Genomic DNA, 72,089 nt, shown 5'->3' with positions numbered 1-72,089 from the left:
AGGAATGATATTTTTTTTTTATGCATTCATGTCATCAAATAATTTATACAATTGATTAGCAGTTAGTAAATAATTTATTGTAAGAGTCAGAGTACTATGTTCTTATTTGTCCATGGTAGTAAATTCTACAATTGCATTCACAATAATGAAAAAAGAAATTAAATGTTGCCTCGGTAACTATAAGCCTAGTTTGTGCATTTGGAATCTAACGGCCCAATAAGAACATTTGAGACGATACAATAAAAACAAAAGTACATGGATCAAAATATTCAGCACGTATTATACCAAGCAAGTTGTTTCCTACCTACTAGCTACATAATAGCATGCATGCAAAAAGCATTTTTAATTGTGTATCATCTAAAATGTTTTATATATAAATATGCAATGAATATAATAAATAAAACATAAAACATACTAACCTCAATACCGTGTCATGCTAAGTTGTCTGGTTTTAATTAGGTTTATCATAATTAATCAAAACATGAATATTAATTAACTTGGCCATACTTGTTACTGAATCCCTTGGTTCTCTCATGAACAATCGAATGTGTCTTGGGCTTGGGCTTGAAAACCCATTGGTGATATAGTTAATTAGTGTCTATATTCAATTTCTTCTTTGGCGAAATCATGCACTAAATAAACACTTAGTGCCTTTCAACCTTTTTTGCCCTCAAAACCTTTTCAAGCAAAACGAAAACGGACAGGTAAATCTCCTGCTTGTGCAGAGCATGACGTACGTACGCTTGCTGTAGAAGAATTAAATGTAATGGGAAGATGTTTTGAGAGCAAATTTCAACAATTTAGAACGAATATTGAACATGTTTACTTTATTGGACGACTCCTTGTAGCAGTAATTAAGATCGAGTAGCTTATATATACACTTTAGATCGACTTAAAGATGTTATGAATAAATTTTTAAATATATGCATCATAGCTCAAATTAATATTTCCCTACACTCTCTTTTTCAAAAGGAAACGAATTGTCAAGGTAAAAAAAAATAGTTGATCTAGCTTGTAATAAACATGTTAATATTGATGATATAATCAAAATAATTGTGGATTGATATATTAATTGTTAATTAGTTTGTTATTTCTATTAATTAATATATATCGATATTCGTATAATATATATACCCATAGCTGTTATGATGAGCTGAAATCATTCAGAATCTGTTTGAAACTTGAAATATAGGATGGTCCGCTTTGAGATTTGTGACAAAATAAAATATACAACTCAGATCTCATCATACACGGTCTGGTACATAAATTTTAATATATTTTATGTCATGTTACAAATTACTGTTGCCTCATACATAAAATATACATAATATCTTTCATGCTCATTACATAATTAAAATGCTGGTACAAAAAAATATGCTTGTTTCATGCATAAAATGCTCATGTGTAACATTTTGCACAATGGGAATATGAAATTAGTAACTGAAAATAATAAACAAAATAACTTGAGTCAGGTGGGTCTTTTTTTATAAAATCTGAAAGTTCAAAAGTTCAAATTAAATTATTAAATATTAATTATCTACATTAATATGAAAATATTAATGTGACATTTCTATTAATCTTGTTTTATTAAAACTAAAACAACAAAAGCATTAACGTAAAGGATTAAATTTATTAAGCTATAATTAATCAAAACACTCTTAACCTAATAAAGGCCTTCTTCTTCGCCTGAGGAAGAGGAGGAATCTCCGTCCTCTTCGCCTTCCTCTTCGTTTTCCTCTTCGCCTTCCTCTTCGTTTTGCTCTTCGTCTTCCTCTTCGCCTTCCTCTTCGCCTTCCTCTTCGTCTGATGAAGATGTTGAAGACCCGGTCTGCTGTTCGTCAATAACGAGTTGTGCGAACAAGGCGTGAGGCAAATCATCTTCCACATCTAATTCAGGAGGCGGGCCGAACTGCAGATCTTCCTCAAAGTTGATATGAATATGAACCGAATGCGCCATCCTCACATTAGTCAATGGCGGGAGAGGTTGACGACATTGCCGACAAAAAACGGTCCCGTTGTGCACCGGATCATGTCTCACGTGTACTTCTTGTTGTTCTTCAGTATTAAACTTAATTCCACAAGGAAGACAACGCTTGTATAAAAAATAACGAACATTGTTGTCTAAATATATGTTCCTTGTACCCTGACAATCAAAATTTTGACCCGCTACAAGGTCATGAAATTCCATATATATTGTTTTTCCAACAGAAATTTAAATAGAAAATTTTGAATGACAAAAAGATTATGAAATAACGTGTGTGTGTCTCACTCTCTGTCTCTCTCTCTCTCTCTGTGTATATATAAGGGTCATATATTTGAGGGCCGGAATTATGATGTTAAACCTAGAATACTTAATTTGTGCGATTCTACCAGCTGCATTGTGACAATGAAAAACGAATGCATGAGTTAAACAATTAAATGATTCCTCATGAGTTTAATGCCTTAATGCTAATTGTATGAACGACTTGATAATGCATGACTAGTTTAATGGATGTTAACTAATGTAGTAGTTGGCAACGGTCTTCTAAGGGAGTAATGCCACGTCCCAGCACAAGTGGTGTTTTGCAAGGCATTCAACAGACAATTGCTGTATCCTCGTAATTAAGTTTCTATTTATCTAAGGTACATACTCTATGAAATATTTAATTAACTATCTTAAGGCCTTCATCAAATGTAAAACATATTATGTTTTGTTCTAGCTAAACTTTCATCAAATGTACAACATGTGCTTATAGGATCGATCCAGATGGCTCGACCCTAATAGGGGCTTTATAAACTCATCGGCATCCAGGCTTGGCTAGACCGCCGACACCGTCTGCTGCCTCGATGCTCTCTTAAACGACATTGATGACACCAGAACTATCGTATTACCTCCGCTTGCTCCTCCCCCGCTTCCCGCTCAACACCAATGCAAATCTATCTCGCTCTGTCTTGGTTGTTCCCTAATTGCTTGATCTTGATCTTTTCCTTCTTAGAGAGTTACTATTGGAGGTTGAAATAAATTAAGATGAGGGGTACGAAATTGATGTTATGGCTTTGACAAGAAAGAGAGAGAGAGAGAGAGAGAGAGAGAGACTTTATTATTGATTTTTACTGGGGTTTGACAGTTGGTGAAATTTGTTACAGTTGGGGGACGTTTGAGGCGAGAAAGGTCAGGGAAAGAAATAATTACTCTGTTAAATTAATTTTGTTCTATAGTTTATTAACCTTCAATAATTCTGTCTGTGATTGTTCCAGTATATACCATACATTTTAGTGAATAAAGTTTTAAAATATATTTTAACTTTATGATATGGGAAGAATATATTGAACTACTAAATACAATTTCATATTTTTTATAATAAATCTTACAACCGGAATATTTATGTTTAGTAAATCTTGATTCTCATCAAAAATTATAGTAAATCTTACAACCGGAATATATAACATTTATGTATTTGGATGAAAAGTTTTATTTATTTATTTATTGGAAAGTGAGTGATTCTTCATGTATTATTTGTTCATGCCAAGTTTCATTTTGAATTGGGTTCAAACTCGTCCATTGCAAAAGCTCCTGGATCACAAGGATGAGCTGTTTTGCATGCAATGCAAGTAGCCAATTAAAGCCGAAATTTTTATTTCTACCATATTCACAACAAAAAGAAAATATCTTAGTGATCATGAAATAAGTATGAAATTAAATAGCATATAAAAAGTAATTAAGAACACCATCTAAAAGATATTTCCCAACAAATAAACAAGACCAGTATTCCATTGAATATATTAAAATTTTCTTTTATGCTGCACTATATATAAGAAAATTTTCATACGTAAAATATGTTGAAAAAGGGGCCAAGAAAATTAATTACAAGACCTACACTTATTCTATCGGAAGATTCCCACAAAGTCACACCTCAAATCTAAGTAAAAGATTTTGCATGAAAAGTTCTAATTAATTATGTTAAACCAAAAATAAAGTAATTATATTTTCACTTCAGAAAGGGCAACTTTTGCTTTACAAAAAAATTATTATCAAACATTTTTTTGTTCTGAGAGCGAATCACTTGGTTGGCTACCCTACCCATAGCTTTCATATACTATAACATAGTGTGTTTGGATGAAGACTTGAGTTAGTGAGAATAGTGAGCTAACCCAAATTTGAGATAGTGAGCTAATCCAACTTTTAGTTGAGTTAGTAGAATAGCATGCTTACCCACAAAAGACAAACAAAGAATAGTCTCTTGTTTTGCTAACCCAAATACATCCAAACATAAAATAGTAGTTCAGAATAGTAGCTAATCCGGGTTAGCACTATTATTTGCCTCATCCAAACGCACCGTTTGGATGGAAGTTAGAATAGTTAGAATAGTGAAATTTAAAAATAGAAAATAAATAGTGATTTTCATATTAGTATAAAAATGGTGCTATTCGGATTAGTAAAAATATTGTTTGGATTGTACATTTGGAATAGTGAAAAGCAAAAAAATTGGCGCATTTTAGTTTTATTAGTTGAATTAAATGTTTCTTAATTATATCATCTTTTTTTTAAATGTAAAAATACAAAATCAGAAATTGTGGATATTTCCAGACATTTAATAATGAAATAATTAGATGCCATTGTCTTTTGATAACAAAGATAATCGGGACTTGAATGACTTTGACTTAGGCGATGGCATTCACAGCAACAGACTGACTAAGCCCGTGTCTCGTCTCGTTTTGTTTCGTGTCGCTCCTCTCTTCCCCTTTCGTTCCCAGTTGTTCTAAACTAAAATGGTGATTGGATTGCCTTCTTTCTCCAAATCTTTTCCCAAAATTCAAATCCGAAATGGCAGTAGTCAGATTCCAATTAGAAAAGATGAACCGATACCCCATGTTCGTTGTAGCGTCTTTGTGAATGTTGGCACGCTAATCACCACATTTAAAACTATTAAAAAAAAATCTTATCTCCTGTCTTGAGATTAGCATATGAACAAATCAAATTACAACTTCTGAAAAAATAAACTACATCAGTAAACAAAATTCACATTTGAAAGAATAAAATAATAAACTTAACCGTAAACATAAATAATAACTTGTATTTGTATGAATAAGCATTAAAAAGAATTCACATCTGAATAAATAAAAAAAAATATTGAACTATAAACAGAATTGTAAGAAAATGCAGAGAAAAAAAGGTTAATGAAAAGGTCTCTCCATCCGCTGCTATGGTTGTTCAATCCATACCATGAAATTATGATCGAACTACAATGAAAAGCTGACGGTGTTCAATCAGATGCAGCGGATTGAATACTAATAAATAAAATAAAGGGAAGTGGTGGCAGGCTTGAGGGAACGAGAGTAGTAAAGAAATCTCTGGCAGAATCTCTCACTAGTCACTAGTCACTAGTGAAAAAAGATTTCTCTCTCTACATGCAGGCTATAGTCAAAAGTTCAAAGAGCAATCAATTTTGATTGATAGCACTGAGCCAACATTTAATGTTTTCATCCTCTATGTTCTCTCTCCTATTTCAATTCATACAATTGCCGTTTTAATGTTGTTAGATTTTAAAGCTTGAGTAGTTGTGCCGCATTATTGTGGAATCCAATTAGGAGATCTAGAGAAGACAACAAGTTCAAAAAAATTTGAATATAAGAAGACGGTGAAGAAGATACCAAAGTCACAAGATTTGTAAATTATTTATGAATTAAATCTGAATAATTTGTTTTTTCGGTGATATCGAACCGAATGGCGAATTATTTGGTTAATTAAATTTTGACCGAATTAAACCCGAATAATTCGTAAATTTTGAGAATTTTTTTCAAATTTTATTAATTATTCATGAATTTTTTCCGAAGTTCCCTCAAAACATTTTTTTTGGTGTTTTTTGCTCTCTTGTAGGACAGATCTCTATTCCGAATAATTTCGAAAATTTTCAAATTATTTTTGAATCACGAATTTTTAACTTCACTGAACCGAACCCGAATAATTCATTTGTCACTATAGAAGATACACGGTTCTCTCTTTATAGAATATCATGTACACCATATATAACAGTTGTATGTAGATTGTTGTGTACTAATTTTATTTTTAAGAAAAAACACTACTCTTACATTTTGAAAAAGATAATACAAAATCAGATAATTTAATGTACAACTCTCACGCTGTTACACTACACAATTACAATGAATTTAGTAGATCAGATAAGAACAGATTTGTAAATCATTTTTTTTAATAGGACTAGAATATATATTGATTTTACTCCAATACAAATAATCATATGAAATTTAAAAATAACGTGACTTAAGTTTCCTGTACAAATCGATTTGTACTTATTTTTTTACTTCTTTATTATGCAAAATCTAAAATTATTCAATTGATATTATTGAGATACTGTAAAATGATATGGTACAGAGGCTTTTAATTTTTAATATGCACATTCAAAAACACGAAAAAATTTAATGAGATGATTGTTAAACATATCACGTTATATACATTTTATCCGTATTAGTTATCATTCTCAAATAAAATCACATGATTTTTCATAAAATAAAAGTTTATAAACAACTTGTATATTTTTTTTGTTCTAAAATTAATAGTTTAAACTATTTAGTTTTTAAACAACTTTTGAAATTTCTGCAAAGTGTAATATTGTGGCCACTGGCTAATAAGGCCTTGTTCGGCGGCTTACTAAGGAATAGAAATGGAAATAAGAATAAAAAATTTTGAACTAATTTTTACTGTTTACCGTGAGAAAAAAACTTCAATCTGAGCAAAAAAAAATTTCCACAGTGAATAGTAATCTGCCGAACAGGACCTAAATAACCATGACTACTTTAATCTCTCTCTATCGAAAGAAAGGTAATTTCCATACCATGAAATTATGATCGAACTGTCAATATTAGACAAGGAAAAGCCAAGGTGTTCAATCGGTTGCAGCAGATCGAATGTTAATGAAGGCAGTGGTGGTAGGATTGAGGAGAATACGAAAGAAATCCTGTGAGAATCTCTTTTATTTTTTTCACACACTATTTCCTAACAGGGGTCGAATTCACTTGTCTCGTGAAAAAGTGGAGTGTCTTATCAAGCTACTATAGTAATTGTGACTAAGGTGACTTGTCAGTAGCAATAGTCAGAATCTCTTTTACTGGTCAAAATCTCTATCGCTCTCTGCATACCAAATTTTCGTAGTGCCTATTGAGATTTGGTCTTGTGGCTGTGAGAGTTTAAACATACTAGAGTAAAGAAAATTAAACAAGATAAATCCTCCAGCCTAACAAAATAAAAAACTTAATTTGGAGAGGAAAGAAATTTTAATTAGAAGTTAAAAAAATATTTTATTAATTAAATCAAAACAAATCAATAGAAAGAACTCAAATGTAATTATAATTAGAAGCTTCTGCCTCGTCCACTCAAACGTAATTTAGAAATTACGATAACAATTTGATTAGAATAATAAATAAAATAACCTGACTACACGAACGACAATTCAGCATCGTCCACATCTCTTCCTTTTATTTCGTTTCTAAATTATTTCCTAATTGACCCCACCCTTTTAATTCCTGTCCCACTATTTTGTTTTCCTTCCTGGCAAGACCAACCCAATCCATTTCCCTCTCCCACTTACTAACGGACCCCACCTCTCCTTTCATTTCCTTATGAAAAAGGAAAGGCGCACGCAAAATCTCTCTCTTTCTCTGTTTTCTCTGTCCCGTCATGTCCCCCCTCTGCTCGCCTTAACTCCCACCAACACGCAGGCGAAGAGTACAAGGCCACATTGCGTTTTCTCTAATCTCTCTCGAAGGAGAACCATCTCTCCACTGTCTCTCTTTACCTCTCTCTGTCACTCTCTTTATTGAGTTAGGATTTTCCAATTTCAAATCCGTTAGGGTTTTCTTTGTGCTTTTGGTTACAAAGCTGTGTGCCTCTTGGGTTGGTGGTGCATCTCATCCTTGGTACCGACTGTCCCATGCCAAGACCACATATAATCATTTTCGGGTAAGGCTAAACATCTTGTGTACTGTTTTCTGAAATTCATGACTCGTTGTCGAGCTGCTGCTGAATGCGGGTTGGCACCCCTCTTGTGGGAATGAACTCTGTTCCTTTTCTTGAGAAAAGGAGGACCCTCCTATTCTCCAATCCGAACCGTTGAAAATCGATCAAACGGGTTCAGTTACATCTGATTTGTTTTAATAGATTATATTGATATAAAAGAAAAATGTAATTGAAGCCGTTTGATCGATTTTCAACGGTTCGGATTGGAGAATAGGAGGGTCCTCCTTTTCTCGAGAAAAGGAGCAGATTTGCTTCCCCTCTTGTGTGCTGATTTGTTAGTTTTGCTTAAGCTCTTTGAAATTATGTGATTGATTTCTTAAATGGTCGAAATTTTGTTGTCCAATTTGCTCACTGTCAAGCCCTTGAACTGTCCCATTTTATGTTGCATGAATCATTGAAATTTTGTGAATTTTGTGTGTTATTTACTTGTAAATGTGAACATGATTCAAATCTGATTTTTAATTGGAAATTTCGTTGTTGTTCGTAGGCGGGTCATAAATTGATCTTCGTAACACCCTTTTTTTTTCACGTTCTACCAATACGCCTCTATTAATGTTGAATTGTAACTGGTACGGCTTGCACTGACATGGACCAAATGGAAATTTTTATAAAATTGAGGGAATAGTTGCTAAATTCTTGTGGATGCACCTCTTGGTAACAAATGCCTTTCATGCTTTACAATTTCATCCTATTATCGAAACTCTTCTCAGTTTTGTTTATTTTGTTTCGCAGGTCTAACCAAACAACATCTGAATTCAACCAATTAGTGATAAATAGAAATGTATTGGTTGAACCTATTCAAGAGTTTGGAACATTTGAAAGTTTCATGAGAGTAGACAAATATGAGCTAGTTGATGATTCTGGAGAATTGACAATGGTAACATTTTTTTTTTCTAATACTATAATTATATTAGTGATGCGTTGGTGTTTACAAGTTGTGCACTGGTGTTGGAATTCTGCGTTCTTTTTATCCTCTCCCTGTTCTTAGAATTTAGGTACTTAATTTCCTTTCTAGTGTTATACCTTAATTTTCACATGTTCTTAATTTGCAAGAATAATTACTGATGCACCGCAATTGTGCACATCTGCATCCTTTCTAGTGTTCTTGCAAAGTTCCTTTGGTAATTATTCTTATCCAAATTAATTAATATTTTTTTTTGTTTTTGAGAAACTAATTGCATGCTACCAAGGGTTTGTATTTAATGTAAAGCGTTCTTACAAATACATCAATATATCTGCATCATGCAAATTAGAATCGGTACCACACTGGTAGTGATCCTAGCTAAATGAAAACACAATTGGAAAGCACCCCATCACATTTTTCTAACAAAACTTCCTCCATAGATCAACTTCAAGTGCAATATTCCTGCTAGCCAGATGATAAAAGAAGCTTTAGTAGCTAGGTTTATTAACAACAATTTATACAATGATGAAAAAAGGCTTATTAATTAGCTTTGGTATTTCATCCTTGTTTTTTTAGAATGTCTTGAGAGGCATTTCTCATATTCGGCCGGATAATGAGACTGTCTACCTCCCGGAAAGGGCACCCGAACATCCTTCAAAGAAACCTTACGCTCAATATTTGCAGAGGTCGGCATGGATCAGATTTCATGAGGGTGATAAAGATGTGTATATCCTTTGTCGTGAAATCAAGAACCTTCTAGGAAAGCGGTATAACACATACTACCAAGAATACTTCATATTGGAGGACAAGGATCGACAGTATCTCATGGTATTCCCAGACATCAAAGCCTGGGATCTTGCTGCTCAAGAGGTATTAATTTGTGTTCACATTATATTAATGTAGTAAATATAATTTGAATATTTAGTCATATATATAATTTGTGTTCACTGTTTTAATTTCCGTCTGTGACAATATTATTCCACCTAGGGCATGTTTGTTGTGCCTGCACTAGGGGTGTCCTTCGCCCTACACCCTTACGGAATATGGGATGGCATGACTCATCAGCCATCAAGGTTCCAAATGTGGATCCAACTCGTTGGACTTCCACTGTTCCTGTGGAATCCAGACGAAGTAGATAATGTTATAGGTAAATTAGGTTATGCAACCCTCGTGATGCCGTATGGGTATACTGCACATCAGATTCAGCGGTTAGACATACTCATAGTGACGGATAGAAATCCAGCATACCAGCCAAAACACCTAACAGTGAAGGTTGGAGAACGCTCTACCATGCTACAAGTCATTCTATATATTGTGTTGGCGGCCAAAACAGGATGACATCTTTCTACCTATAGATGTTGCACCTAGAATTTATTAGTGTTTGTATTATGCATACGCTAGCTAGCTTTTGTATTTTATATCATGAACAATCTAGTTTTAATTAAGGTTTTTTGCATGTATTTTGTTTTATGGGAAGCTAGCTAGGTAGTTTAATTAATTAAGGTTTTGTAATATATGTTAATTTCAGGACTGGACAAGTAAAAAGGGGGTAGGTTTATTTTTGGGAACCAACTCTGCTGCTTTCCTAATAGGAGAGCAGGACTCTGTTATTCTAAATCGAACCGTTGAATTTTTTCATGCACGGATCTCAACACAGATGAACGGTTCGATTTAGAATAACAGGGTCCTGCTCTCCTAATTGGAGAGCAGCAGAGTCGGATCCTTATTTTTGTGTGGTGACCCTCTTTGAACCTCAAATAAATATATATATCTTGATCAAATTAGTTCTTGTTTGAAAGTTTTGAATGATCAATCGTTTAGAATCATGAGAAAAACTGCTCGAGGACTGATTAGAAAAAAGAACCACCAAGTGCTCAAATTAATATAAACAAGTATTACATATACGTCGACGTTTAGGGTGATATTTTTTACTTTTCCTATATATAACAGAGTATGTATAATTAATTATAAGTTTGTATCATGAGATCGAGAATAATACTTAAAATGATAAATAAGTGATAAATGTATATAATAAATCATGCAAAATAAATCAATATCACGTATATATACTCTTTTTACAGGTACGCGTTAACTAATTAATTTTGAGAAACCAACTTCATTAAGTCTGATAAAATATAATATTTCTCGCCGTTAAATTTGTTGTTAACATATTATATATAGATCAATCATACTATTTTTTAATATATCTGTGAACATAAAGAAACCAAAAAGAACCCAGTTTCATTAATAATAAATCATTTGAAAACCTTTTTTATTAAAAAAATGATTACCATACAAAGTCCTAATATATATATTAAATATTAAAATTAATGTAGAGTATAAATTAGAAACAGTATTAACTAAAAGTGCCAAAACCTTAATTACAATATTTTTCACTAGTTCTATAACTAGATTAATTATGCGCATATATATGCATGCTTCGATCGGAAGATAACTTTTGTATTTTAATTTATTAGGACTATTTTTCAGACTTCACTTCCAAAAAAAAATCAGCTATTATTTTATGAATATCTCAAAATTAATTAGTAACGAGCAATTTCCTTTCTTAAACTTTTTGAATACATTAATTAATTGACATGGGATTTGAAAAGGTATAAAATTACTATTCGTTTTCAAATATTAAAAATTAAAGTTAATAGTTTTATACTCAAGTAAATAAATTAAAAACCTATAAATAATGCAAATAAGAAAAATACGAATGTTTTGCAATTGCCACTCTTTTCTTTTCTTTTATACATGTAAATTTTATTTTTATATTGAAGTCTTTAATTTGTTGGCAAATTAAATCAGCGATCAATTTTTCTTTTTAGCAGTTGAACTATACACTTCGAAATTTTACACTAAAAACGTAATTTATTTGCACTGAGAAATTACAGTTCTAGTATGATATTACAATTTAATTCCATTGTCTTTTCTTAAATTATATTGACTAGACTCAATTATAATATGATATTAAAGAAATGTGGAACACAAAATTTTCGTTAATTGAAAATAGTTTATATCAATTTTTTGTTGATCCGATCTGATTCTATGAAATTCTCTGCACCAAATTATTTTAATATTTAACAATTTTTGAAGTCAAAAAATATTTGAATCTGAAAATAAAATCGGTTTCAAAGTTTGAATACGACTTTTATTTCAAATTCATTTAGGATATCTTTATGTTTGTCTTTTATTATTTAAAAATAATTTCTGTATATGATAAATTCTATCTCTTTACAAGATGCTTCGTATATATATTTACGTTTCATTTTTTGTCTGTTACATATTTGTGCTTTTGACCTAGTTAGCTAAAAGTTTCAAGTCTTATTTCTATATATATGAGCATGCCAAAATATGAAACCCAGTGTTGTGAATAACGGCATGCGGTCGTCAGACAGATAGGGTACTGTCAAGTGATTAATCAGTTATAATCGAGAATAATTAGTCATAATTAAAAATAATCGGCTGATTAGTTGAAAAAATTCATAACGGTTTAGTCACCACCAACGACTAATCAACCAATTAATTGATCTAAATGGACGTTTTTTACAACAATGATGGAAAAGTTGATTAATTGGTTGAAAACGTCCATTTAGATCAATTAATTGGTTGATTAGTCGTTGATTAGTCGTTTATTTTTAAATTCGGTGGAGGGTATCCAAGAGCCAGAGACAATAATAAATGCCAAGAGAATATAAAAATAAAGGACAACACTAGACTTGTCCTTTATTTCAACTAATCAACACTAGACTTGTCCTTTATTTCAACTAATCAACCAATTAATTGATCTAAAATCGGCTGATTAGTTGAAAAAATTCATGTCTAGTGTTGTCCTTTATTTTTATATTCTCTTGGCATTTATTATTGTCTCTGGCTCTTGGATACCCTCCACCGAATTTGTATCCTATGAGATATCTCAAAAATTGGTGTCCTCTGAGAACATCTGACTTGTCAAATCTGAAGATATATCGTATCTTAACATATGTAGACTATAATGAAATTTGAAGCCTAGCTAGCTCTGAGAACATACTGACTTGCGCGTTTTCAAGTCTTTTCAACGCTCAGGTACGATTTCAAATTGTCTTTTTTTTTTTTTCTCTTCCCCTTTTCATCATCTTTTTTCGATTCTTCAGATAATTTCCTCATAATACTACCGAAAGATACATCATTTCAAAATTCAAACTGTTTCCCATTTTAGGGTATAGGGTTTACAACTGTGTAGAAAATGTTTAATCTTTAGTTTTTTGTTAATTTCTACTTTTCCTCATCCAACTGTTCAATTTTTTCATGCACAAATCTCGGTGAAGATCAAACGTGTTTCTACTTCACGCCGTATTTTCATTTTGAAAGTCCAAACGACCGATCCGAACCGTTAGATGTGATCTCCATATTGAAATGTGATTGGAGACCAAATTTCACACTTTTGGGAATTTTTTTACTATTTATTAAGCAATTTTGAAAACTGTTGTTTTGCTGTGAACAGTAAAAATTTCTGGACCACCGAATTAGTAATTTTCAAAATTGCTTAATAAATAGTAAAAAAATTTCAAAAAATGTAAAATTTGGTCTCCAAGCACATTTCAATATGGAGATCATGTTGAGCGGTTCGGATCGGTCGTATGGATTTTCAAATAACAAAATATGAGTGTGAAGTAAAATAGTCGCTTTACTTCGCAACTCACCATAGCCCATCTCATATAAATTGATCTTTGCCTTGTAATAGACAAGCTAGTCAACCACATTCTTTCTGAACAATAAATTTTTATTCACCTTTTCAATTTAAGTAAACAAATCAACACTATAGAAAGAAAGGTTTAATTGTTGGACTAAGTCAAGCTAATTAGCTTTGCTGAGGCGTTGAGTCTTAAGTGTTGCATGAATATATAGTACAGTAATTAGATTAATAAACAAAAGGGAAAATTTCTTTGAATTGGTCTAAGCAATAAAAAATCATCATAAAAAATATGAGGTCAACTTCTCATATTTGTGAATGATTCTGTTGCAACAACTATAATTAAAACATAAAGAGCTCACAAAAGAGGAATAAAATACTCTCCAATTGTAATGTTATTGATTCATGGACCATTAGAAAGAGATATATCTCGCCAAACACTTGCACATGGTTGCTGCTTGCAACTTCTTTTTTATGATGATTTGTTTTATTTCAAATAAGCAACTAAACCCTGCTAGTATTTAAGGCGCTTTTTGTTGCTTTTCTTTGTTAATGCTAATTAAAAATTAACCCTGCTTAATTAACTACTGTTTTTATATATATAGTACAGGTTCTTGACAAACTTTTATTGATCTACTTAATGATAGAACTAATTAATTAAGAACTTAATTTTGATTATTGAATACATCTTTACATTCCATGGAAACACCAGCAATCAAATTATAGCATTTTTATATCCTTTTAATATGATATATATATATAGAGAGAGAGAGAGAGAGATGGGCTATGGTGCATTGCAATGCATAGGCCATGGTGTGCATTGGACCATAAATCACCGATTCAAAGTCCAAATGACCGATCCAAACCGTTCATCTTGTTCTCCATATTAATATGTGCTTGGAGACCAAATTTTATATTTTTTGGAATTTTTTTACTATTTATTAAGCCACTTTGAAAATCGCTGATCCAACGGTGACTGTTTGGAACAGTAAAATCAGAGGCCACCGTTGGATCAGCGATTTTCAAAGTGGCTTAATAAATAGTACAAAAATTCCAAAAAATATAAAATTTGGTCTCCAAGCACATATTAATATGGAGAACAAGATGAACGGTTTGATCGGTCATTTGGACTTTGAATCGGTGATTTATGGTCCAATGCACACCATGGCCTATGCATTGCAATGCACCATAGCCCATCTCATATATATATTCAAAATCTTTTACAATATGAATTTTGTTTTTTAGAATTTTCAATTATATATTATTTAATTTCAGACAATGTGAAATGATTTGGGATCATCACTATTTTAGCGTCATTTCTTCTCCATCTGAGAAAATAGTATCAAAAGTACGTGATTATTTTCTTGTTAATATTTGAAAAGTCAATAATTCTAACTCGGAAAAATAAAGAAAAAGAATGAACTAACTTTGATATATTTTTTTTTTGTTGCGCTAAAATAAATCAGCGTCACGAGTTCATGCTTCAAACATTTGTCACGACAGCTCTGGTTCGATTTGATTAATTATACGTGTGATTGACTCTCTTTTTTACAATACGATTAGGTTTAAATTTTTATCTTAAAAAAATAACGCATAATTTGGACGTTAGATTTCAAACATTTGATTTTCACGCCCAAAAATTTATGTTAGTCACTAAATTTTTCGTTGATTTTACTGAAGATATTAAAATTTTGTTCCATAGTTGATTAGATGATAACAATTAACATTGCATTTATTACTAGAAGTTAACTGGAGATCCGTAAAAAAAAAAAAAGACTCATTCAAATGATGTCACTCGAAACAAAATATGAATTCATATCATGTAAAAAATGCCATAAACTCATGTAAAAAATGCTCATTACAATAGTTTATAAGTGAATTATGTTAGAAAGTGATGTGATTTAAATATGTACAATCAAATTTTTTCAGCAAATATTACTTTCCTCAGCACTTTTATTAAAGTTTTCACCATCAGAATAATATTTTGGAGGAAACCAAAAATAATTAACAATTATATAAATTTGTAAAAAAAATATTGAAAGATTTTAAATAAATTCAATAAAAATTTCTCATAAGTTTTTGAATTGTGCTTAATTTAAATGCATTTTTTATTCAAATCATATACTTCTATTAAGTTTGAATTGTGCTTAGTTTAAAATATTTTATCATTCCGTACATAAATTAATTGATTAGAACATGTTAATTTTATATTTAGGTAGTCAATAATTCTAACTGGCTTCATCCAATTGTTCAATTCTTTCATGCACAAATCTCGGTGAAGATCAACGGTTGGATGATGAAAAATAAGTTCATGCTTTTCCAAAAGAATAACAGCAGATTTCCTTGAGTAGTCCATATAATTAAGAGAATCAATTTCATAGATTTTAGGATCAGGTTTAAAAAATGGTATCATTACGTACATTGTGTAATCAGCTCTCCTTTGGATCATGAGATAAGATCTAATTAAAACCCGTACATGACAATATTAAATCATATTTTATAAATAAGATAGAATAATTAAGATGTTGAGCGTCTGATCTTAATTTCATTCTCATTTGTGCGTGGGATGTCTAGCGAGTAGCAACATATATAGCTTGCAAAGGAGAATTTATTGAAGAAATAGCCATTAAAAAGTCTAAAAAAAAACCATAAGTAATTCAGTCTTTTGTTGAAGAAACACCTGACTTCCAGAAAAGAAAAAAGTCATGTTTGAAAATTTTGAAAATAAGTTCCCGAGTTTATATATATTTTTTTTATTTCTAAGGAAAAAAATCCCGAATGTATACAAATGTTAGAATCATTGTTTTAAGATGTCTTCTGAGAAAAAATAATCCGTATGTATATATACAAATGTTAGAGTCATTACTGTTTTAAGATGTGATTTTATTAAATATCTGTTTTGGAGCACCACACATTGTATGAGTGAAATCTAAAAGAGAAAATTTGCCAAACTTATGAACTAAATTGATATTTATTGAATATTATAAAAAAAAATACAAAAAGAAGGTATTATATTTTAGATTTATAAAATGGAAGTAGAACTATAAGTGTTCTTAAGTACACCAATTTTTTTTATGAATTCAACTTTAAAATCTATCAGATTAACTAATTACCCTTTTAGGAGCTACAAAAATCTAACTTAAAAAGACATAACAACAGAAAATTTTTTACCCAATTTAAACATACTCAAAGTAACACCTAACTTAAGAAATTAGGCCCTTTTGTTGCTAAAATGGCTGAGGTCGAGGGATTGGAGTCCATAAAAGAGCTGAGCTCTTACTCTAGGGCTTGTGAATATCAGGGACGGTGGCAGACCTTCAAGTTGTGGGAGTAACACATACAAAGAAAGTATAGAAGTCAGTTATATAAAATTTCACAAAAAATATGGGGGGTTAAATTTTGCAGTATGCATAGTATTTTATGGATATTTTAAAAATAAATAGGGGTCAATTAAGTGAATTTGCAGCCCTCACTGATGACCGTACTTCTGGGCATGCTTATATTAGTTCCAAGTGATGAAATTAATTTTAATTAACATGGTTATACTTCAGAAGCAGAGCCAATTTTTCAATGATATAGTCACAAGTACTAAAATAGATGAAAATCTGTTCCAGCTCACTTGTGTTCCAGCAGATCTACCCCCAAGGCCATACGATGGTGGGTAGGGGACCATACTTCCGACATGTGTTCGAGCACCACCCCCTGGGCCATAGGATGGCTGGATGGAGATCATATTTGGCGTGAGACTCAAATTACTGAAACACCAAAAAAGGAGAGATAGTCTATTAATTATATGTCGCAGAAGACCTAAATAACATAATTTTCACAATTAATTTGGTCGTGCTGCAGAAGCTGAGAGGATCTTTTAAAACCTGAATCTGCTGCTTCTACTTGCATGGCTCTCAGAGCTTCCCTGAGGCTGAGGGCCAGTAGATGGTGAATATGTCTCTGGTCTTCTGTTACTGCGTATAATACTTGGATCGCCTTGAGAAAACCCAGACGAAAAACTGGATGATTGGCTGGTGGATGACCTCGTCGAAGATGCCATTGTCCGATCAATCTATAATGCAAAATAAATTTTGCAATGGTACCTACGTATTATATAGTTCGTGTAATTTTTATTTTATTCAATTGACAAAATCATCACGCAACATTGATTGACAAAATCAACAAGCCAATCAATGGAGCTTGGTATACGTAGGCGACAGTAACAACAGGCCTCTAAAATATTATATTTTTTATAAATAATTTTACTATATTTTAAGATAGATAAAAATCTCATATCTTTGGTCGACTGTATTAGTTATGAAATTTTAATTAGATAATATATTGTTGAAGGCCTGTGCCTTAACTAATTATGCTTTGAACTAATTAATTGGGGAATAAGATATATATCTTTTCTCTGTCAAATAATTTTCCCTCGCAGGTTTTATCCTAGGAACTTAAATTCTATTTAAACAAATATCTATATATCTTATAAATCTTTATCTATGAACTGTAACTTAATTTTTATTGATCACATAGTACATGCCATGCTATGCATGCATGGAACTTTTAATTGATCACATAGTACATGCCATGCAAGCATGGAACTGCACGTCTACTGCTATTCATTTCGATGTTTCCTCAATTTTTATGATGGCCATAATTTGGAACATCTAAATTACCAATTTTCTTTTAGTGATTATTAATTAACAAATACAATATAACCCAATAAATTGTCCATGTCATTACAGAAAATTAAGCACCATATATATAATTTCCTCATGATGTGATGGAAATTATTATATCATTTACCAAGTAAAATTGACTGAGTATTAATTTGCACCGGCCTAAACGACTTTGAATAAGAAGTGTGCATTAAAAAATGGTATTGCTGTTACATTGTTACACGGAAACAATATATAACAAGCTTTAATTAGTCATCTCCTTAGGGATCCTTGAGACTTTTTCTAAGTAACAATATATAAATACATAACACGGTTATTTACTAATATTATAAGCAATCATATTAAGAATAAATATCTAGCACGGATGTCAACTAGAAGCCAAATTATTGATAGGCGAAATTGGGTATATATGTAAAACATCACTATTTGAAAGTTTTCCCGTCTAAATTTTAATTTTTGGATATTAATTTTGACCACACAAAAAAAACTACATCCAAATATTTAGCAAGCATTGCATGGTAAAACAAACCTTCAAATTAATATCAAGCATGTGGTGTTTCCTACCTACTACTTAATAGCATGCAAAAAGCATTTTAATTGTAAATCATCTAAATTGTTTCTATATATAAAAAATTAATGCAATGAATATAATGAAACATCAAATATACTAACCTCAAAACTGTTTCATGCTAATTTGCGGACATATTAATAAATAATTAGAAACCTATCGTATATGTATAAGAATAATCACTTCTTCTTTACAAGTCACTGGAAGCTGGAATTTTTAAATATACCATTTTTTTCAAAATAAATAAACCAAAAAACCCTCTTTTCTGAGAAATTCCATTTATACCATGGCCGCACCTAGGGGATGCTACACGGACATTTATCTAAATGTCCGTGTAGAAAACCTTTTAAACATTAAAAAAAATATTTAAAAAAATTAATAAATAAATAAATTTTTTTTTTTTTAAATTGCTTGGTAGTGGCTACCAAGTTTACAATAAATAAATAAAATAAGAGAGCTAAACGGACATTTAGCTAAATATCCATGTAGAAAGGTGTTTAAACATTAAAAAAAATTAAAAAAAAAAAATACATAAAAAATAAGAGAGCTACACGGACATTTAGCTAAATATCCGTGTAGAAAAAGTAATCGTACATGGGCATTAAGGTAAATGTCCGTGTAGAATAGTAATCGTACACGGCTTTTTATGTAATAATCTGTGTAACTCAGTTATGGAGAGCGCCATTGTCAAGGAATTGTACACGGCTGTTTATGTAATAATCCTTGTAATTCTCAATAATCGCACATGGGTAAATATCCGTCTGTAAATATTCAGAGATTTCTACGCTCTCGCATTCCACGCGGCAGGAAATCCGTGTAGCTCGCCTGTTTATGTCCATATACAATCACTTATACTGTAGTAGTGATATTACACATTTACCTGCAATGTATGTGTTAACAAAACGATGCAGCACCGACTTTATTTTATTTGCGAATATGTACTCCATGATTATCCCAATAGCTATAACAGTTATGGGTAATGACACAAATTAAGGGCCCCTCTGTTGAACTAACCGAGGCAAGCCCCAAATGCCTCCTAATTGAATTAACCAATTATCAATTCACAAACCAAATGTCTCGGACAGAATTCAAAACCTGTACGATGACTAGGCCTGCTAAACGAGCTGGGCCGGCTCATGGGCTTTGAGCTGGGCTCTTGAATGAGCTGAATTGAGCTGAGCTCAATTCGAGTTGAACTCGAAATAGAACATCCTTTCCTTAACCGAGTCGATCTGATCCGAGCCGGTCCGAAAATAACCAACGATAAGAGGATCACTTCCTGCCCGCCTCCATCTCTCTCTCCAACGAGGCTTAATCGAATCTGATCTCCATCTCTACTCGATCCAACCTCACTTAATCGAATCCGATCTTACTGGTAAGTTCTTCCTTAATCCATCTCTCTCTCTCTCTCTGCGCTTTTACTAGTAAGTTCTTCCTTGTTCTTGCTGTTGGTATCAAACTGGTACAGACTTGCTGGGTTGTGAAGTCACATCGATTTGATTTTATAATTCTTGCATTTCAGCGAATAGGTGGCAAACAGGCCGTGAAGTCAAAACAGGCCGTAAAGTGCAGAATAGGTTAATTTCAGTCAAAACAGAACATCAATTTAATGCAGAATAGGTTAATTTCAGCGAATTGACTAATTGAGAAAGAAAATAAACTATGTTAATTCTTGTATTTCATATTAATTTAGCGAACATCAATTTTGTCTGATTCTAGGTGACATAATTAATTTAGTATTTCAGCGAATAGGTGGCAAATTTTTGAAGGAATTGAAACTGACCCAAAGTGGATTGCACATCACTCCATCAAAGAAGCTAAACTATGGAGGAAGTTCTGTTGACTATTTCCTCACTGTGGTTGAATTTTTTCTTATTTTTATTCTGGCATGGTTGTTATTATTGAGGATTTTGCATTCTAAGCAGGAGTCTGTACCTGTTGTTTCATTGATAGCCACTATCAGTTTTATCAAAAAAAAGCGAATAGGTGGCAAACAGGCCGTACGTAAAGTCGTAAACCAATATAATTCTGCATTTCAACGACTTATTCACAATTCACGAGCTGAGTTTCGGGCCGAGCTGAGTTTGGGCCGACCCGAGCAAATGAACCGAGTTGAGCCGGACTGTTTTCTTCATATTTGATCCGAGTCCGAGTTGAACCTTTAATCTGGTTGAATTTAGTTAATCATATTTTTTAATCTGATTTATCATTATAATTCAAGTCTAATATGATATAATAGATTTAAGATACAATATTTATCTTTTTTTAATTTGTTTTTAATCTTATTCATTAAGCTATAATGATAGATAAAAATTGTTAATCTATTTGCTGTTATCTTTAAGTAAGATAATTTTTTAATCTTATTTAATCTATTGAAGTTAGTTAATATGATTTATTCTTATTTCCTTTAATATGATTTATTATTATCATTCTAGTCTAATCTAATTTTTTTGTTTTTTAATCTAATTAATGTAATATTTAAGTTAGATATATATATCAAAACTTTTAATCTGATTTTTGTTATCTTTTTTTAATCTTATTTATCATTATTTCTTTAATTTGATTTATCATTATCATTGTAGTATAATCTGATCTGATAGGTTTGAAGTACGATTTTCATCTATTGTAATATGTTCAGGTTATTCATTAAGTTAGAATGATTGATAAAATTTGTTAATTTGTTTTCTTTTATTCTTAAGTTAGATAGATTATTTTGTTAATCTTACCTAATATATTTATGTTAGCTAATCTGATTTATCATTATCATTCTAGTCTCATCTGATTTGATAGGTTTAGGTACAATTATCATATTTTTAATATGTTTTTCATGTTATTTATGAAGCTAGCTAGAATGATAGATAAAATTTGTTAATATATTATTTAAGAAGCTAGAATGCTAATTACATGTTCAGTTTTCAACTTAATCGGTTTAGTTACTTTTGAGGCTAGAGTTATCAGTTTATAGAAAAGCTGTCATATTATGATCTTATGATTCTCAGAAAAATAACACAAACAATAGACATATCAAATTTTGCAATGAAGAGAACAAAATTGAAAGAAAAAGTATTGATGTATATAATGATTGGGCCATATATCTATAGCCATGCGTGAAGAGGTAGCGACTCAAATGCAACCAAGGATGACTTGCCGAAAACCGAATAAAACCAACTAGAGTGGCGTTTTTGCAAAATTACTTGCAGGTTGTCGTGGACTTCGTATGGCTCTTTCTTCTTATGCTCGGCTTTATTCATGGATACGTATAAAGGCATCTAGGCATAATTATGAGCATTTATGAATCAAGAGCAGATAGCATTTGCTCTTTATTCGAGTACTTTAAATCTCAACTAAGTATATATTTCTTTTATATTTGATTCACTGTTACATTATGAATAATTAAATAAGACAATATGCAAGATCCCTGGTTTTTAATCATAATTAATAATGGGCCCTTGACAAAAGCCCATTAAGCCAACACAAATTTATTATTGAAACAGTGTGAATTACTAGTAGAAACTTCATTGTTAATTTGCTAGTATGATCTATTGAGCCCGGCCCAACCGGCCTAACGAAATTGCCAAATAGAATCATTATTAATTCATTATTAGTTTGTTAAATAAATTCGCTAGTATGATCTATTAAGTCTCAAATAAATTTATTCAATGTAATTTAGTTAAATAAGGAAAACCCAGTCGTAAATTTTGGAAAAATACAAATATTTTTCCTTCAAGGAGCATTGTGAACTCCAACCCAAAAATTTGTATATTTCATTTTATGAGACGTATAATTTCATCATGACTTTGCATGCAATTAACATTTATACTCACGAAGACGATTATGACTACAATTTAAGGGTATAATTAATAATCAGCTATTTAACTTTATTAAGTTCCCACTTTCCAAAATTATGACTCATCATATTAATTATAGGATTATTAAGGATCAATTTTATTATTATTTTATTGGCATGTCTTAAGGTCAATTTTAATTTTCTTCATTATTTTTTGCTAGTTATTTAGGGAAATCATTATGTATCACTAAAGATATATATAATCTATGCGAAAAGTTTGTAATAAAAATGCACATATAATTTTTCATGCTTATTCAATAAAATTCTCATACAAAAAATGTTGTCGTCTCATATACATAAAATTCTCATGCATAAAATGCTAATTACATGATCGTTCATTTCATCTAAAAAGTCTTTTCGAATCACGTTGTTTGCAATTTCCACCATTGATATATGTCACCAAATTTTTTTTAAACAAATATTACTTTGCTTCATAAAAAAAATTTCTTAAAAACTTGACTAAAACATAGAAACTTTTACAACTGAATAAAATATTGAAGAAAACCTAAATATAATAGTATGTTCATGCAAAAAATTTACTCATCAATAATTTTTGAAATTTATGAAACTTTACTCCTATCGACTTCCGAAGATATTTCTTTTGATTTCTCGTTGTTTTTATTTAAATTATATTTGGAAAAGTTAAAGATAATTTAAAATGATATTATACGAAGAGAAAGTGATAAATATAAATCGTATCAGGTTTTTCAAAGTTAGAAGTGTAATGGGAATTAATTATTGTCATCTCATTTTAATAATTATTTTTCTTTCTTTTTTCCTTTTAGTATGATTCTTATATGTTTCTTTATAGGAAAACTACATTATGAATAACACAATTGTAAATCATGATAAGGCAATATGTCTATACAGAGTAGAAATAATTAATAGTTTTGGGTTTAGATTTTTTTGTATCAAAATTTAAATTTAGAAAAAATAATTCATAATAGGAACAAACTATTAAACATGTAAAGAATCTAAAAGTGAATTAAAATTCCATGATACAATACTGTGAGTTGTCTTGTATATTTCATAACTTTTGGGTGATTTTGTGTAATTTTGTTAATTAAAGAGTTTATGTAAGTTTGCTCTTTGGAGGTTGTTAGATCCTACTGGAGTACCAGTGCAAAGAGTTGGAATCTCCATGTAATTGATCTGTTTTTGTTTTTTTTTTATTATACATGATTTATAATTAGTTTTGATTGATGTGTTATATATTCTCAGTGCACCATGTCAATGTGACAAAAATACAAAGGGATCTCTCTTAATTACTGGTGTCGCACACTACAGCTTCCAAGTTCTCTGGCTAATCTGAACACTTTTTAGCTAGAATAATTAAGTTTTGAAAAGAATACATTTATATTTACAACCTGGCTTTTTGATCATGTGTCAACAACTTCAAATTATCAACAGACATTAGATTGAATAATAGATAAATATATAATATCAAACTTTGTTGTTAATTAGCACGGATAAATTATGTATATGTTAGAGATAAGTAGTGGTACTATAGAATAATAAGGAACCGGATGCGAAATGTCTAATATTAATAATGACACGTGTCCTTGTCTAATAATAGAGAACCAGATGAGATAATTAAGTAGTGGTACTATAGAATAATAGGAACCAGAGCTTAATTCTTCTCTAATTAAACGGTCCGGATCCAAAGTATAAAAAAAAAAAAAATAGATCTGAATAATTGATTCCAATTCAAATACACATTGATCTGATTTTTCTCCGAGAGTGACCTGACCTCTCTTTCACACAACTCTCTTTATAATGCGTCACCACCTCCCACCTAGATGAATTTTGCCCCACCGAAGAAGTATTGATTTTTTCCTCCTCTCTTTGCTAACTTCCCTTGCCAGGTTCGTTTTTTGATTTTTTAATTCAATTTTTCTGCCCGTTTTTCTTAGCGCGCGCTTTGCCCAGGATCATTTGTACATGTTCAATTAGTCTGATCGAGTCAAAATCAATTTGAATCAACACCAAATTAGCCTCCATTCCTGACATATATAGTTCTTCAACATAATTAATTTGTATAATTTGACTTTCATATAGTAATCTGGCCAGAACATATATATGCTATTATTGATTTTAATTTCTAATCTGGCCAAGCTTTAATTTCTTTCATCCTAACTAACTAGTGCCTCACGAAACGAAAATTCACTTCCGCTCTATCTATTACTATACATTTCAGGTTTTAATTTGTCTGGTTTTCATTACATACTATATATTTTAGTAGCATTCAAAGCTCACTTTTAATTGTTGCGCAATAATTAAACTACATATATAGGTGTCATGAAATATTTTAATTTTAAACTTAATGTTCTGTTGTAAACTTACTTTCAAAATATTCATTTACTCATTACAGGTATATATACGCTTAAAATAAAGGAAATCAAAACTAATAATAAAGTTCCATATCATTCCAATAAACTAAAAATTTATAGCCTTGTACCGAATTATTGTTTTCTCATTACCCAGGCAATAAGTATGATTATTTATATTCAACAAATTGCAATATTTGAATATAGAAAATATCAGAAATCTCGTCTTTGCTCACATAATTTTGGGACTATGTTTGTTTGATGCGAATCCTGCCAAAATTCGAATTCCAAAGGTTCCTACATGTCAGCGATTCAAAATAAATTCAAAGCAGACCAGCGCCTTGCACGAATCTTGAAGCCCAATTGGCCAAAATCTGTGATCCTTAGTGCGAATCATAACGACTTAATTTAAATAAAAATGTACTTTTGCGCTCCAAAACCTCTACCAATCCCAAATTTTGAGCAACATCCCTACAAACTCACAAAAGAGCCCTTATTGACTCAAAACTCTCACAGAACAGTCCTTCCTCTGGATATTTCTGCTGAATACATTTTTTTTTCTTTTTGGCTGTTACTGTTCTTTTTTTTTTCACTTTTTGACTTGGTCGAGTGACCAAATAAGACTCAAGGCCATGCCTTGCTCGATCAATCTAATTTAATTGGATCAGTTTTGCATTTTTTGATTAGTGAACTTTGGAAAATGGTAAAAAAAGATAAAAATCCTAAAAAAGTAAAATTAAATTCTACAGGTCTATGAAGAAGGTTTGGTCAAATTACACTTTTTCCCTTGACTACTGGTATATTTTTTTCTAATTGTCCTTTTTACCCTTTTTTATCAGTTTGGATCTATCACCTCAACCTTGATGCATGTTTGGGACTGGTACAATAACAGTTAGTGTTTTTCTAATGTTTGGACAAAGCTTTATGGAATTCAATGCTTAAATACTGCAAAAGTGATGTCATCAGTCATCAATCCCCTAAGGAATATCAATAGATAGATTAAGTTGTGAGAGGATGTAATCACTCATAATTCTCTAACAGCCTTGTCTACTTACATTCACCCTTTACCATCTTGAAAAAAAAGAATAAAAAAAAACAAATGACATAGTTTTATATACATTTCACATATATCTTTTTAGAAAAGTTGAAAAGCATGAGAGGCTTGACTTTGAAATGGTCCAGTGACCAAATTGGACTTAAGCAAATTAGTTGCTTCATCTCATTGTATGACTTTTCCAAAAATAATTTCATCAACTTTTTTTATTATTTGCAAATTCTCTATTGTTTTATCTGATCCTAAGCCTAATACCCAATGAAAAACTATAAGAATTATGCAAAACGATAGTGAAAAAAGCTATATGGCAGAGATCAATGTAAATGTATTAAAGAAGTCCTCAAAAGAACGAAAACAAAAAATATTAATCCAATAAAACAATTTATTATTTGCAAATCCTTGAGTCACTATATAACAAAAACAAACACTAGAAATACCTATAACAGACTAATAGATTGTATACTATTTAACAACAAAAAACATGTACCATGCATATACCAGCAGAATTATCACCCGAACTTTAACCCCTCACTAAACCCACAGATCCCTAAACCACAAATCCCGATACACTAGATCCCGATGCAACACATCCAAAAACAATAGATTCTTCCTCTGAGAAAGAAACACTTGATTAAGATTCTTCAAAAGCAGGAGGGGAGAGAGGAACCAGTTCAGCTGCAAAATTGTTGTGAACCAGTATTTTATACTATTTCCACCAACTCCATTTTCCTAAACCCATTTCCCTGAAGACATGCTGTACATTTCTTGGGGAATGTGGTATCTTAAATTTCTGTCTGAGCTTGTGAAACTATTATTTTGTTTAATTAATATTTTGGTTTCCTCCAAAATTTTGTGCACTTTGTAAAAATTTCTATATTTTAATAAAGGTGTGAAAGGAAAGAAATACTTGTAAAGCAAACTAGTTTTTGTTCAAAAAATTAGATAGTATATATAAATGAAAGAAATTTGCAAATAGATTCAACAATATTTTTTTAATGGCATTTAAGATGCTATGAAACAAGTATTTTATGTATGAGTCAACAATACTCATTGTATGAGCATTTAATAAAATGAGAATGAAAAATATTATGTGCATTTATGTATAAGCCAACCATATTTTTTACATGAGCATTTTATACATGAGCCAACTGTATTTTTTACATGACATGAAGGGTCTTGTGTGCCTCTTTTTTTACGGGCCTCCAAGTAACTAATTGATTATTTTATTTTTTTCTAAAAATTCTCTCTGCTGAAATTTTGAAACTGCTATTGTGTCATTAAAATTAAATTTTATGCTGGGGGATTAATTAATTAATGAGAATAATAACCTATCATTAACAAAAAAAAGTCAGTCTATTTAAAAATAACATGATTTCAAATTACATACTTTAATTTCCTAAATATAAATTAGAAGAATGTTTTCAGTTATCCAAAATAATAATGAATTTTGTCATTATATTAATATGATTAATGGAATTTACATGGCTAATTAAAGAGAATTTTTTTAATTTATTATATTTGTACAATTTTTTTATTTTCCTAAATTTTATTATATTTTAACTATTAGAATCTAAATTATTAAATTTGATATAGAAACTGGAATAACAATTATTCAGAATATTATAATTGATAACAATTATTTCCAATATAAATATGCTTATAAATATTTTTCTCAAATTAAGATTTCACATAATTATTCTGTACAACTAAAAGTTCATTTCAATATATCCGTATATATACGAATATTCATATATTGAATATTCGTGTTTAATTTTCAAATACGGATTGAATACCGTCCAAATACGAATAATATATTATTTGCTTCTTTTCCACCCCTAGGTACTGTGACGGTACAATATCATAATTAAATAAAATACATGGGCTTTTAGGAAAAAGTTGGCAATTACTATAATTCACGTTCATCTGCTGCGGCCTTGTCCAAGCATAGATTAATTTCGGGTCCGTGCCTATGACATAGCGGAGCCCACAGAGCTCACCATTTGAAGTGCTCTGATATTCTGTGGCGTAGAGAGCAGGAAGGAATTGCGTTCAATTTCTACCTTCACAATCACGGTTTCACAAGTTCACACTTCACACTTCACACTTCATGGATATATCTTATCCGTTATCTATTGCAGTGAACACTTTCTGCCACAGACAATCCGAAACAAAAAGAAGAATAAAAAAAAAAAGAGGAAACACAGAAGCGTACCCGAATTTTTTTTTTAATTACCATATTGAAAAATTGAAAATCCAAAGTCGGCTTACCTTTTAAAAAACCATCAGAAATACACATATCTACTTCGATACAATATTGACATATTGATGGAAGGGTAAAATTTTCTTTGGGTTGTATTTTATCTATTTACTAGGTAATAGGAATAATTATTAGATAGGCTCATATCATATTCGTTATTCTTTTGATAAAAAATCTACTCTTGTAAAAAATATCAGAAACTTTTACTTTTAGAAATTAATAAATATTATTGAACATAATAATTTTTTTAATAATTATAAAGAATTTGGACCATTATTTAAATTTAAATGATTATATTTATTCAATGTTTAATTTGTTTCACAATACGTATCTAATAATAACAGATAATTGTTTATGATTTTCTCCAATTTTCACATACTGAAGAGGAAGAAATGAAATAAATTTGGACGGAATAGAAAATATATAAAAAAAAAATTCTATCTTTCGAAATCCTCTCTGCACTTTGTGATGAATGTCCCACTCCATCTCATCTAATCAATCGAAAATGACAAATAGAAGCGCCAAAATGAAAAGATGATCCGCGTCCTCTTTTCTCATTGGCCCTTGCGTACCTCCCACGGACCGTCCCTCCGCAGAAGCATCCTTGTGTCAATTATTTTGACCTTCTGATAGGCTATGTTACCCTGACACTCCTAGGAAGCCATCGTACCCGTGTCCGACACGTATCCGACACCGACACGCCTCCGACGCGTACGATACGTATCAGACATGCCAGCTAGCGTGTCCCTACCAGTCTGATACGGTCTCCGACACTTGGTTGACCCTGCCGATACGGCTTGATACGGGTGGGACACGCCAGCTTGGTGCACCGTGAGCTGTGAACCGCGAGCTGTGAACTGTGTGAACCGCGTGTGGACCAGTAAATTAAACAAAAATTGTTGCTAGCTGCAGGGATCGAACACGGGAATGGAGTTAAATGGAGCGGACTCCGAACCACTGCACCAAATCAATTTCGTGTTATAACGCCGCAGATATTATATTTAATTAAACTTTATAAGAAATTCTTTATTCAAAATTTTTAATATTTAATTTATATAGTAATTAATAATATAATTAAAATAATAAATATATAATAGCCGTGTCGTATCCTCTATTTTTCAGAATTGCCGTGTCGCCGTACCCGTGTCGTATCCGACATGATACCTGTACCCGTATCCATGCAACATAGCTGATAGGTAATGGAAGCCAACTATAATTCATTTTTTTCTAAAGATATAACTAATTAATTAAAAGAATGAGAAAAATTTAAATAAAAGATTGAACATGCATGAAATATTATATAACATTGGTGTGACTTTTGGCGGATCCATTCCTCCATATCATCAAAAGACAAATTATACCCTACTGTAAGCCAAATGACATCTACATATCCAGAAAAATGACATTAATATAATATGATCACAGATCACTACTAACAGAGGCAGAACTAGAAAAATGAGATAGTGGGGGCTGGATAAAGAAGAGTAGTATAATTTTAGTTTATGATGGAGGCTAATTATAATATAATTTCTCGTAGAAATTGAAATTTTTGAAGAACAAAACTGAAAAAAATTTAAATTTATAGGGGGTTCTTAGCACCCCTTTCCCTCTGTTTACTTCCACCACTGACTACCACCTACTTTCGGTTCGATTCAGCTAATTTTACAAACCATGCGTGTAACTGATATGCTCCTTCTATGGAATCAAAAAAACTTTCATCTTTCTAGTTCATTAAAAATATATATTACTTTTTTAAAAATAAAATTTAGAAAAGTAGACCGAAGTTATTGGTTTTGCCAGTCATGATAGCCAAGGAGCACATTTCTGACTTCAATACGGGCAGAGGGTGTCCAAGATTCCACTCTTCTTCGGCTGCTAAGTCGTCGCCGTCAATTGGTGGGTAGGTGCTGGAATTTGAATTGTGACTGACTTACGGGGCCCACGGGTCGGTAATGGAATTTAAATTGGTTTTGATCGGGGAATGAGGAATTCGTGTCTATTTATTTAGACGATGCCATGCATTACGAGGAACAGATCAAAAATTGTCCGGATTATCTGCAATAGTTTTGTCTTTTATTGAGCCATCTAAGGAAACTTACATATATATCTGAAACAGTCAGATCTAAATAGAATGATGTAGATCGTCTGTATGGTCCGTATTCAATTGGAGAGGATATATAGAAACCTCGACAAACGAGTCCGCTGCTCTGCGCGCTCTACTTTAGATAGTTAGCAGGTTATAAACCTTTTTTTCTATTCAATTGGAGAGGATAGAAACCTGGACAAAGGACGAAATGATTTGACTTGAATATATATATAGCATCAAATTCCTTCAGATTCATGCCAAGTTAATTAGTCACCAATTCTTGAATAGGAAAAATGAAACTTTATTAAAGATAATGACATAATTTTGAGCATTTAGAGGAATGTATATATTTTTTCCATTCAAGCTTCTACACAACAAAATGTAGGTACAATCAGTAAAGAATAACAAAATAAGCATTTATACATCATGTCATAAAGTTTGTACAATATGTAATTTAATCATTCGCTCTCACGTGCGCGCTCTCTCTCTCTCTCTCTCTCTCTCTCTCTGAGCTGTTAAAATTGGATCGGAAAAATACCTAAGTAATACCTAGCAAACTTTCTAGGCATCCTCCTCCTGTAGAATTTGAGAGATAATTAATAACAGTTGATATTATAGGATTTACAAAAGAAAAGGAAAATTTTAAATATATAGGATCTCTGAAGATTTATAATTAGATTGATATAATAACAGTTGATATTATAGGTAAGTGACTTAACCCACCAAACACTACTTGACTCCTGTTTAGTTCAAGTGAGGTCACTTCAAATTAAATCTAACTGCAACCTCATCCCTATTCTAGTAAACAATTAAATAAAGCTATTAACTTTCGGTTTAGTGCCAGCACAAGATTCAGGTACAATGCTGGTATGAATTCCAAAATATACCAAAATATGCCTTTTATATTTCATTTCATTTTAACTCCTTTCAATCAGGTCTCCAGACAGGGTAAATTTGTGAAGTTATGGTTCAATTTAGCACATTCATGTTTCAGAAACAAGCATAAAATAAATAACACAAAAGAAGAAAAGAAAACATTTAGAGAGAGAGAAATTTGAACCTCAGACAAGTTCCTATGGTACCGAGAGTGTAAGCCCTGAGATGGGGCCCACGCAGGACCTCCAACAGGTGGACTAACTGACGAGCTGGCACCATCCCTCTCTCTGACGAATTTGTATCCTCTGAGATATCTCAAACTTTGCGTGACTTTATGGAAAATCCCAACTGTTTAAATACGTTCTGCACGTATCTCAAAGCACACATAATACTGACCCCCTACATCAACCCCGAATAGGCACCGGACACATCTGTCACACAAAAGTTGAGACTACTACTCACTATCCTTTCTCTCTCCTCATCCCAATTCACAGACGAGCTGGCCCCACCATGGACCGGCCAGTGCCCCCCACTTGTAACAAACTCCCCTATCGGAGGCGAAGGGGTAAACTCGGTAAAACCACTTTCCAAATCAATCGGACTGGAGGCAGTCCCTACCCTTGAACTCGATGCTCCGTTGCGAGGGAATTGATGTGTTGGTACTGATACCGGCGGTGGTACATGACCCGGCCCAAAACCCAATACCGGAGGATCGAGATGCATTAAAGTCAACCATGCATTAGGATTCTGTAGACCAGGTGCACCTAAATTCTGGTGCAAATTGGGCCCAACAATCGGACCAGTTCTTATCCTGAAACTCCTCTGCGGGTTACCAGCAACTCCACTTGCAGTAACTGGAATTCTGAAGCCGGGAAATGGTTCCTCTGCTGGATTTAGGTAATTCAATGGCAAAGATGGTGTATTCGTACCAGTAGTAATCGAACCAGGATTAGGGTTTTGGTACGGGTGATAACTAGAGGAAGAGGATGAGGATGAGTAAGCACCGGAACCATGCAAATGTGAATTACTCGTGCTTCCACTTCCGAAGTCTGACCGTGGGCTCCAGTCTCTATATTGTTCCTTTTACATGCTAGTCTCCTTCCATCTAATGCACTATTACCGGGTCGGGTATCCATGTCCTCGTCCAAACCCATCCCAAGTCCACTCGCCAAGTTGTTCAAACTCATCAGTGAACCTGAACCTGACCCGAAAAACAAGTCGTGGCCATGACCGTCACTATGCGGGTAGAGCCTCAGCTCTGACGCGTCAGAATTTTGCACCTGAGATGGCATATCAGAATTTAAATTTTGTATCCTATTTCATTTACTCTTCAATTTACTATCCTGATTTGTACTGCTGTGGTCTCATGTCATGAATCTTATTGTTATTATTTATTTTTCTGAGGGAGTGAGGGGAAAAATGAAAAAAATGATTATAAAACAAATAAATATTTACCTAATTATCTCATGAGGAAGGAAATTATGTTTATCTTTGACAGAAAAAAATTACGTTGCAATACTTTTTGTTCATTATGTATTGTTGTGTTAAACAATCAAGACTCAATTAGGTTTTGATTTATTTAGGTTACTGATTAATATTAAATAACTAATATTAATTTGTTCCAGTGACTAGGATAATATATTCTGTTGTTGTGGGAGAGTTAATTATATTTGTATCTAAAAAAATATTAGAGTTATGAAAAATAAAAACACAGTCCACTTTTAAATTAATAATAAAATATAGTATTTTCTTAGTTTAAATAAATGAATTAAAATGCTTATTTGATATCACTGCAATTCGCAAAAAATATATACACAAACTTTTCACACAGATCTTATTTACGCAAACTTCATATCCATTATATTAAAAATAAGAAATGCGTTATTTTTTCCTTCTTAACTCTACAATTTTGCCATTTGCTTTTCTAAGGCTCAAAAATCTTTAAAAGAGTTTATATCAACCAAATCCTTATTCAACAGAACAACAGAATCTATAGCATGGAAAAGGAGAACCAAAGAAAATTTCAAATAAGAAATTAAGAAAGCAAGCCCAGACCAAAGAATTACAAGACAGGAATAATAAAGCAGAATAAATAATTGAAGAAAAAAAAATAACCTTTCTTGTGCCGTTCTCAAGCTTTGGCTCCTGGATGCAAAATCTACAAAAAGCAAACAGAAATCTGGCAAATTTAAGTTATGGAACTTTTTGTATCTACGTTGCTTTACATAATCCTAATTTATTTCTTATAGCATAACTGAACACAAGACTATGAAATTCAAATGTATGGAAATTGTGGTGATTTCTTCGTAGTAATTAATGGTACATACAAAGTAACATACCAGACAATTTCAAATTATTAATGGTACATACTCTATGGGGTATCAAAAGATCTGTTGAATTTACAATCAAATAAAGCATAAAATAAAAACTATTAAAGTTTCTCTTGTATGGGTACCAGAGGGGTATACCAGTAAAACTTTGTATGGTTTCTATTAGTGGAAATCGATGGGAATGATTATACCAAGATTACCATAGAAGTGTCATGGGCATTTTATGAATATAACCAATGAATGAGAAATCCCAATAGAATACATGATATGATAAAGCTAGTTACAGCAAGCAGAGGAATAACATACCTGAACGAAAAAATAACTATGCCAACATCAGGTTTCATCTGAACTTGCATTGACATTGGTGGTGAAACTGAATGGTGTATTCTGGTATGTCACATGGAGCGAATCATCCTCTGTCCTAAACTTCACCTTGGAAATGTGCTTGAATTTGTGCCACTCAGAACCACTTTCTCCTTGGTTTGCAATCTTCAGCAGCAGCTCCTCATCACACCCAATTGTTAGCTTGTGTGTCATTATGGTCGTCAAGTATTCTGGTAGGAATTTCATTGCATAATCACATAACACCATGGACCGTAAAGCTTTAGGGTTCATTACATCATTTAAATTTGGGCAGTTATCGATATAAATATGCGAGATGCTGGGCAAATTTGAAATCCTCGTCAAGTTTGGATTTCTAACAACCCGAATATCTTTGATTGACGGGATATTCTCTACGGTAATCAGCTTATCAGCACCTATAATTTGTAGGAACTCCAAAGAAGTAGCATAGAGCAAAAGACCCTCTGGAAGAGATCTCAATTGGGGACAATCGATAATATATAATTTCATGAGCTTTGGCATGGCTAGTTGTCCCTTATTCCACTGCCACTCTTTCCAATTGGGCATCTCTTCAAAGGATAGAACATTTAGTTTGGGAAATGCCGGTCTAGCAGAACCACTTATTGTATGAACTATTGGATCTCTGCTTTTGATATCTCCCTGCATGAACTCTTCTCCCACCCTCTTGACTGAATATGCACCTTCTATTTGAAGTCTATCCAAATTGGGGAGTTGGCCTAACATGGGAAGCACCTCAAAGCAAGCACAATACCTAATAAAAATATCTCGCAAGTTGGGAAGGCCTGCTCCCAAATTCAACCAATTAGGAAGGCATCTCCCAAAATAACCATCAATCACAATCAAATTTAGAGAACGTGGAGGACAAAGTTCATTTAAAACATCCTCTGCTGATATCTTCTTCTCATCAGTTTGTGAAAGTTGTTCTTCTGAGCTCAACGAGGTGTACTCAAAGGTTAATGTTAGCAATAGATTTTTGCTCCTAAGGTTAGCTCTTTCTGCTATGTTCCTATCAGATACTCTCTCTAAGCCCACTAATGAAAGAAGAATGAGTTTTGATAAAGATTCTAACCCATCTAAGCTACTAAATCCGTCCAAACTATTCTTGTATGGCACAAAGCCAAATAGATGGGATAGATTTTCTAGATTATTTAATTCCATTGGGATTGCCTCGACCTTTGTACCTCTAAAATCAAGATACCTTAGTTCCCGTAGATTACCAATGCTTGGGGGGACATGTGACAACTCTTCACAGCCATAACAAGTAAAATACACTAAATTTCTTAGATTTCCTATGGAATTTGGAATATTTACTAACTTTGTATTATTGACATTTAAGTATCTCAGATGTAGAAGATCACACAAAGAATCTGGTAGGCTTGACAAATTGGATTCGGACAAACCGAGATCTAGTGTGCGGAGATTTGAAAAGGCTTTACACAGATCATCAAGTGGAATTCTAGGTTCAAAATAAATCAATGTTCTCAATCCTCTTTCCTTTTTAATTAATTCAATGTTTACCTCATTTCCTTCTATTGATAGCCTTCGTACTTTCATGGAACCCTCTAACCTAGATAGAGCTTGTCCCCCCTGTAATAGACAGTTCTCTTCTTTTCCTAATTGACAAGCGAAAGACCACAAAATGTCGTGCATTTTGCATTCTTGTTGATTAACGTATGCACCGGTATCTTCGAAAATATTGCGCTGCAGTAATTCTGTATAATACTCATTTCCCAACTCGAAAAAATCTTCCTTATCTTGAAGAAATCCTTCTGCTAGCCAGTGATAGATTAAATTGATTTTGGTAAACTTAGAATCTTCTGGAAAGAGGGAGCAAAAGATGAAACACTGCTTCAAAGGCGGTGGAAGGTCCTCATAGCTCAAATAGATCGCCCGATGGACATCTCCCGGGAGCCCTTTCATAGACCATACGTTGCTTCTAAGAATTGCTTGCCAATTTTCTCTCGAATTACCCTTTGTGCAAAGTACACCACCTATGTTTTTGATGGCAAGGGGCAGACCATCACATTTTTCTACAATTTGCATCCCCATTTTCCGGTGATCTTCAATCTCATTCTCATTCCCATTTGGAAGTACCTATCATATAATTATATGAACTTGAAGTTAGTAACTTTGAATGTTTCTATAACTGAAGTCTTCAAAATTAATGCCCAGTGTATTAAAAAATTTAGAGGTATAACGATTAAATAATATATATCAAAATTAGGCAACTAGTTGTGATACATTTTAAACACTACATAGAACACATTAAAATGTGGTCGGAAGCACAGCATCCAACACATTGTAAAGGAGGAAATTGAATATTGGAAGTAGAGTATAGCCGAGTGTAAACAAAGGGAAACATTAATTTCGCTCAAGACATACTATTAGTTTCACCCACCTTAACTGCGCTGTGTATTTTTATACTTCTAGAGGTCAAAGACATGTGAGAAAGTATGGTCTGAAGTCATTTTATTTTATTATAAATGTACTTTGTTTGATGAACGGTACGAGTTTTTTTTTTTTTAATCAGTGGTGAAATCAGTGGTGCCTCTGCAAATAAAAATCCTAAAGTCAACTTCTAAAATAAAATTCGAAATGAAATTAAGGTCATTCAAAATAGAGTTCTCACCCAAGATACACTAATATCCAGAGGATGCAATATTATGCCGGGGTGTGTTTGAATCAAATGGTTGAGACAAGGGACCATATGCTGGGGTCATGTATATACTCCAGAAATTTTTGGAGAAAGTTTTGTGAACTCAGCATACCAGTACTGATTACTGGTACAATACAGTTGACGGGTACAAAGGTCGTCCAGCACGGGCATACCAGTACTCACAGCAAACAATTGTTTCAACAGGGGCATGGCCTATATGGTGTGAGAGAAATAGACATTTTTTCTCAAATGAATCCAAATCGGCAGCACTGCTGGCACGAGAGACAGCAGCACAAATACGTCAGTGGATAGAGCTGCCATGAGAGGAAGGAACAGGGATATAGAGGAGTTTATCTTGCAATTTTTATCTCCTTGTTAATTTAGTGGCGATGTATATATTTTAATTTGACGGCAACTCGTTAGCCACAAACTTGTACAGAATTTTTGTTTATTAATACAAAATGTCGGAGAGCTTCTAGCTCACTGAATGCAGGGCCGAATAATTGGAGGGGCTAAAGTTAGCATTGTGCAATTTTAGTTTTATGAGAGAGGACAACAAACATTAGATTATTTTTCTTTTCTTTTTATTCAAGGACCCTTCTTCCCACCTTCCCTCCGCCACGGACTTAAAAAAATGTTATATTTGACTGTACAGAAGGAAAGATGTGATGTGATGTGACTGTCATGCCGTGACTTAGTCACGTCATGTCATATCACGTGACTAAAATTTAAATTTTCGTGACATGAAAAAATGGTGGACAAAATGTCACCTCATGTGATTAAAATTTAATTTTACGTGACGTGACTAAAATGGTGGAGGACAGTCACGTCATGTGTGGTCATTCTAGATCCTGTGACTATTCGTGTGATGTGATTGATCGTGTTTAATTATTATTTCATGTTTAAATAAGTTCAAAGAAAATAATAACAAAATATAAAGGGTGTGTTTGGATCACCCAAGAATAGAGTTATTCTTGGATTAGTTCCACTATTCTCAAATCTTGGTGATCTAAACACAAATTAGCAAATTGGATTAGTTCAAGAATAGCTCTATTCTACTAATCCAAAGAAATGGTGGGTTAGCAAGAATAGCTCTAAGGGGATTAGTGATATTAATAAAATATTTGATTCCTCTCAATTAGAGTATGTTTAAATATTGAATTAGTATTAAATAAAATATTTGATTAGTACTAAATGTAATATAATACTATATTACTATTAAATAAAATATTTGTGTAAATATTAAATGTAATATAATATCAAATTAGATTACTATTAAATAAAATGTTAGATTAAATATTATATTGTAGTCATTTTTAAATAATAAATATAATATAATATTATTTTAAATGTTAGATTAATATTAAATAAATATAATATCATATTAGATTAGTATAAAATAAAATATTAGATTAAATATAATATAATATTAGTTTAAATGTTAAATGTAATATAATATTAATTTAAAAATTAAATGTAATATAATATTAACTTAAATGTTAGATTAGTATTTAATAACTATAATATCAAATTAGATTAATATTAAATAAAATATTAATTTAAATATTTAATATAATATTATTTTAAATATTATATTAGTATTAAATAAATATAATATAATATAATATTTTTTGGATATTAAATGTAATATAATATTACTTTAAATATTAAATTAGTATTAAACTAAATATTAAATTAAAAATAAAATAATATTAGTTTAAATATTAGATTAGTATTAAATTTAATACTAAATTAAATATTAATTTAAAAATAAAATAATATTAGTTTAAATATTAATATAATACAATATTAATTTAAATATTAGATTGAAGTATTATTGAAAAATATGATGCTTCATATATATTTAACAAGCCATTATAAATATAAAAGTTAGCTAAAAAGATAAAAACAAATAAATCATTATTATATTTCTTCCCTCAATTGTTATTCTAAATCTACAATCCAAACAATATTTTCACTAATCCGGAATAGCCAAAGTTAGTGTTATTCTTGAATTTCTTGGGTTAGCACTATTCTCAACCACTAACCCAAAAATCGCTATTCTTACATTAATCCTTGTACGATCTAAACGTACCCAAAAAAAATATAAGAAATTGTTACAAAATAAACTATTATTAAGAAATAATGTTGTGAAAAAATTTGTCACGTGACGTGTCACATGATGTAACGAAATCAATTTACGTGACATGACTAAGATAGTGGAGGTCAGTCATGTTCTGTTAATTGCAATGTTCATTATTTGGAGGGAGAGGTGTTCAAGGATTTTTAAAGAAAACATTAAAAGCATGGAGGAACTAATAGAAGAAGTGCTAGAACAGTGGAAATTCTCACACTGTCATGCTCATTACAGGAATTTTATGTTTTCCTGTTCTTTCCTGAAATCATGTTTTGTTTCTCTTTTGCTGTTTTTTTTTTAAAATTGCATACTCGATTCAACATTGTTGAATTACATTTTGCAAATCTGGAAGACAGCTTTCATTTTGAAGCCTTAATATCAATACAGCAAATAAGGATTATGATCCTTATTTTTCCTCAAAAAAAAAGTCATGTCATACGGCACACATGCTGTGACATTACTTATAATGGCATGGGTAATTTTCTTATCTAATTGACTGCATTTTTTTTCCATCAAGTATTTTTAAATTAGCACACATTAATATTAATTCATATTAAGGAGATCTTATGCAACTTATGAACAAAATAATATTAATTCAAAATTATGTGAAATTTTAAAGTACCATCTTAGTTTTCAGCAATACCTGTTTAATTAATAAGGACCAGCCATCGTCGTTGGATAACTTCTCCACTCGATGTGATTTTGTTGCTCTCATTCCATTTGTAACTCTTTCATCTCGAGTGGTAATAAGTAACCTACTCCCATGTGCTCCCCTACTCATGGGAGCCCGCAACAGGCCTTCCCAAACTGCTTGGCTCTCTTCCCAAACATCATCGAGAATAAGAAATATTTTTTTTCCCTTGACGAGACTCCCGAGTTTCGGCACCAATATCGATCTTTCATTGGTGTTAGGAGGCTCTTCTCCTGCCTCTTGGATCACACATTTCAACACTTCTACTCCTTTAACCTCCTTTGAGACACATACCCAAATTTTTAACTGAAATTCATCTCCAATTCTCTGATCATTGAAAATCTTTTTTGCTAGAGTACTCTTTCCAATTCCTCCCATACCTATTATAGCAACAACACCAACATTTTCTCTCACACCCTTCTCTTCTTCAGTTAGCCAGTTTACTAGTATCTCTGTATCTTCTTCAATCTTTTCTCCCACAATATCATCTCCCACAATCAAGGGATCAGTTTTGATGCTAATGATTGAGTCCACTCGACGAACTTGATGAGAAGGCCCAGGACAGATTTGTGATTGGGTCAAACCCAGATCAGCCCTTCTCTTGGCAATCTCCTCTAATCTCGAATTTATATCCTTGATTTTAGAACCTATCTCATGAGAAAAGAATGGGTTGCGGAAGCAAGACAGCAAAGGAAAGCCGGCAAGGCGCTCCTTTGCCTTGATCTGAAAGTGGTCGATAACGTCGTCGGCATCATACATGACATCTTTGAGCTGCTTGAGCCAGCGTTCAATGGTCCTGTCATTGCTCTGCTTTCTCTCGGCATCAGCAAGGACACATTGAATGTCATGAACAGTCTCACCAAGCTTCTCAATCTGACCAGGGATGCCAAGCAACATGCCCACCTCATCGGTCACCATTTGCATGAGAAATTTGCTAAAGTTTGAAAGGAAGGCATCGAGTATCATTGCCATGTTTGCTTGAATGAGAGCTGAAGGTAGTGCTCAGAGGAAGGGAGATTGGAATAAACGGGGAAAGTTGATTAATGGGGTAATTTGGAAGTATATAGTTGGTAGCGGGGATGAGCTGGGCAAGGAATACAATTATATAGCATCGATTCTTTGGCACATGTGGAGGCAATCAGGTCTGAATTATTCATTTCCTTGACCCATGCGATTTGAGTAGCTTCCCTGCAACAGTATAAAAGAAAGATAAGTTCACGCTGAGCTGGAAGACAGAGGTTGGAGAGCGATATGACGTTGACCAGCTTTAATATATTGAAGAAGTAATTAAAAAAATAAAAATTTAGTCTACTTCTGAAACGTAGCTAAGCCAGTATGGAAATTTACAGCCTAAGGGCCGGTATGAACCCTGGCCAGAGTTTAGGCAGAGACGATCCACCTTGAGTCGGGACGATATCTTGCGACTCTTGGGCCACAATGAACCACAGCAACCAGTCGGAAAGTTGGAGCATAGAGTAGAAGTTACAGCTTTAATATATTGTAAAAAGTTAGAGCATATTAAGGTTCACTTTGCATAGAGTAGAAGTTAGTCTTCATCTTGTTTATTTTACTATTTGTTTCCATTTTTCCTTATTCAGTTATTTTATTTTCAGCTTCATGGTAATGCACGCCCAAAATTTTTTTACTTGGCACCTAAAAAAATCATAATTAAACATATACCACACTAATCGACATGTTTCAAAACCTACCACCCATGCCTATCCAGCCCGCGCACCAAATTGGAATGGCGCGTGGATGGGGGATGCGCACCGATGGATACCCGTACTAGGGAGGCGCACCGATGGGTATGCGTACTGAGAGGCGCACCATTTTTTTTTTATTCTGTTTTGTGTTTTGAATTTTTGCAATTAAGAATTTTGTTTGGCATTCTAATTTTTTTTTTGGATTCTGCTCTATTTGTTTTTAAACTGAATTTAGTAACAAATTAAATGGCCTTTCATTAATTTGACGTCCAATTAAATGACCTTTCAAAGTGTTTATAGGCATTTTAATTATAGTATACGGACTATTGCAAATCATCGTGAACATGTATAGGTTCATATATAATTTTTCATTTTTTTTTTTGTCGTATGTCATATGAACGTGGCATGCCGTTCTGGATAAGGCCGGGGCAGGCACCAATACAAATTAAATCCATTTGTCCATATATAGCAACTAATTATATATTAGGTGCTGACCATAACTTGTTAATTTCTGAATTGTCTATAAATTTATTTGGAATTGAATCACAAAAAATAAGGAGCCACATATTCCCGATATCTACTCTCTCGGTAACCAATTCCCAATTATTATTTTGTGCTAATATATATAATATGTATATGTTATGAGATCATGGAAAAAGATACTTCACCCGTTACTTTGAGAAAGAGACACATTGCACAAATAGTCAATTCAATAATACAGATCAGAACATTAATTATAAATATATTTGGCATCTTTTAGTTCACCATATATCTTAGACATCAAATGACGTTAAATTGAAAGCGCAAAACTAGACCAGATGAAAATTAAGCCCCTTTTGTTAATTTGACGTCAGATTGAACGACCTTTCATAATTTTTAATTAGGTATTCTTTAGTATACGTGCAGCCCATTACAAATCGTGGAGAACATGTATAGGTTTGTAATTTATTATATATTGTCATATGTCATATATATATATATATATATATATATATATATATATAGAGTACGGCTAACGCGCTTCCTCTAGCATATGAGCCGAAATGCTTCCGGTGGAAAGTTGAAATTTCAAAATCCAAAAAGTCGATCTGAACCGTTCATCTTCTTCTCCATATTAATATCTGTTTGGAGACCAAATTTTACATTTTTCTGAAATTTTTTACTATTTATTAAGCCACTTTGAAAATTGCTGATCCAACGGTGGCTTACCAAACAGTAAAAATCAGAATCTACCGTTGGATCAGCGATTTTCAAAATGGCTTAATAAATAGTAAAAAATTTCAGAAAAATGTAAAATTTGGTCTCCAAGCAGATATTAATATGGAGAAGAAGATGAACGGTTCAGATCGACTTTTTGGATTTTGAAATTTCAACTTTCCACCGGAAGCATTTCGGTCCATATGCTAGAGGAAGCGCGTTAGCCGTACTCTATATATATATATATATTGTTTATCATAACCCGTTCTTAATCCAGCTAGCTGGCATCAATACAAATTTAATCCAGCTGTAAAGAACAACTTATATATATATATAGAGAGAGAGAGTGTGGCTAATATGCTTCCATAAGCACTTGGCCCGAAGTGCTTACGCCCCATTTTCGATTTTTCAAAATCCAAACAGTCGATCCGAACCGTTCATCTTGTTCTCCATATTAATATCTGCTTGGAGACCAAATTTTACATTTTTTGGAATTGTTTTGCTATTTATTAAGCCACTTTGAAAATCGCTGATCCAACGGTGGCTTGCCAAACAGTAAAATCAGGGGTTCACCGTTGGATCAGTGATTTTCAAAGTGACTTAATAAATAGCAAAAAAATTCCAAAAAATGTAAAATTTGGTCTCCAAGCAGATATTAATATGGAGAACAAGATGAACGGTTCGGATCGACTGTTTGGATTTTGAAAAATCGAAAATGGGGTGGCAGCACTTCGGGCCAAGTGCTTATGGAAGCACATTAGCCAGTCTCTATATATATATATATATTACGTGCTAACCACAACTTGTTCTCTGATTCTCTTAATGGTCTTTATCTGTTTATTTTTATAGTAATTTGCAGTTATGATATGCCGTCTCAATAAAGCTTATTTAATTATGTAATTAATTAACTGCATCATAGAGAAACAGTTTGTTATCCGACCTCATCCCTCAGATAATATTTTTGTTTAATCGAATTCCAACGAAGCAAGAGAGTTTAGCCGCCATGATGAAACAAGTTGGTGGCTGGAACTGTGAGAATTTTTGATAGGTGGGTAAGAAAAAAAATGAGCACATGGTGGATTTACTCATTTCAGGTCAATCGTCTTTTAACTTTTGTAAAAAGTTTAACTAATATTTGTACTTTTTTTTATTTTTTAAAGAAAACTATGAAGATAATTTAAAATTGACACCTGAATTTTCATAACTAGTTTTTCAATAGGACCCTCTTTTTTCTAGAAGATATCAGGTCCGACCCTGACTCAGGGTACCCAGGGCGATGGTTTCTGACCTCAAAATCTAAGAGGGCCCAACAAAGTTAGTTGTATATAAGGATCTAAAATAGTATAACATCCCAAAACCCAAGAAGGCCCAAAAATAATATTAGTTGTATATAAGCATCTATTGGTATATTAATTATCTGATAGCTAGTACAGTCAGAATTGTCCTAGATTGGGTCAGGTGCGTGAATCACGGTGCACTCTCTCAACAACACATAGAAAACAAATATAGGGGCAAAAGACTACACATACAAACAAAAGATGTAGTCATGTAGCCATATAGGGGTGTAAACGAGCTGGGCCTTAGCTCGGCTCGTTTATTTTGGCCCGAGCCTGAACTGAGCGAACTGGACCTAGGTCATTCGAGCCAAAAATCCCTGGCTCGCTCGTGACAAGCCAGTCCGAGCTAGCTCGCGAGCTGACGAGCTGGCGAGCTAGACTTTATTAGACTGCTATTATACAAATTCAAAAATATAAAAATAAGAAAAGCTCATTCAAAAAATTTAAGAAATCGTTCAGCAGACACATCTTCAAGCAACTGAAGTCCATATCATTTCTTCTCAGACCAAAAATACATCAATTTTGCATAATTGCGCCTTTGAAAATGGAACTGGACTTAAAATTATACGGGGCTAAATCCTAAATCTACAGTAGCTTAACGAGCCGAGCTGGCCCGGTCCGAGCTGACCTCTGGCTCAGCTCGTTTATTTTGACCCAAGCCTGAGCCGAGCTGGCTCGTTAACAGCTTGGTCCACTACCGAGCGAGCTGTTAGCGAGCGAGCCACGAGCCACGAGCCGCGAGCTTTTTTGACAGCCCTAAGCCATATCAGACAAATCAGAAAAATTGGAATCAACTTGGAGCCTCTGCACACAAAAGACTACGCATACACATGCACGGAATAATCCGTGATAAGAATGAACTTTTTTATTTTCGCTTGATTAAAATCACTAAGTTTTTTTGCTATAAAAATCTCCATAAATAAGCTTGTGAAGATATTTTATTGCCACAACGAAATAGATTCAAAGATTTGCAATCAGTACAATATATGTACATCAGAAGCTTTGATTATCGTTCATGATGTCGATTTGTATACTTGTCATTTATCGTTCATGATATTTAATTTTTTAATATCATATTAACAATGTTATGTAAACTTTTAATTAGTATATCTTGCATATAATCTATTCTAAAAAACAAAAGCAAGAATGTTATTTGTTTGACTTGAATTACTTGAAATAAGTATTAAATTGATATTTGCTCTAAAGGTCACAAAAACTCGGAAGGGCAATAGAGGATTTTGTTATACTGAGCAAATATATACATAGAGGCTATGGCTACATGACTACATTTTATATATATTTAATGTGGAGGTTGTTAATGGCGCCAGACAACAATATCAAGGCCCCACATTTGATCGTGTTATGAATAGGAACTATTGAGTCATATCCATAACATTGGATCGGATTCAATAAATCCGGTCTTTCTATATTTATTAAAAATGAGACACACTTTTTATTTTCATACAACTGCATTTAATAATTTCTATATATAAAAAATTTGTATCTGAATTATGAAAATATATATGTTGCAACTTGCAACGTTTTAGTATCATGACGCAATATCATTGAAAGAGTGCTTTTATTTTTCATATTCTGAATGTTAACTTTCTATTGATTAATTTAGAACTTGCTTAACTATTAGTTTACAAATTTAAATATCTATTGGCATATTAATAAAAAAAATTGTGTATGAAGAACTCAATTTTTTTTTTCCGTCTTAGGTCCTAAAATCTTCAGGATAAGCCCTAGAAGATATATCTAGATTAAAACATGTATTGTTTCGGACACTCATTAATTGTAGAGATGGCAAATCCAGGCCAATATTCCAGCATCAAAGAGATGGACAGGGCTCATTTAATATTCGTGTGGATTCTGGTCGGACAGTCCAGATCTAAGCAAAAATATTATTATATCTTCGGTGATATGGTCAAATTCTTACAAATAGGGCTCTACATGAGTTCCTCCTGTAGCTTTAGGAGTCGCTCGAAAATGTAATTCAATCGCATGTTGTGCAATGTCAAACCCTTGCTAAACTAAAAGGCTAGGATCCATTAGTAGAGAACCAGATATCAGGAACGGTAAAAAATATACATCAGGAAGGGGCCTACGCGCGATACTAACTCAAGCGATATTAATAGTACCACTAATCAGGAACGGACAAATAGCCAATCCTGATTCTAATATTTAGCCATTACTGATTCAGACAATCAAGAACGGTTGTTTACTTTTAGCCGTCACTTATTTATACAATCAAGAATGGTCAGAAGTAAGCAACTGAAAATAAATTGTTTTTTATTTTAAAAAATTATGTTTTATATTTGGCCAGCTACTATATATTTTTGTTGGCCTATATGAAATAAAAAAAAAAACAATATACGAAACAAGCAACAATATATGAAACAAAAAACAATATACGAAACATGAAATGGAACAATCTGAAATAAAGATCAACACATACTTAAAATTAAACATGTTCAAGTTCACCAAATTATAGTAATCCTAAATTATTACAAAATAACACATCCTAAATTATTTTAATTTTTTTCTACTAATAATACAACCTTCAACAAAAATTTACCCTAAAGTGATCGGATGTAGTCCATGTTTGTTTTGTTGTAACTATTGGGAAACAACTGCATTTTTTAAATGATAGAAGAACAAAATTACAATTTTAATTGTGTATTTTTTAAGCAAGATGAATATGCATACCTTTAAGTTTGGAAAAACATCGAGAAAGCGAGTTATTATGTCATGTACAAACAACATGACATAATATCCACATTTCCAACTTCGCGTTGTTGTGGGCACTATACTGAAAACAATTTTAATACAATCAGATTCAAGACAATTTTAATACAATCAGATTTAATACAAAAGAAAAGCTACTGTGACAACTTTAATATACCTCAACCTAACATAGAAAAAAGAAACAAAAGTTACCTTTACATGAAACTACTGTGGTGACAGCTACTGTGAAAAAAACAGCATAACTGAACTCAACATAGAAAAAAAAACAGCTACCTCAACTCAACATACTTAAAAAAATTATCAAACTGTTGCATATTTGCTCACTGTTGACACTTTCTAAGTTGCATAAATCACCACTAGACAACAATTAAACAATAATTTCCCAACTCAACAAACAATGAACAGAGGGCAGTAGACAGAGTATCCACTGGTGCTGATTACCATTGGATCGAACCACACAACCAACAACAGACAAGCAACAAAGGGCCATACCACTGGTACCGCTTACCAGTTAACAGAACCACACAGCCAACAACCGAAACAAGCAACTGTAGGGCGCAAAAAGTTGCACGGCGTCAGGTTAGCTAACGGTGCAGATATTTTACTTGGGTGAGTGAAAATGCTCCCAGCTGGGTTCAGTGCTCTGGCTCTTTGAAATGAACGTGAGCAGGACACCGAACTCAGGAGAAAGCATTCACTGGGGATTTCTTTCTGCATTCCTTCTGGTTCACCCCTTGTGACAACCTACGTTCATGATCAGTTGCCGGAGGTTTTATTATTTTTGATTGTGAGGACGTTTAACTCCCGACGGGCGCAAGCCCCCGCCATTAATTACATCAGAAAGACCTTTCGGGTCAGACTGAACACCTCATGCATTCCAGGATTTATGCCTATTTGGATTGTGAACTGAATAATGGGACTAAAATGGCTCATGTATTGTTTATTTTGGTCACGTGGTTGGTTCTCATTTAACTTTGGATTTATTTTTCGGTCAATTATAATGATGTGTGCATGAAAACATGGATTTTATATTTAAAATATAAGGATATACATGAGAAATATCATTTATGTGTCTTTAATTTGAAAGGAGCATTTAAATATCATTTTTATATTTTTATTCATAAAAATATGTCAAGAAAGGGGGGATTTTGGTCATTTCAGATTATGGCTGAGACATGAATATGTTCAAATGTTATTTAGGATTATAGAGGATTGAATTTAGGTTCATTTGGGACTGATTTGAGTTGATTTGGACTTAGTATGCAAAAGTTATGGTCCAGATTTGCTGAAAACAGCGATTTTTAATAAATCTAAAGAAATAGTAAAAAAATTATAAAAAATGTAAAATTTGGTCTCCAAACACATATTAATATGGAGAACAAGATGAACGGTTCGGATCGACCGTTAGGATTTTGAAAAGTCGAAATCCAAACCGTTGCATGGAGGGGCTATATGCTATGCATAGTATGCTAGCATATTCCTATATATATATATATATATATCAAAATTAGCCTAATTTCCGACTCATTTGTGACTTGCTTTATTGAACTTTCTTCTCATCAACGGTTGAATGTGGCTTGGGCTTGGGCTTGGGCCTTGCTTTGCTCCATTGATACATAAACAATGAATGTATTTCTTTATTACCAGGGTAAGATGTTTGGAATGAAACATTAATTTAACAAAATTCAACAATTCAGCACGACTATTGATAAAATCTGGTCCATCAGATGTTGTTCAGCGCAGTACTGCATGGACTGCGAAACAAAACAATATGATAAAACTGAATAAATTATGCCATACTGTATGTACTGCAAGTTGTTTCCTACGTACTACTTAATATATAGCATGCAAAAATCATTTTTAATTGTGAATCATCTAAATTGTTTATATATATATAACGTCAAAATTGTTTCATGTTAATTTGTAGAAAAATTAAAATTAATAAGAAACCTATTTGCATATGTTTAATTTTAAGAATAATCACTTTTTTCTTAGAAGCCACTGGAAGAAACCAAATGAAATAGCATTTACACTATTTAAAAACAATCTAAATTTAAAAGCGATCTCAATTTCGATAAACATTCAAATGATTGCATCACCGATCTTGACCTTCTGTTAGCTTAAAAAATGATTAAATGTGTCATATTGTTAATTAGAAGTATGAGCGGCTAACATTAGCAATGCAGGTCTTTAGGAAAATCATACATGACTATATACAATTCATATAATTATGTTACATAAGCCAGTTGTGCCATGTACATAAGTTGATACCATCTATTCTTGCTCCTAATCAATTCAAGTTGTTTAGACTTAAATGAATTAATCATTCTTCCCAATTTTTTTTATAGCTTTCTTATTGCATGAGTTGTCTCCAGTAATTCAATTTCCCTCTGACGATGGTGGCTTTTGCCAATGTCAAATTAAGCAATTTTTGGTGCGTGAATGAGCATCCCCAATAGCCTCAATTAACCCTAATTTCATCTATTTTTATTTATATCCACTCAATTATTCATTCACTTATTTATTTATACATGATAATTGAGAATATATATATGTTAATAATTACATTTGTTGTAAAATATATATAAATGTAATAAAAATGATAAATAAAAATATTGTAATTTTTTATTTCAGTTAAATGCATTGTTGATTAATGGTATTAAGTAGAAGACATGAATAGACTAATGTTCTCATTACTCAAATAGTTTCCTTAGTGGTTGAGCTGATACTACTTTTAAAAGACTTATTTGTTTGTTCAGCTTCATATATCGATAATTTGCATTACTGTTGGTCTTTTAAAAATTGTAACACCCGAATCAATAATCCAAATATTTTTATATATGGTTGATAAAACCTTGGGTTTAATTAAGTTAAATGAATTGTCAAAATTGTCAAATAAAAGAGTTACTAAAATTATATAAATGTTGATGAGACATAATTTAATTATGTAAATCCATATGACAAATATGTAAATTATGAGCACTACTTAAATGATCATTTGAATAATATAAATGATTCTTTCAATTATTAAATTATGAGAAATATTATTGTTTTTTATAAAAAAAAATAAAGCTTCTTCTTTGAATTTGTCCTTTAATTGGCCGCCATGTCTTTAGCGTTTTTCTTTGCCTCTTCCTTCGATTTGTTTAAATTCTTAATCAAATTTTGTAGGTACACATCCACATCTTTTATTCCAGAATTTTTTAGCAAGCTTTCCGCTAAATCTGCAGGCGACACCTTCACATCGAGAAGAAGCTCCTTGATTGAATCGAACAAAGGGTGATTCTCGATCCCGAGATAGTTCTTGGCCAACACCTTGAATGCATCAAAGGTGCAGTATGACATCTCGATGTGCATGTCCATCCTGCCTCTTCTGATCAGTGCCGGGTCGAGCTTTTCAATGTGGTTTGTTGTGAAGATAATAATTCTCTCTCCTCCGCATGCCGACCATAGCCCGTCGATAAAGTTAAGAAGCCCAGAAAGTGTCACTTTGTTGGTTTTGTCAACTTCTTCGATAGCTTTTGATGGTGGCGCCTCAGTTTCATCCTTGTACTTCTTCTTTTTCTTGTCCTTGCGTTCACCGGTGAGGTCGAGAGAGCAGTCAATGTCCTCAATGACAATGATGGACTTGGCGGTTGTTGCTAGAAAAATCTGCCTCAGCTCTGTGTTGTTCTTGATTGCTGTCAGCTCAAGGTCATACACATCATACTCTAAGAAGTTGGCTATTGCTGCTATCATGGTAGATTTGCCGGTCCCGGGTGGGCCATACAGGAGATAACCACGCTTCCACGCTTTGCCAACATGCTTGTAGTACTCCTTCCCCTCACGAAAGATCACAAGATCATCCATGATCGCTTTCTTCCTTTCGTGTTCCATGGCGAGTGAGTCAAAGGTAGCGGGATGCTCGAAATCTACATAACTCCATACCATGCTGCGGCTCACACCTCCAATATTTGTGAAAAGCCTTCGTTGCCGATTGCGTGCAATAATGGCACGGCCTTTGGTAAGGACATGCTCCAGATAATCATTCTCTATCAAGTTGCGGTGGCGCTTGTGGAAGCTGAGTCGGTAGAACCTATTAATTAATATTTTAAAAATTATTTAGGAATAGACAAAATTTTACTCCAGTAATGTCTTACTAATTAATAAAACAAAACAGTGTTTGCTACCTGCATCTAGAAAAAAATAGCTTGAAGCCTTTGGCAAGTACGTACATTTACAAATTAACTTGGAATATTATGGAATCCGTTTAATAATTAAACTTACGACTTGCAATTGTATACAAGTGTAAAATATATTAATAAGAAAAATATAGAGAGAGTCATTTTGGAATGTTATGTAAATTTTCAACACCTTCGTTCTTCCATGTTGCTAACTGTTGTTGTTGATATGGGAAGCTGCTTTGAGGCATGCCACCACACTGTCACACCACAAAAGGTGTCGGTCACCTCCTCGTATTCATCAATGGTGATGAATGGCCGGTCGTTTTTCCTTCTGAGCTCAGCCTTTAGTCTCCGGGCATGCTCAAGGCATGCAGAGCTGAGGTATGCCTCAGCAGCGGAGTACAGCTCGTCTTTCCTCATGTGCTTGCCATCGTATTCGTGCAATTTGATATGATTGAAAGGGTTGAGAAAAGAAAACGCCTTTCTGAAAGTAGTAGAGATGAAGATATGAAGTTCTTTCGGCATGTGTTTGCGAACTATGGCCCATACGAAGAGGAAGCTTGCCATTGCCGAACCGGTACCAGCCCAACTTGGTATTGCTACCATTTTCTCTTATTTTTCTTCTCTCTAGATTTTTCTCTTGACCAGTACTGTTAATAAGCTAGAAACACACACAAGGATATGAAAATGAATGAAAATTTGTATGCCTTTACCAGTGTTATTGCTTAGATAATCATTTTGTGGCGGCTTGGGTGATTTGACGGATCCTGTTATTCCTCAAGAATAATAAAAGCAGAAAAAATGGTGCAGGACTCAGAGATAAAATGCACCTCAATTCGTCAGAGAAATTTTTAAGTAATTGCTAATTGGTGCTAATTAAAGGGGCTATTAAGCTAAACGCTATTTTCAGAGCAAGGTTACCTAATTTAAAAATACCTAATCAGAGGGCCTGCTATTTTCAGAGCGCAACTTCAGTTATTTGTTGCTTTTCTCAGATACTTATTTTTTAAAATCTAATTAAATCATGTTCTAATAAGAAAAGTTACTATCCGATTATAAATTGAATTATATATCTGATATGTCTATTTTAATATCTTACTTTTTTTTTTCGAAATTTCCTTCTAATTTTAGAATCATTTGTTCTTTATTGTAACAACAACAAAAATGAATATAAATATAGAGAAACTATATAATTTTTGAAGTACTTCAAAAAAAAATTCACAAAATTACTCAAGGTCTCAGACTTAAAAGCAAGACAAAAAAAAGTTAATCAAATTGAATTTATGATACTCATAGAAAGACTAATCTTAAAACTCGAATATACAAATATTCATCTGATTAATAGATGAATTACTATGTATATATTATCTCTAAAATGAGATGATCAAATATGAAAAATGATGAACTAATGTATTTGATTGATGAATTGATCTCTTAAAATGAGTTTATTATCTTCCTTCAAATCTATGAAGACGATATTTAATATTGAAATGTTGCATTGGATACGAATTCATTATATTTTAATTGAAATATAAGTCCTGATATGTAAAATGATTACAATGATGTTGGTTTTGGAACTTTAGTTTATTTGAGGATGCATTAATTAACTATCTATAATTTACAAATAATAATTTACCCGATGCTAATTAATTTATACTTTTTTGTAGATAAACATATTCTTCCTGCTCATAATCAATTCCATGCACATAAAGTAAATAAAGGATGATACAAAATATTAGTGGTAAAATGAGTACGAGAATATCTCATACAAAAAATAGGGAGACCCTATATAGATTTTCGGTAAATAAATTTCAATTATGCAAGACTTATGAAACTTATGAATTTTAAACTCTGATCGGAACGAGGACAAAAATGAAGAAATACGATTTGGAAATGCTAAAACAATAAAAGTTATTGAAGAACTCACCTGTGAAATCTAATGGTAATTAATTTGCAGACAAGAATCGGATTGAATCACCTTTCTTCACAAATTGACTCGATATATGACCAATACAAGGCTACTTGACCATTCTCTCCACTTATATAGGACTTCATATATGCTAAAATAGGAATAATTTTCAATACACTTATCGTAAACGTTTGACTAAAAAATAGTATAGCAAAGTATAACCTGGTAAAAAATAACAATTTTTTCATAATTAACTTATCATACCAGAAATTATCACATTACAAATTGAGCATGATCCTTGAATGCTCTAGTTTTTGTCCAACTCTATTTTATCAATTGTCTTATCCAAATATAAAAAATGGCTTATAAACAGCTAACTTCGGGTTAGCAATCATATTTGATTCTATTATACTTATATAAGTACTATATAATTCAGATGACATTGCTTGTATGTTTTCAATTATGATCTTCTGGCCATTCTTAATATATGTGATATGAAGATACTCCTAATTTTTGTCATTCATAGTGTCAATATAATAACCATCATTTCTAATATCTTTAAAGCTTAGTAGATTTTTTCTGGATCTTCTTAAATATAAAACATCATCTATTATTAATTTTGTTCCTTCAGGTAACAAAATACAAACTCTTCCGGAGCCTTCTATTAAATTAATTGTGTCAGATATAGTGTGAATATTATTCTCACCAAGATGCAATTGTGAAAAGTATTTCTTACTTTTCAATATGGTATTAGTTGTTCCACTATCTACCAGACACGGATCTTCATTACTTATCATTGCGTCAACCATTTTCCTTTAAAATGCAAAAATAAATTACTTTTATTCTTTAAACTTATTTGCAGATCCGTAATTTTGCCAGATATTGATCCGTAATTAAAATGACCCCAAAATGAATGCCATATGGATACACATATTTAGTGAAAACTAATTTTATTGAAAATGACCCCAAAATAAGACACACATTTTGATCCGTAATTAAAACATATTTAGTTTCTGTAATTATGAATTTTGTTATATGAGATTTTGGTATCACTTCGGCCGAAAATTAATGCGATTTTGGATTTTACCCCAATATGCGATTTTGATAGCACATACGGATCCCTAATATGCCATATGTCTTATTAATTTCTGAGATTTTGGTAGCACTTCGATCCCTAATATGCTTTCAGTAGCACTTCGGCCAAAGTGCCACCGGTCCAAATTTCAAATTTCAAATTCCAAATAGCCGATCTAAACCGTTCATCTTGTTCTCCATATTAATATGTGCTTGGAGACCAAATTTTATATTTTTCTGAATTTTTTAACTATTTATTAAGTCACTTTGAATATCGTTGATCCAACGGTGGCTTAATAAAATAGTAAAATCAGAAGCCACCGTTGGATCAGCGATTTTGGATTTTACCGATCTCTTCTTCTGTTTCTCCGTGAAATTTCACCGCTCCAACAAAGCTTCTCTTTCCCTTAGACCCTGTTCGGCCACATTACTATTCCCATGAGAAAAAAAAATTCAATTCAACTGAAATTTTTTTTTCCATGGAAACAGTACTTTTCATTTTAATTTCTGTGCTCATTCCCACTTGGAGGCCGAATAGGGCCTTAGGCTTTTTCATCCGATTGCCTCTACCATCGTAATTTTACCCAAGCCTTAATAGTTCTTTCAACAAGTCTTAATAATCCTATATATTCACAAGCTTTTATAGCTCTTTTCTCAAGTCACAATAATAGTTTTCCAATTAAATATACTCTGTAGATAAACTATTAAATATACCGCTAACGTCCATATTTGATTACTTACATCTCATATAACAAGTCTTAATAGTGTCAATGGTAATTCTAAAACGGATCAATATGTTTTAATTACATGTCTTTGTATTGGAGAAGGCAAGTCTTAATAGTACACACAACAAGTTTTAATTTTCCGTATCATCCATTTCTCATTTTTCATTTGTTTCTCCCTCCCTCTCTCCCTATTTAATTATATACAACTCTTTTTCTATTCTAAAAAAAACACTTATTCCATCTTGTACATCTATTTTAACCAATGGAGATCACTACTTAATTAGGAATGATAATTTTTTTGTTTGCATTCATGTCATCAAATAATTTATACAATTGATTAGCAGTTAGTAAATAATTTATTGTAAGAGTCAGAGTACTATATATGTTCTTATTTGTCCTTGGTAGTAAATTCTACAATTGCATTCACAATAATGAAAAAGAAATTAAATGTTGCCTCGGTAACTATAAGCCTAGTTTGTGCATTTGAGACGATACAATAAAAACAAAAGTACATCGATCAAAATATTCAGCACGTATTATACCAAGCAAGTTGTTTCCTACCTACTAGCTACATAATAGCATGCATGCAAAAAGCATTTTTAATTGTGTATCATCTAAAATGTTTTATATATAAATATGCAATGAATATAATAAATAAAACATAAAAGATACTAACCTCAATACCGTGTCATGCTAAGTTGTCTGGTTTTAGGTTTATCATAATTAATCAAAACATGAATATTAATTAGCTTGGCTATACTTGTAACTGAATCCCTTGGTTCTCTCATGAACAATCGAATGTGTCTTGGGCTTGGGCTTGAAAACCCATTGGTGATATAGTTTTTTTTTTTTTTTTTGGTTAAAAAGGCAGTAGCCCAGTTTCATTAATCAGAATGAAACTTACACAGTTCACAAAATGGTAGGAGACCTGTAATAGGTCCTCCAATTCACAAAGTATTATCTGCTTTAAACAGAAGCAGACCTAAACTTTGGCTAAAAGTTTGTGAGATGGTATTAGCGCGTAACTCCAAAATAGCTAATCAACAACGCTTTGATCAGCATTTACTAAGTATCTACAAAACAAAAACATCAATCTCTTTGTCTATTGGGGGTGGAGCATTCATTCTGCGGCTTCCCACAAGTCAGGTGGTACTTTCTGATTCAGTTGGATGGTTTGACAGCACTTCATCATCTCCAGAGAACATCATTCGTAAAGGCTCCACCTCAAGGATTTCTTCTTCAGGAATCCAACGATGTGCCGCAGTCTGGATGTGCTTTTTGACCCTCTTATTAGCTGTCCAATAATACAGTAGTGAGATAATTAGATAGTTGATATTCCTAGCATCTTTAACCTTGGAATTTTGAAAACAGATTTCATTACGATGTTTCCATAGGGTCCAACAAATAGCACTAACTAATATAAGGAAAACTGTTCTATGGTGAGCTGGTAAAGACACTGCATATGAAATAATTTCGGTAATAGTAGACCAGCCAACAGTTATAGATCTACTAGGACACCAAAGTTGCCAAATTTGCATAGCTAACGGGCATGTCAAAAATAAGTGATTAGCAGTCTCGTCGTTATCACAGAATACACAAGTGGTATCACCATCCCACCCTTTCTTCCTAAGATTTGATTTAGTGAGAATTCTATTCTGGCTCACTAGCCACATGAATATTTTAATTTTTGGGGGTAATGGTAATTTCCACCACAAAAAAGGGTGTGGTGTAAGCACTCCTCTGTGATTGAGGAATTTATATAACGAGCTAACGGTGAAATTCCCGGTATGATCCCACCGCCAAGCTAACTTATCCTGGATATGTGTAAATGAAATCTGGCTAAGAAAGGCTAATAAGTGGTTCCATTCGGCTAATGCAACCCCATCTAGGATATCACAGAATTGCACCTGCTGCCCCTGAGAGTGTATAACCTCTGAAAGCAGAATATTTTTATTAGTGCACATTGCATAAAGTTGCGAAAACTGAGAGGAGAGAGCACAATTATCGTGCCAAATGTCCTCCCAAAACCTCACACATGATGAACTTCCTGGCGTAAATTGAGTACTACAGGAACCAAGATTATCAAGACTCATGACAGATTTCCAGAAAGTAGAAAAAGGTGTGTGAAGTGTATCTATTTGATAAATGTGACAAATTAAGGTTTTCCAATGACTACGGTAGGTGGGGTCTTTGAATTTCCACCACCATTTAGCTAATAATGCTTGATTCATATCTCTAAGATCTAAGATCCCTAATCCACCATATTCTTTAGCTAAGCATATTTTCCTCCAATTAACTAAGGCATATTTCTTTCGAGATCTAGATGTGCCTTGCCATAGAAACCTACACCTAATTTTATCTATTTCTGCAATAATTGTATAGGGAATTTTATGTAAAGACATAGCATATAAAGGAGTGGCCGACAACACGGAATTAAGAAGAGTATGTCTACCTCCTATGGATAATAAGTGACCTTTCCAATTGGGAAGTTTTTTCTCAAATTTGTCTATAAGGAAGTGCCAGTCGGAGACTAATAATTTCCTATCATGAAGCGGGAGGCCCAGATACCTAATAGGGAATTGAGAAGTGGAACATTGAAAAATTTCTGCAAAATGGGACAGATTGTCGATATTTATCCCATACATCTCTGTTTTACTTAGATTGATTTTGATCCCTGACAAAGCTTCAAAGGCTTTCATAGCCCACCAAGCGGATTCTATCACTGCATCCCTAGCCTCTAAAAACAAAATTGTATCGTCGGCATAATGGCAGTTAGTAATGGCTCGATCATGAAAACATTTTGGTCCTAACCCTTGTAATGTTTGGGCTTGATTACCTTTGTTAAAAATTCTACTAAGAGTGTCGGCTGCTAGAATAAACAGGAAAGGGGATAGAGGATCCCCTTGTCTTACCCCTCGTTTACAATAGAAATAGGGGGTAAGTTCATCATTCACTGTTAAACATGATTGAGAACTAACTAACCAGGATTGTATCCAAGATATCCAAGTAGGGTGAAAACCTCGACTAACTAAGATTTCTAACAGATAGGTCCAATGGATCTTATCGTAGGCCTTCTCAAAATCTACTTTTACTACAATGCCTTGTTGATTGTGATGTTTACTATAGTGAATAAGCTCTTGACTAATGACTATGTTATCAAGGATATTCCTACCGGGCAAGAAAGCTGCTTGACTATCGTCAATAATTCTGTGCATGACATGACCTAGTCTGTGAGTGAGGATTTTGGAGATCAATTTAAAACTACAGTTGACTAAACTTATGGGCCTAAATTTGTTTATAGTAGAAGCATTGGCCTCTTTGGGGATAAGACAAATGATGGATTTATTAAGTTTGTCTAACTGCAATATGTTGTCATGAAAGTGAGTGCACAGAAGTGCTAAATCTGTGTGTACAACTAACCAAAAATGCTGATAAAATTGAAATGAAAAGCCATCCGGGCCTGGTGTCCCACTGGCTTCACAGTCAAAAAGGGCTTTTTTGATGTCATCTAAAGTGAAAGGGGCAACAAGAAGGGAGTTTTCTTGGAGGGAGACTTTTTCATGATCAGCCCAGAATTGTGGTTTCAATGACGCATATTTAATACCTGTTATTCCTAGGATATCTTTGTAAGAAGCAAATAGATGTTGTTGAATCTCATATGGGGAAGTGGTGGTGGTATTATTAATATCTAATGAATTAATTCTATTCTTCTTTTTCCTATTATTAGCTAGAGCATGGAAATATTTGGTGTTTTGATCCCCCTCATCTAACCACTTTTGCTTGGCTCTATGTTTCCAATATAATTCGTCTTCTAAATAAATATCGTCTAGTTTAGAATGGAGGGACTGCCATTCCTCTTTCTCTATATAAGAGAGGTCTCTAGTTTCTCTGATTGTATCTAGGGAATTCAATCTATGCAGAATGGATTGTTTGGTCTTCTTTTTCTGACCATAAAAATTCCTAGCCCACCCTCTTATTTTTCGTCTAAGAAAGCTTAGTTTTTGAACCCAGCTGGAAGCTAAATTAGAGGGATCTAGTGGGTATTCTTTCCACCATTTATCTATTAAAGCACAAAAATCTTCTTGTTCTAACCAAAGAGGATCTATTCTAAATGAATTTCTATTCGATTGAATATCTTTTTCTATTTGCAGTAGTATAGGACAATGGTCTGAACCATTTTTACACAAGTCCAGAACAGAGGTATGAGGGTATTGTTGGTCCCAGTTTATTATTGTAAGGAACCTATCAAGTAACGCAAAGTTGGTACCATTGGACCAGGTATATTTTCGACTAGTGAGTTTTTGTTCAACAAGGTTATGCCTATTAATAAACTGGTTGAACCTTTTACTAATAGAGACATCAAAGTTAGTCCCTGATTTCTCTTGTGGATTCCTAATCACATTAAAGTCACCACTAATTATCCATGGATCTCTGCAAGAAGCTCTAATAGCATCTAATTCAATCCACAGTTCTTTTTTTAACATTGGTGATATAGTTAGTGTCTATATTCAATATAATTTCTTCTTTGGCGAAATTATGCACTAAATAAACACTTAGTGCCTGTCAACCTTTTTTGCCCTCAAAACCTTTACAAGCAAAACGAAAACGGACAGGTAAATCTCCTGCTTGTGCAGAGCATGACGTACGCTTGCTGTAGAAGAATTAAATGTAATGGAAAGAGGTTTTGAGAGCAAATTTCAACAATTTAGAACGAATATTGATCATGTTTACTTTATTGGACGACTCCTTGTAGCAGTAATTAAGATCGAGTAGCTTATATATACACTTTATTGGATTGATATATTAATTGTTAATTAGTTTGTTATTTCTATTAATTAATATATATCGATATTCGTATAATATATATATATACCCATAGCTGTTATGATGAGCTAAAATCATTCAGAATCTGTTTGAAACTTGAAATATAGGATGGTCCGCTTTGAGATTCGTGACAAAATAAAATATACAACTCAGATCTCATCATACACGGTCTGGTACATAAATTTTAATATATTTTATGTCATGTTACAAATTACTGTTGCCTCATACATAAAATATACATAATATCTTTCATGCTCATTACATAATTAAAATGCTCGTACAAAAAATATGCTTGTTTCATGCATAAAATGCTCATGTGTAACATTTTGCACAGTGGGAATATGAAATTAGTAACTGAAAATAATAAACAAAATAACTTGAGTCAGGTGGGACTTTTATTATAAAATCTGAAAGTTCAAAAGTTGAAATTAAATTATTAAATATTAATTATCTACATTAATATGAAAATATTAATGTGACATTTCTATTAATCTTGTTTTATTAAAACTAAAACAACAAAAGCATTAACGTAAAGGATTAAATTTATTAAGCTATAATTAATCAAAACACTTTTAACCTAATAAAGGCCTTCTTCTTCGCCTGAGGAAGAGGAGGAATCTCCGTCCTCTTCGCCTTCCTCTTTGTTTTCCTCTTCACCTTCCTCTTCGCCTTCCTCTTTGTTTTCCTCTTCGCCTTCCTCTTCGTCTTCCTCTTCGCCTTCCTCTTCGCCTTCCTCTTCGTCTGATGAAGATAATGAAGACCCGGTCTGCTGTTCGTCAATAACGAGTTGTGCGAACAAGGCGTGAGGCAAATCGTCTTCCACGTCTAATTCAGGAGGCGGGCCGAACTGTAGATCTTCCTCAAAGTTGATATGAATATGAACCGAATGCGCCATCCTCACATTAGTCAATGGCGGGAGAGGTTGACGACATTGCCGACAAAAAACGTTCCCGTTGTGCACCGGATCATGTCTCACGTGTGCATCTTGTTGTTCTTCAGTATTAAACTTAATTCCACAAGGAAGACAACGCTTGTATAAAAAATAACGAACATCGTTGTCTAAATATTTGTACCTTGTACCCTGACAATCAAAATTTTGACCCGCTACAAGGTCATGAAATTCCATATATATTGTTTTTTCCAACAGAAATTTAAATAGAAAATTTTGAATGACAAAAAGATTATGAAATAACGTGTGTGTGTGTGTATATATAAGGGTCATATATGTGAGGGCCGGAATTATGATGTTAAACCTAGAATACTTAATTTGTGACGATTCTACCAGCTGCATTGTGACAATGAAAAACAAATGCATGAGTTAAAACAATTAAATGATTCCTCATGAGTTTAATGCCTTAATGCTAATTGTATGAACGACTTGATAATGACTAGTTTAATGGATGTTAACTAATGCATGTCGTAGTTGGCAACGGTCTTCTAACGGAGTAATGCCACGTCCCAGCACAAGTGGTGTTTTGCAAGGCATTCAACAGACAATTGCTGTATCCTCATAATTAAGTTTCTATTTATCTAAGGTACATACTCTATCAAATATTTAATTAACTATCTGAAGGCCTTCATCAAATGTAAGACATGTTATGTTTTGTTCTAGCTAAACTTTCAAAACTGTCAGCTCAAGGCACAAGTTCTTAATTAATCTACCATTTTCTTTTTCTTTTTAACAGAGCCCAAGAAAAAAAAAATGTCTAAGCCCAGTTCTTTTAATTCTCAGCTTGCTATCTTTCGAAACAGATTTATTCAAATCGACTAAACTAAATTGAAGTCTCAAATATAGACACCCAAATTCATTTCAGTTATAATTTCTTCTCCAACTACTGTAGACCCAACCATTTATTTCCCATTTCAAAATTTTGATTTCAGCCGAGTCCATTCTAGCTAATAATACAACATGTGCTTATCGGATCGATCCAGATGGCTCGACCCAAATAGGAGCTTTATAAACTCATCGGCATCCATGCTTGGCCAGACCGCCGACACCGTCTGCCTCCTCAATGCTCTCTTAAACGACATTGATGACACCAGAACTATCGTATTACCTCCGCTTGCTTCTCCCCCGCTTCCCGCTCAACACCAATGCGAATCTATCTCGCTCTGTCTTGGTTGTTCCCTAATTGCTTGATCTTGATCTTTTCCTTCTTAGAGAGTTACTATTGGAGGTTTTAATAAATTAAGATGAGGGGTACGAAATTGATGTTATGGCTTTGACAAGAAAGAGAGAGAGAGAGAGAGACTTTATTATTGATTTTTACTGGGGTTTGACAGTTGGTGAAATTTGTTACAGTTGGGGGACGTTTGAGGAATTTTTTTTTATAAACCATAATTAACAAATCACTTTTTGCGGAACCAGCATGAGTACTTTGGATTTTTGAAAAATCAGAAGGACCGAATGCTCCATTCGGTCTCCAGTTTTTCCTTTTCTCCAGACCGAATGGAGCACTCGGTCTCAAGTAATTTTTCACATTTTCCCTGTAGGTGCCACAGAAGATCCTGGAAGGTCCAGATCGAGTAGACCATTCGGTCTTGAGATTTATTAAAGTGCACCCCGTCTCTGCTTTGGCGTTCCCCCCCCCCCCTTCACCATTTTTTCTCCCTGTCTCTTCTCTCTCCGTGGCTGCCTCAAAATTTTTTTTTTACTCTCTAATTATTAGTTTAATTTTAATTCTAATTATATAGGTTTGTGTATTTTTGAAAGAAGAACAAGAAGAGCTTCAGATCTACAAGTTTCGTTAGGTATGGAGTTTAATTCTCTTATTTTTGCTTAATAATCCGAAATTATAAATAAATAGTTAGAATAAATGGTTTAGTAGCATAAATGATTTATGTAGTAATGGTAGTATAAATAAATAGTTTTTGTGTAATTTTTTCTTATTTTTGGTAGTAATGTATTTTTTTAGTAGTATAAATGGCTTATGGACTAATTGTAGTATAAATAAATGTTTATGTAGTAATTGTAGTATAAAAAAATTATTTATATAGTAATTTATTTGCATGTAGTTTATGTAATAATTGTAGTTTAACTAAAAGATGCTCTTATGATTTATTTATTTTATTTGCATGTAGTTTATTTATATATCGATTTATTTGCATGTAGTTTATTTATATATCGATTTATTTATTTTATATGATTTTTCTAATGAAAATAAAAATACAGTTAATATCTTCAAATAAAAGATGCTCCAATGAACGTAATTTAAAAAAAAACTTACTACAATATTTAGATGAAAGCTACCAACATAATGCAAAGGCCGATATGTAAAAACACAATATTGCGATGGAGCTTGATTTTCAGCTATAAATGGTGAAAATGGAAGAGTGAATTGGAGAAGAAAAACTTGAGAAGGGAGTGAATTGGATACGCTTGGGAGAGTTGATTTTCAGCTAACATAATGCTCTATGTCTTATATAGACGGATTATGTCGGTGCGTGCACAGAAACAAAAGGTAAAAGTGCTACCATATACCGCACCATTTCTAACTTGTAATGATGTGAAATGTCGGTGGAAATGGATTTTATTGGAAAAAAAAAAAATCAAGACCGAATGCTGTATTCGGTCTGGAGGCATATACCGCACCATCCGCTGCACAGGAAATTGTGAAAAAGTTGAAAAAATGGTTGAGACCGAGTGCTCCATTCGGTCTGGAGAAAAGGAAAAACTGGAGACCGAATGGAGCATTCGGTCCTTCTGGTTTTTCAAAAATCCAAAGTACTCATGCTGGTTCCGCAAAAAGTGATTTGTTAATTATGGTTTATAAAAAAATTCCACGTTTGAGGCGAGAAAGGTCAGGGAAAGAAATAATTACTCTGTTAAATTAATTTTGTTCTATAGTTTATTAACCTTCAATAATTCTGTTTGTGATTGTTCCAGTATATACCATACATTTTAGTGAATAAAATTTTAAAATATATTTTAACTTTATGATATGGGATGAATATATTGAACTACTAAATACAATTTCATCTTTTTTATAATAAATCTTACAACCGGAATATTTTATGTTTAGTAAATCTTGATTCTCATCAAATATTATAGTAAATCTTACAACCGGAATATATAACATTTATGTATTTGGATGAAAAGTTTTTTTATTTTTATTTATTGGAAAGTGAGTGATTCTTCATGTATTATTTGTTCATGCCAAGTTTCATTTTGAATTGGGTTCAAACTCGTCCATTTCAAAAGCTCCTGGATCACAAGGATGAGCTGTTTTGCATGCAATGCAAGTAGCCAATTAAAGCCGAAATTTTTATTTCTACCATATTCACAACAAAAAGAAAATATCTTAGTGATCATGAAATAAGTATGAAATTAAATAGCATATAAAAAGTAATTAAGGACACCATCTAAAAGATATTTCCCAACAAATAAACAAGACCAGTATTCCGTTGAATATTTTAAAATTTTCTTTTATGCTGCACTATATATAAGAAAATTTTCATACGTAAAATATGTTGAAAAAGGGGCCAAGAAAATTAATTACAAGACCTACACTTATTCTATCAGAAGATTCCCACAAAGTCACACCTCAAATCTAAGTAAAAGATTTTGCATGAAAAGTTCTAATTAATTATGTTAAACCAAAAATAAAGTAATTATATCTTCACTTCAGAAAGGGCAACTTTTGCTTTACAAAAAAATTATCATCAAATATTTAAGTACCAAAGTAAAGCAACATATATGCTTCTACAGAAATGCAGCTAAATTAGCTTGTATAATATAGATTATAAATATAATATGCTCATAATCAACTTTTTTGTTCTGAGAGCGAATCACTTGGTTGGCTACCCTACCCATAGCTTTCATATACTATTAAAGAACCTGTCCCCCGCATTTATGGAGGAGTCCACTTCTAGTACGAGAATCTGACAATTATTGTTGGGTAATTAATCTTTGATCTTATAAAATAATAATTAAATAATTTTTTTTAGGAAAAACAGATTAGTTGATGCCATATTTATACCGCAATCAGTTTGGACTTGCGCATTTTATCTCATTTTCCTTTGTGGGTCTGTTATGTATTCATACAGCGTGCAATTTGTCACAAAACGCATGCCGATGGCATTTATACATTTTTTCTCTAACTTATTGTTAATTTCTCTGGCCCAAAACGCATGCGGTTCGTAGTGAAATCACATGGTGTCTGCTTCGAACTAAATAAAGAGAATTTATGTTCTATTTAGGGTACATTTGAATGGAAGTTAAAATAGTTAGAATAGTGAAATTTAAGAATAGAAAATAAATAGTGATTTTCATATTAGTATAAAAATGGTGCTATTCGGATTAGTAAAAATATTGCTTGGATTATACATTTGAAATAGTAAATAACTATAACCGATAAAGAATAGTGTTAACAAAGCGCTAATTAATAACTGGAATCTTAAATGAACTGTCACAACGTGGAGATAACATAAGTGATGTCAATTTTATAATTTCACAACTGTATATGGATCATATATGTATTCATATCTGTTAATTGACCAATCCGTATATTTATCCATATATATCGTTCTTTGTTCTTCTATGAATTTTATGTTACGCTTTCAGTGTAACATATTGTGCAGCCAAAAATAAAATCTTTTGATACCTTTCTATCATTATAAGAATTCGTCGTATCTAATCCAATTTCTTCAATAAAAAATACTTAATTAGTTCATTTTTTTACTTACTAATTGTCATATTAAATAATTAATCATATAATTAAAATTCGGTACACATAATAATACTTAACTTACAAAAATAGCAATCCAAATTATTTACTAGAAGTTACAAGAATATGCCCTCTACTGAACTCCTATCACTTCATTTCATCTTTTTGTTTGATCATTTTTTCCTTATATTTACTAACCCAAGGAAAAGCAAAAAAATTGGCGCCTTTTACTTTTATTAGTTGAATTAAATGTTCCTTAATTATATCATCTTTTTTTTTAAATGTAAAAATACAAAATCAGAAATTGTGGATATTTCCAGACATTTAATAATGAAATAATTAGATGCCATTGTCTTTTGATAACCAAGCTAATCGGGACTTGAACGACTTTGACTTAGGCGATGGCGTTCACAGCAACAGACTGACTAAGCCCATGTCTCGTCTCGTTTTGTTTCGTGTCGCTCCTCTCTTCCCCTTTCGTTCCCAGTTGTTCTAAACTAAAATGGTGATTGGATTGCCTTCTTTCTCCAAATCTTTTCCCAAAATTCAAATCCGAAATGGCGGTAGTCAGATTCCAATTAGAAAAGATGAACCGATACCTGATGTTCGTTGTAGCATCTTTGTGAATGTTGGCAAGCTAATCACCACATTTAAATTATTAAAAAAATCTTAGGCTAATCACCACATTTAAAACTATTAAAAAAAAATCTTATCTCCTTTCTTGAGATTAGCATATGAACAAATCAAATTACAACTACTGAAAAAATAAACTACATCAGTAAACAAAATTAACATTTGAAAGAATAAAATAATAAACTTAACCGTAAACATAAATAATAACTTGTATTTGTATGAATAAGCATTAAAAAGAATTCACATCTGAATAAATAAAATAATATATTGAACTATAAACAGAATCGTAAGAAATTAATGAAAAGGTCTCCCCATCCGCTGCTATGGTTGTAGAGTTCAATCGAACTACAATGAAAAGCTGACGGTGTTCAATCAGTTGCAGCGGATTGAATGCTAATAAAGGGAAGTGGTGGCAGCTTTGAGGGGACGAGACTAGTAAAGAAATATCTGACAGAATCTCTCTCACTAGTCACTAGTCAAAAAAGATCTCTCTCTCTACATGCAGGCTATAGTCAAAAGTTCAAAACTGTGGCAAGCAAGAGCAATCAATTTTGATTGATAGCACTGAGCCAACATTTAATGTTTTCATCCTCTATGTTCTCTCTCCTATTTCAATTCAAACCATTGCCGTTTTAATGTTGTTAGATTTTAAAGCTTGAGTAATTGTGCCGCATTATTGTGGAATCCAATTAGGAGATCTAGAGAAGAGAACAAGTTCAAAAAATTTTGAATATAAGAAGACGGTGAAGAAGATACCATAGTCACAAGATTTGTAAATTATTTATAAATTTAATCTGAATAATTTGTTTTTTCGGTGATATCGAACTGAATGGCGAATTATTTGGTTAATTAAATTTTGACCGAATTAAACTCGAATAATTCGTGAATTTTACAAATTTTTTCCAAATTTTATTAATTGTTCATGAATTTTTTCCGAAGTTCCCTCATAACATTTTTTTTGGTGTTTTTTGCTCTATTGTAAGATAGATCTCTATTCCGAATAATTTCAAAAAGTTTCAAATTATTTTCGAATCACGAACTTTTAATTCATTTGTCACTATAGAAGATACACGGTTATCTCTTTATAGAATATCATGTACACCATAACATAGTATGTATGTAGATTGTTGTGTACTAATTTTATTTTTAAGAAAAAACACTACTCTTACATTTTGAAAAAGATAATACAAAATCAGATAATTTAACGTGCAGCTCTCACGCTGTTACACTACACAATTACAATGAATTTAGTAGATCAGATAAGAACAGATTTGTAAATCATTTTTTTTAATAGGACTAGAATATATATTGATTTTACTCCAATACAAATAATCATATGAAATTTAAAAATAACGTGACTTAAGTTTCCTGTACAAATCGATTTGTACTTTTTTATACTTCTTTATTATGCAAAATCCAAAATTATTCAATTGATATTATTGAGATACTGTAAAATGATATGGTACAGAGGCTTTTAATTTTTAATATGCACATTCAAAAACAAGAAAAAAATTAATCAGATGATTGTCAAACATATCACGTTATATACATTTTATCCATATTAGTTATCATTCTCAAATAAAAATCACATGATTTTTCATAAAATACAAGTTTATAAACAACTTGTATCTTTTTTTTGTTCTAAAATTAATAGTTTAAACTATTTAGTTTGTAAATAACTTTTGAAATTTCTGCAAAGTGTAATATTGTGGCCACTGGCTAATAAGGTCTTGTTCGGCGGCCTGCTAAGGAATAGAAATGAAAACAAGAATAAAAAAATTTGAACTAATTTTTACTGTTCATCATGGAAAAAAAAAACTTCAATCTGAGCAAAAAAAAAAATTTCTCACAATGAATAGTAATATACCGAACATGGCCTAAATAACCATGACTACTTTAATCTCTCTCTACCGAAAGAAATGTAATTTCCATATCATGAAATTATGATTGAACTGTCAAATATTAGACAAGGAAAAGCCAAGGTGTTCAATCGGTTGCAGCGGATTGACACTATTTCCCCTTTGACAGGAGTCGAATCCACTTCTCCCGTGAAAAGTGAAGTGTCTTATCAAGCTACTATAAGCAGCTGTGACTAACGTGCCTTGTCAGTAGCAATAATCAGAATCTCTTTTACTCGTCAAAGTCTCTATCACTCTCTGCATACCAAATTTCCGTAGTACCTGCTGAGATTTGGTCCTGTGGCAGTGAGAGTTAAAACACACTAAAGTAAAGAAAATTAAACAAGATAAATCCTCCAGCCTAACAAAATAAAAAACTTAATTTGGAGAGGAAAGAAATTTTAATTAGAAGTTAAAAAAAAACATTTGATTAATTAAATCAAAACAAATCAATAGAAAGAACTAAAATGAAATAATAATTAGAAGCTTCTGCCTCGTCCACTCGAACGTAATTTAGAAATTACGATAACAATTTGATTACAATAATAAATAAAATAGCCCGACCACACGAACGACAATACAGCCTCGTCCACATCTCTTCTTTTTATTTCATTTCAAATTATTTCCTAGTGGACCCCACCCTTTTAATTCCTCTCCCACTTACTAACGGACCCCACCTCTCCTTTCATTTCCTTCATGGAGAAGGAAAGGCGGGCGCACGCAAAATCTCTCTCTTTCTCTGTCTCGTCATCTCCCCCCTCTTCTCGCCTTAACTACCAACACGCACGCGAAGAGTACAAGGCCACATTGCGTTTTCTCTAAATCTCTCTCGAAGGAGAACCATCTCTCCACTGTTTCTCTTTACCTCTCTCTGTCACTCTCTTTATTGGGTTTGGATTTTCCAATTTCAAATCCGTTAGGGTTTTCTTTGTGCTTTTGGTTACAAAGCTGTGTGCCTCTGTCCCATGCCAAGACCACATATAAGCATTTTCGGGTAAGGCTAAACATCTTGTGTACTTTTTTCTGAAATTCATGACTCGTTGTCGAGCTGCTGCTGAATGCGGGTTGGCACCCCTCTTGTGTGCTGATTTGTTACTTTTGCTTAAGCTCTTTGAAATTATGTGATTGATTTCTTAAATGGTCGAAATTTTGTTGTCCAATTTGCTCACTATCAAGCCCTTGAACTGTCCCATTTTATGTTGCATGAATCATTGAAATTTTGTGTGTTATTTACTTGTAATTGTTAACATGATTCAAATCTGATTTTTAATTGGAAATTTCGTTGTTGTTTGTATGCGGGTCATAAATTGATCTTCGTAACACCCTTTTTTTTTTTTTCTTTTACGTTCTACCAATAGGCCTCTATTAATGTTGAATTGTAACTGGTACGGCTTGCACTGACATGGACCAAATGGAAATATTTATAAAATTGAGGGAATAGTTTGCTAAATTCTACAACCCTAACCTTAGTTTGAGTGGATGCACCTCTTGGTAACAAATGCCTTTCATGCTTTACAATTTCATCCTATTATCGAAACTCTTCTCAGTTTTGTTTATTTTGTTTCGCAGGTCTAACCAAACAACAACTGAATTCAACCAATTAGTGATAAATAGAAATGTATTGGTTGAACCTATTCAAGAGTTTGGAACATTTGAAAGTTTCATGAGAGTAGACAAATATGAGCTAGTTGATGATTCTGGAGAATTGACAATGGTAATATTTTTTTTTTCTAATGCTATAATTATATTAGTGGTGCATTGGTGTTAACAAGTTGTGCACTGGTGTTGGAATTTTGCGTTCTTTTTATTCTTTCTCCCTATTCTTAGAATTCAGGTCTTAATTTCCTTTCTAGTGTTATACCTTAATTTTCACATGTTCTTAATTTGCAATAATAATTACTGATGTGCCGCAATTGTGCACATCTGCATCCTTTCTAGTATTCCTGCAAAGTTCCTTTGATAATTATTCTTATCAAAATTAATTAATTAATTTTTTGGTTTTTGAGAAACTAATTGCATGCTACCAAGGGTTTGTATTTAATATAAAGCATTCTTACAAATACATCAATATATCTGCATCATGCAAATTAGAATTGGTACCAGACTGGTAGTGATCATAGCTAAATGAAAATACAATTGAAAAGCACCCCATCACATTTTTCTAACAAAACTTCCTCCATAGATCAACTTCAAGTGCAATATTCCTGCTAGCCAACAGGTTTGGTGCTGTATAATATAAGAAATTCCTGAACCAGATGATAAAAGAAGCTTTAGTAGCTAGGTTTATTAACAACAATTTATACAATGATGAAAAAAGGTTTATTAATTAGCTTTGGTATTTTATCTTTGTATTCATAGTGACGGATAGAAATCCAGCATACCAGCCAAAACACTTAACTATAGATATTGCACCTAGAATTGTTATTTAAAAATTATCTTTGTATTCATAGTGAAGGTTGGAGAACGCTCTACCATGCTACAAGTCATTCTATTGTGTTGGCGGCCAAAATAGGATGACATCTTTTTACCTATAGATATTGCACCTAGAATTTATTGGTGTTTGTATTATGCATACGCTAGCTAGCTTTTGTATTTTATATCATGAATAATCTAGTTTTAATTAAGGTCTTTTGCATGTATTTTGTTTTATGGAAAGCTAGCTAGGTAGTTTAATTAATTAAGGTTTTGTAATATATGTTAATTTTTGTGTGTGGTGAGTGGTGATCCGCTTTGAACCTCAAATATATATATATATAGAGAGAGAGAGAATAAGGCTACCCCCTTTGTATATGTTATGATGCATATATAATCATAATTTTCAAATCCCAACAATATGAGGAGACCTGAATTACAAACTTCAATTAAGATCGAAATGGAAATTGGTAAATAAGAAACGGGTTGGGTGACAAACCCGGTAAAGTAACTCTCTGAACATTATCCTTTAGTTTTTTTTTTTTTTTGTGTATTCATGATAAAATATAAATTGAGATATTATACAAGGTACATTCAACTATTGTCAAATAAACACTTGTCATGTATTTTTTTTATGAAATTAAAATGCATTTTAACATCTGTCGTTTACATAATGTACCCTAGATAATTTGCAGTTAATTAGTTGAACCACCATAAAATATACACTTAATTAATTAGTTTTTGCATAGGATATAGTGTTATACTTGTCTATTGTATAATGTACATATATTTAGTTTTTTTTTCTAAATCTGTACAAATCAGTTCGAGAGAATTGTCATTGAGTCTTTTGGAAAAAGTATAAAATTTCGAGGAGGGTTCAAATATACTCTTCAGCACAAATAATATTAGTTTCCCGCACTATCCCGAAATAGACACCGGACACGTTGATCACACAAAATATAAGATATCTCAGGGAATACGCACTCATTTAACACCCCCTATAGTCAAATCCTGATTTCGTTGCTGCTCGAGTGATGTGGCAGAGCACTTGATCTTACCGGGCAAAGCATTGGCCGGCCTTGCACCGGCAAGGGTCTTCTTGATGGAGGAAGCCATTTCAGAGCTTGGGTCGATGGAGAGGCGGGAGAGGATGTCAAGCATCTTGGTCGACGAAGAGAATTTGCTGGTTGGATATGTGATACTGGCAATGCTGCTTTACGTATGTTCATATATAATGTTTAATTTACTAATTGATTATTTTATTTTTTCTAAAAATTCTCTCTTCTGAAATTTTGAAACTGCTATTGTGTCATTAAAATTAAATTTTATGCTGGGGGATTAATTAATTAATGAGAATAATAACCTATCATTAACAAAAAAAAGTCAGTCTATCTAAAAATAACATGATTTCAAATTACATACTTTAATTTCCTAAATATAAATTAGAAGAATGTTTTCAGTTATCCAAAAATAATAATGAATCTTGTCATTATATTAATATGATTAATGAAATTTACATGGCTAACTAAAGAGAATTTTTTTAATTTATTATATTTATACAATTTTTTTTTATTTTCCTAAATTTTATTATATTTTAACTATTAGAATCTAAATTATTAAATTTGATATAGAAACTGGAATAACAATTATTCAGAATATTATAATTGATAACAATTATTTCCAATATAAATATGCTTATAAATATTTTTCTCAAATTTGATATATAAATATTTTTCTCAAAATATTTTTCCAATATTTTTCTCAGAATATTATTCTGTACCCTTGTCCATGTGACTGGTCCTGTGACGTACAATATTTTGAACAATTAATGTTAGAGCTCTATCAGAAGGCCACAGGAAGGTGAGCATAGAAAGCTGTCGCCTGTTGTCTTCCTGTAATTGGTCAGCAGAAACTGGTCCGTGCCTATGACATAGCGGAGCCCACAGAGCTCTCCATTTGAAGTGCTCTGATATTCTGTGGCGTTCAGAGAGCAGGAAGGAATTGCGTTCAATTACTACCTTCACAAATCACAATCACGGCTTCACAAGTTTACAGTTCACACCTCATAGATATATCTTATCCGTTATCTATTGCAGTGAACACTTTCTGCCACAGACGATCCGAACCAAAAAGAAGAATAAAAAAAAAGAAAAAAGGAAACACAGAAGCGTACCCGAAATTTTTTTTAATTGCGATATTGAAAAATTGAAAATCCAAAGTCAGCTTACCTTTTAAAAAACCATCAGAAATTTACTAGCTAATAGGAATAATTATTAGATAGGCTCATATCATATTCGTTATTGCTTTTAGAAATTAGTAAACATTATTGAACAAAATATTTTTTTTAA

General features: G+C 32.5%; 2 protein-coding genes and 1 pseudogene across 3 annotated transcripts; all 3 read right to left on the bottom strand.

The window, feature by feature from the left end:
- Positions 1–33,488: 33,488 nt before the first annotated feature.
- LOC144546412 (putative disease resistance protein RGA3) lies at positions 33,489–40,564 on the bottom strand. Its single transcript, XM_078294948.1, has 2 exons — positions 39,405–40,564; positions 33,489–36,062 (listed from the first exon to the last, which is right to left on the bottom strand). Exons 1-2 carry the CDS (start codon positions 40,422–40,424, stop codon positions 33,939–33,941), a joined length of 3,144 nt encoding a protein of 1,047 aa, XP_078151074.1. The 5' UTR covers positions 40,425–40,564; the 3' UTR covers positions 33,489–33,938.
- An 8,966-nt stretch (positions 40,565–49,530) lies between these two features.
- On the bottom strand, positions 49,531–51,243 carry LOC144546234 (AAA-ATPase At3g28580 pseudogene; annotated as a pseudogene). The gene is made up of 2 exons (XR_013508725.1): positions 50,791–51,243; positions 49,531–50,512 (listed from the first exon to the last, which is right to left on the bottom strand). The product of XR_013508725.1 is annotated as an AAA-ATPase At3g28580 pseudogene (transcript).
- Positions 51,244–55,450: 4,207 nt separating this feature from the next.
- Positions 55,451–58,792, bottom strand: LOC144546233 (uncharacterized). Its single transcript, XM_078294778.1, has one exon. It carries the CDS (start codon positions 58,790–58,792, stop codon positions 55,451–55,453), a length of 3,342 nt encoding a protein of 1,113 aa, XP_078150904.1.
- Between the last annotated feature and the right edge of the window lie 13,297 nt (positions 58,793–72,089).

Source organism: Carex rostrata, chromosome 29, assembly GCF_964058835.1.
Source record: "Carex rostrata chromosome 29, lpCarRost1.2, whole genome shotgun sequence".
NCBI lineage: Eukaryota > Viridiplantae > Streptophyta > Magnoliopsida > Poales > Cyperaceae > Carex > Carex rostrata.
The sequence above is the reverse complement of the archived record's forward strand: the minus strand, read 5'-3'. Positions and strand labels throughout refer to the sequence as shown.

Excerpts from the sequence above, each read along its gene's own strand:
- LOC144546412 (XM_078294948.1), bottom strand. The coding sequence starts at position 40,424 with ATGGCAATGATACTCGATGCCTTCCTTTCAAACTTTAGCAAATTTCTC. Across the intron at positions 36,063-39,404 it reads GGTCCTTATTAATTAAACAG|GTACTTCCAAATGGGAATGA; the intron begins GTATTGCTGAAA and ends ATTATATGATAG.
- LOC144546233 (XM_078294778.1), bottom strand. The coding sequence starts at position 58,792 with ATGTTAAAAAAAGAACTGTGGATTGAATTAGATGCTATTAGAGCTTCT.